General features: G+C 41.8%; 1 long non-coding RNA gene across 2 annotated transcripts; it reads left to right on the plus strand.

Annotated features, from left to right (window-relative positions):
* Positions 1-11,683: 11,683 nt before the first annotated feature.
* Positions 11,684-25,607, plus strand: LOC110709512. Of its 2 annotated transcripts, none has more exons than XR_002508966.1 (5): positions 11,684-12,072; positions 16,636-16,732; positions 19,314-19,373; positions 20,342-20,574; positions 25,320-25,607. It is a non-coding gene; the product is annotated as an uncharacterized LOC110709512 (long non-coding RNA). The 2 variants fall into 2 exon arrangements; XR_002508967.1 differs by lacking the exon at positions 11,684-12,072 and adding an exon at positions 14,895-15,474.
* Positions 25,608-72,089: the final 46,482 nt, after the last annotated feature.

Raw genomic sequence — 72,089 nt, forward strand, 5'->3', positions numbered from 1 at the left:
GGTTCTTTTGTGCCATCTTATTCATTGCCGGTTGTAGCGTAATTGAAAAACTAACTTCTCTCCGGCTGACTTTTCAGGTGATGTTGAGGGTTGACGGCATGAAGGTCCCCTTGCGGAAAAAGCAAGAGGAGGTAAGGGATGCCTAGAGACGGGCATCCGAACTTATTGATGTTACCCAATATAACTCCCTAACGTATGAAATCCAAACTAAAAGCCGGAAGATGAAACAGGAGGAGCTAATCAAGGAGCTCACGGCTGTTGCTGATACAACCAACAAGAAAGCAGTCGACTTTGAACTCCAAGTCAAAAACCTCCAGGCTGACGTCAAAGCCTTGGGGGATGCTGACAAGGAGAACACTGAGCCGCGGGCAGAGGTCAACCGATTGAAGAATGAGTTGGCCCAGACCCAAGCGGACCACAAAGAAAAGCTGGCGGCTGAACAAGACCGGCTGGTTACCTAGAATGAGCGCGAATGTGAAAAGCGCATGAAGATGGCCTGGTCTATGATCCATGTGGACACCGACTATGCTTTATTTGACCTGCGGTACAAATACGCCACTAAGGTGTTTGATGCCCAGGTTCTCGGAACCGAGAAGCCGACGCCCTTTGAAGAGTGGGCCGGCATTGCCGAGGAGGAAGAGGAGCAGACGGAAGATCAGATGCCGGGTGGGGCTGACGAAGCCCAAGCCCATCAAACCCAAGATGCTCCTCCTGCTGGCTAGGGCCAACCGTCACAGCAACAGCAACGGCAGCAGTAGTAGCTTATTTTGTTTCCTTCTTCCGGCCTGCGAGCCGTGTATTTTAATTGTATCTCCTTCCCCGGACATAGGTCCGGCTGACAATCTTCTTATTTTTAATATATTTGTCGTCCGAGTCGGTTTTTCCTTCGATATTATTTGCTTTAATTTTTGCAATTTTTTCTCGTACAAATCTTTCTTTTTGCAATTCGATTCGGTACGCGCGGTATGCCGGATGCATTGGCTTTGCCTGCCCTTGAACGGTTGTTTGCTTAGTATTATCCAACTCTAAGCAGGTAGTCGTCTATACAAGCATCCGGACGAATGGATAGGCGGTCCTTGACTGCATTTAAAATAGAAATATTCTAAGTTGGATTAGCAGATGGTGCCGGCTAGGGCCAACCTAGATTATTCTTTTAACTGACTGCGGATTAAGCTTTGGGTATCCGTCATTGCCGTTTATTGCAGGCGGCCATCGGCCGGACGTATGCATCATAACCAAGTTATGGATTAAATGCTAAGGTTTAGACCTTGCGTAATTCGAGTTTGTAACCGGCTGTAATGCTTTTGAGCAAAGACCGGCTATTTTCGACCAAGACTTGAATTACCGTCTGTGTTGCTTTGAAGCAACGGCCGGTTGTATCTTGGTTTCAATTGATCATTCAAATAGCCATGAGTTATCTTTAACCTACAGTCGGTTAAAGCCGTTTGAGTTATGATTTATAGAATAATGTGCCACCCAAATAGGAGATGCTCTCTTCGACGAGTTCACCCGAATGGGCGTCGCCGGTTGTCTGCTCATGTTGGAGCAGGCGATTTAAAATATATCCGGCCATTGGCCTTAGGAATAGCTAAGTTTGATACTTAGCCTACGTCTACTAAGTTTAGAGCAGGCGATTGCCCGGTTGTGCATTGCACAGATGGGACTTTGTACAAAAGACAATGGAAATAAAGCATTCTTTCATTAATAGACTCTATTTACGAGTTTACAAGTCCTTAGAAGTAGTACTTTTTCAAGTTATCTACATTACAGGTTTTGGCTAGCTGCCTGTCGTATGGAGATTCCAGGCGGTAGGTGCCGCCTCTAACTTCTTCAAAAACAGGTAGGGGCCCTCCCAATTAGGGGTTAGCTTTCATTGCTCATTTTCCCTACCGATCGCCACCATTTTTCGTAACACAAAGTTCCCCACTTTTAGGGGCCGTTTGTGTACTCTTTTGTTGTAGGCCCTCGTCATTCTTAGACAGTCATATCATGACGCAGGGCGCCACTGCCCCTGCGCTCCGGGAGTTAATCCAATGCTAGACGCATGGCCTCCCAATTTGCTTCTTCATCATAGAGCATGATTCGAAGTGTTGGCTCATAAAGTTCAATTGGCAGGACGGCTTCAGTGCCGTATGTCATGAGAAACGGGGTTTCACCGGTTGCCCCTTTTTCAGTTGTTCTAATGGCCCATAGGACATGAGGCAACTCATCCGCCCATAGACCGCCAGCCCTTTCAATTTTCATCTTAATGTCGTCTGAGATGAGCTTGTTGAAGGCTTCAACTTGGCCGTTTACTTGGGGACGACCGACTGATGCAAAACAATGTGAGATCCCTTGATCTCCTAACCAGCTCTTGAAGGTAGGCGTTTCAAACTGAGGGCCATTATCAAAGACCATAAACATAGGTACCCCAAACCAGGTGATGATGTTCCTCCTGATGAAAGAGATGACATCCTTTGTCTTAATGCCCTTGACCGCCTCTGCCTCAACCCATTTGGTGAAGTAATCTACAGCAACCAGGATGTATCTCCGTCCGCCTGTAGCAGGCGTATATGGATCCAGGACGTCCATACCCCATTTTGCAAATAAAATCGGGCTGTAGATAGCCGTCAAATCAGTGGCCGGTCGGTGTATGAGCCGGCCAAATTTTTGACACTTATCACACTTCTTCACCATTTTCATGGCGTCTGCCTCAAGAGTGGGCCAAAAGTTGCCCTGCCGCCTGGCCCTTTTTGTTAGAGTTCTGCCGCTTATATGTGATGCACAAAACCTGAGTGCAGATCCTCTAGAACCTCTTTCCCCCTTTCAGGGGTAACACACTTCAGCAACGGCTGGAGGTAACCCCTCCTGAAGAGTTCCCCCTTGTAGATCTCAAAACTTGAGCTCGCTTTTTCAACGCAACCGCTTCTGAAGGGACATCCGGCAAAGTGTCGTCTGCCAAATAATCCCGGATGACTCCATCCAGGTAGAGCTTCGGTCAAGAACTCCAATGGGATCATGTTCAATGCTTCTTTTTTCCATGAATTCCCAAAAGACTGACCTAGGCACATCACAAGTGGCAGATGATGCCAACTTAGACAGTGTATCCGCCTGATTATTTTCTGACCTGGGCACCTGACTTAGATGAAATTCGTTAAGTGTCCCGGCCTCATCTTTGACCGCCTGCACATACGTGATCATAGCCGGATGGGTGGCCTCGTAGTCACCATGGTATTGGCTAACGATCAACTGAGAATCTGAGCAGGCGTTAACTTTCTTTGCCCCTGCCGCCTTACACATGCGGATACCGGCTAGCAGGGCCTCACACTCCGCCTCATTGTTAGAGGCTTGGAATTTGAACCGTAGTGCATATTCATATTGGTCCCTTCCGGAGATTTGCAAATCACGCCTGCACCACAGCCGTGCATAGTAGAGCTCCTGTCTACGTAAACCTTCCAGATCTGATCAACATTATCCGGTTGAGCCGGCCTTGTCATTTCCACAATGAAGTCGGCGAACGCCTGCCCTTCACTGCCTTTCTTGGTTCGAAGCTGATTTCTAGACTTTGCATTTCAATAGCCCACTTGAGCATTCTACCGGATGACTCCAAGGTTGTCATTGGCCGCTTGAGGGGTTAGTTTGTGTAGACCACCACCAGATGTGCCAAGAAGTATGGTTTCAACTACTTGATTGCCATGAACAGGGAGAGGCCAAAATTTTCAACCAGGGGGTACCGCAGCTTAACATTTCGAAGAACATGACTAATGAAATAGCCCGGGAGCTGGATGCCGTCTCTCTCAACTAGGAGAACGGCACTGAGGGCATGATCTGAGACGGCCAAATACATATGGAGAACCTCTCCTGCTAAAGGGCTGACCAGCCGTGGCAATGAGTGAAGGTGCACTTTTAATTTCTGGAATGCCGCCTCAGCATTTTCCCCCCATTCAAATCTAGTCTTCTTCTTGATTGCCTGGAAGAAGTAGAGGCACTTGTCGCCTGACCGGCTGAGAAATCTCCCCAATGCCGCCAGACAACCGGTAAGTTTTTGGACTTCCTTGACAGTGCGGGGTGACTTCATGTCAATTAGCGCCTGTACCTTTTTTGGGTTGGCCTCTATCCCCCTTTGATCAATCAAAAATCCAAGAAACTTCCTAGACTCAACACCAAAGACACACTTTTTGGGATTAAGCATGACCTTTTGCCGCCTGAGGGCGGTGAAGGTTTCTCGGAGGTCAGCATGGTGATATGTCTAGACCTTAAATTTGACTATCATGTCATCAATGTACGCCTTTACATTCCTCCCAATTTGATTAATCATCCGTTGGAAGGTAGCAGGCGCATTCTTCAGCCAAAACAGCATCACCGTATAGTCGTCTTCTCTTGATCTTTTTTCCACAAGGGTATTTGATGGAAGCCTGAATAGGCGTCCATGAATCTCATCAAGGCATGATCGGCTGTAGAGTCGACCAGACTGTCGATCTTTGGAAGTGGATAACTATCCTTTGGACATGCCTTGTTCAGATCTGTGTAATCAACACACATCCGCCAGGTGCCATTCGGCTTTTTGACAAGGACAACATTGGCTACCCAATCCGGGTAGTAGCATTGCGGAATGTACCCGGCATCTAGTAGCTTCTTGACTTCGGCGGTTGCCGCCTGAGATCTTTCCTCGCCGTGGTTCCTTTTATTTTACTTAACCGGCTTCTTTTTTGGATCCACGACAAGTTTGTGGACAACAAGATCTGGGCTGACGCCTAGCATCTATTCCACTTCAAAGGCAAAAATGTCTTTGAATTCCTTAAGCAGTTGGTGCAAATCAGCACCCATCTTAGCAAAAGCAACCGTCCCTACTTTGACGGTTCGTTTCGAACGGCTGTCATCTAGAACAATGTCAATATTTTCCCCAGCCGGCTGGGGACGGAGATCATCTGACCGTTCCCCGATCAGTGATTGTTATTGCTTCTCTTTTTTAACGGCCACCAGGTGGTCCGCCTTTCTCTTTTTGCCAGCTACTTTGGGAGCAGGCGCAACTTCCTTGAAGTCATCAAGGTCTACGGGCTCCTCGCCTTGGCTGGCTGCAGCCACAGTAGGCTTGACGTCTGAGACATAACACTCCCTTGTCGTCTTCTAATCCCCGTTCAGGGAACCCACTGACCCATCATCCCTCTCAAATTTGATCAGCATGAGGGATGGGATGATGACTGCCTTGGACTCGTTGAGGGTTTAACGACCCAAAATCAGATTATAGGCGGTCAATTCCTCGACCACCAAGAACTTGACGACCATGTGCCGTCCTTCCCCCTTTTCCCCTAGCCGGATGGGTGGGTCAATCCTCCCCACCGGATTCACTACCCCTCCCCCAAAACCAACTAAGGGGTGAGAAGCCTTGTGCATGCTGCTAGGCTTGTACTTGAGCTTCGCCAAGCATTGATAGCTTATAAGGTCAGACGAGCTCCCGGTATCAATAAGGATCCGGCCTACTCGTTGGTTGGCAACCTTGCATTCGATGACGATAGGGTCATCGTGGGGCCGCCTGATCTTGCCCCGGTCCTTCTCGGAAATGAGGACCTCAAGGAAGGTGTCTTTCGACGCCTGACCATCATCCACTGAGTTGACCAGCTTCCTGATCTTGTCCTTGGTACCCCGGATGGTAGGACCCCCTCCCGCGAAGCCGCATGCTATGGTAAATATTTGCTCTTCATCAGTGTCAGAGCTCACAGCCGGCTTCTTGGACGGTTGGCCATTGTTTGTTTTGGGGTTACCCTTGGCCTTCATCATACAGGACTTCTAAGCCCCTCACCAGCCAGCCGGTCCAGTAGCCGCCTGAGGCTATAGCAGCCATTGGTGTCATGGCCGATATCCTCATGGAAATGACAGTTTTGCTCTTATCCCGACTTTTGATGAAACTCTTCATTGCTGTCGGTTTTTCAATGGTCAACCGGTCTTTGATCTCCATGAGGATGGAGGAGCAGTCCTTGTTTAATTTGTACTTAGGGACGTACGTCTTTAACTCTCTCTTTTTCTTCTGGGACGGTTGACCAGAATGGTCCGCTCCCCAGACTTCTTTTCTTTTCTTGCTCTCTTATCTTTTAGCCGGATGAGCAAACCGGCTCTCCTTTTTGTCGGACATTTTACGGTCCGATGAGTGCTTGATGGCACATAGCTCCGTCGCCTATATCTAGGCTTCGACTTCCATCAACGCCTCTTGGAGGGTAGCAACCCTCTTTCTGACCAAGTCTAACTTAAAGGTCGACCTGTCCTTCAGACCCTTGAAGAAGTTTGTGTAGGCAACTTCTTTGGACAGCCCTTGAATCTGAATTCTCATAAGATTGAACCGCCTGACATAGGACCTTAGCCCTTCCTTGTCTCCCTGCTGAATAGCCCCCAAGTCGAGACTTGTCTTTTTGGCATGGATGTTCATGGAGAATTTGGACGCGAATAGGTATGCTAGCGTCTTGAAGTTGTGGATGCATCCGGCAGGCAGATTACTAAACCATCGTTAGGCTATGCCCTTCAACGTTGCCGGCAAGCATCGGCACCAGGCAGCATCATCCAACCCTTGTAAGTACATGAGGTTGGTGTAAGCCATTAGGTGGTCTTCCGGGTTGATGGTATCGTCATAGTTACCAACCAACACGTTCTTAACCTTGGCCGGCTGAGCCGCCTCGGTTATCTCCCTGGAGAACACCGATGGTTGTTCCCCAAGGTTCAGCAGCCAGAGATGCCACTCCATGGGCTGGACCTGCTGCGCCGCCTGACCCCTAAAGAGGGTCGGCTGCATGTATGGTGATCCATACGGCATGTATGGCTATTGGGGCACGTACGGAGCCGGCTGGATAATCTGAGGGCCAGTACGTGCGGACATGTCGCGTGACTGACTCTCTCGGTTTGTTTCCGAATACCTCATTAAAGTATTCCGGAAACTGTCTGGGTAAGTCGAGGTTGAGGCCGACTCAGACAATTGTTGAATCCTCTTCTCCAGGATGAACATCCTGGCATGTGAGTAAGTCTTTTTTGACCCATCCGGTTGAACTTGTCGGATGGCCTTCCTTTGCCTTGATTTAGGGAAACGAAGTTCGGATAGGTCGATCAGGGGCCCGTCCACCCCCTTTGGTTTAGCGTGAGGAGTAGACACACAATCTTTGACATGCTTCTTCCCGGAGGGAGAAGGCTTCTTGGCCGACTGACCCTTGTTGGTGCTAGTAGACTTTTTTATTATGTCCTTGATCTCCCCTTTGAAACTCGTCATGAATTTCATGAGCTCGTCTCTTGTGACGGGGGCAGCACCATCCGCCGCCTGGGGTCGCCCAGCCGGCTTGACGGTTGGGCTGCTAGGACCAGCTTTGTCTTCGCCCCGTTCCCTTGTTTCCTTGGAACGGGTGTGTCTAGTTCTGAATGACCCGTTTGGGGCCACGTAGGTGTCGACCTCACAGTCGTCACCACTATCTTGGTCTGTGTGAACCTCGGTCTCAGCCATAGGTCGTTTGCCCTCAACAGGCGGTACAGATTCGGATGCCATCTCGGAAGTACTCTCCCCACAGACGGCGCCAAATGTTTTGGGGTTTTTGGAGTCCCTTGGGAGAGTTACAATTCTAAGAATGCGCGTCAACCGTCTGTACCTGCAAAACAACGGAAACTCCGGTTGGGTGGAGTCCCGCCTCTAACGATCAAATTAGAACATTTCCGGATGTATAAAAGTGCGGAATGTAAAGGTTTTTCTCTTTGATTCTGAGAGGATTCTGCAATTAATATTGCTTGGTTTTTGTGGATGTATTTATGAATGTGTAATAAATGAGGATTTTCCTCTATTTATAGTGGAAGGGGATCAGTTCCCCTTTTAGGGTTTAAGCGCCATGTGTCAGCAGAGGATTGGATCTTCTTGGGCCTCTCTGAGGCTGACACGTGTAAGCATGGTATTGGGCCACATGGACATGGTATTTTTACCCTAAATAATAATAACAACAACTTCCACAACAACAATAATTTCCAAGACAACAATCGCCAAGGTGGACGGAACTTTAATGGTGGAGCTAGGAACTCTAGGCAGGGAAATAACAGGGGAGCAAGGCATTTCTATTGCAAGAGGTGTAAGAACGACCATCCTGGAAAGGATTGTGATGGTAATTTGGTTACGTGTCGTGCGTGCAACAAGATAGGACATAGAGAGTATGAATGTTTCTCCAAGGACCCCAATAGAAATAGGTAGGGAAATAATCAAGGTGGGGCTCAACGGAACTTTCAGGGAAGTAACAAGTATTCTGGGAACAAGGGGGCACAATAGAATGCGGCGAAAACCAACAATAGTAATGGAAACAACCAACAGAAAGGTGGAGTTGCAGGAAAGTTGAATGTTATGAGTAGGCATGAGGCTGATTCCACGAAAGATGTCATCACTGGTACCTTTTCTATTAACTCTATTCCTATTAAAGTCTTGTTTGATTCTGGTGCAACTTTTTCTTTCATTTCAAAGGCTATTGTTTCAAAATTAGCAAACTGTTTGAAAACCGTAGATGAGGTAGACTTTCCTATAATTATTCCTACGGGTGGGGTAGTAAAGTGTAACAAGACCTTTAGAGATGTACCTTTAGAAGTCGAAGGAAAAGTGTTTTTTTCAGATTTCATTGAGTTTGGATTGAGTGACTTTGATGTCATTTTGGGAATGGATTGGTTGAGCAAGTACAGCGCAGTGGATTAGTTGTCAATCGTAGAAAGTAAAAATGAGTACAACTGATAATGAGTTGGTGACATATTGGATGCATGGTGAAACCAAGTGCCCAAGGATCATAATTGTGCTAAAATTGGAAAAGTATATTAAGAAGGAGCATCTAGTGTATTTTTATAATGTGAGGAATATGGAACATGAAGAGACAACTAAGGCTAAGGATATAGAAGTAGTAAATAAGTTTCTGGATGTGTTTCCAGAAGAGATTCCTAGAATGCCACCCAAAAGGGCAATTGATTTTACATTAGAGCTAGTTCTAGGAACAACACCAATTTCCAAGGCACCATATCGAATGGCACCTGTGGAAATTAGTGAGTTAAAGGAGCAATTGCAGAATTTATTAGAAAAGAGATATATAAGACCGAGTGCGTCACCTTGGGGAACACCAGTGTTATTTGTGAAGAAGAAAGATAGAAGTATGAGGTTATGTATTGACTATAGGGAATTAAATAAGGTCACCATAAAGAACAAGTACCCATTACCAAGGATTGATGACCTATTTGACCAGTTGAGAGGCCCAATTGTGTTTTCTAAAATTGATTTAAGGTCTGGTTATCATCAACTTAGGATTGCAGATGAAGATATTCCCAAGACTGCATTTAGAACAAGATATGGACATTATGAATTCACAGTCATGCCATTTGGATTGACGAGTGGTCCAACAATCTTTATGGACTTGATGAATAGGGTGTTTCATCCATTTATGGAAAAGTTAGTAGTAGTGTTCATAGATGTTATACTGGTGTACTTGAAGAGTAAAGAAGAACATGTAGAAGGGCAATTTCGCAAACACTAAGGGAAAACAAGCTTTACGCAAAGTTCTCTAAGTGTGAGTTTTGGTTGGAGAAAGTGGCATTTCTAGGTCATTTTGTGTCCAAAGATAGGTAGAAGTAGATCTAGCAAAGATCGAGGCAGTGAAAGGTTGGCCTATGCCAAAGATAGTGTCTGACGTTAGGAGTTTCTTAGGTTTAGCAGGGTATTATAAGCGTTTTGTGAAAGATTTTTCGAAGATTGCTAAACCTATGACCTCTCTAATGAAGAAGGACAAGAAGTTCGAATGGGATGACAAGTGTGAGGAAGCATTCCAACTCTTGAAACAAAATCTAATCATAGCGCTAGTGCTTACACTGCTAGATGATAGTAGTATTTATGATGTATATAGTGACGCATCCAAGAATGGTCTAGGATGTGTACTTATGCAAAATGGAAAAGTGATTGTGTATGCATCAAGACAATTGAAGACTCATGAAGTAAATTACCCTACTCATGACTAAGAACTAGCTGCAATCATTTTTTGCGCTAAAGATTTGGAGCCACTACTTGTATGGAGTGAAATGTAGGATTTACACAGACCATAAGAGTTTAAAATACATTTTCACTCAGAGGGATTTAAACTCACGCCAAAGGAGATGGTTAATATATAAGATGGATTATGACTTAGACATACAATATCATGAGGGGAAAGCAAATGTAGTCGCAGATGCTCTAAGTCGTAAAACCAGTCATGGACTGAATACTTTGATAGTGGCTGATGAGCTATGTAGGGAGATGAGGAAAATGAATCTAGAAGTAGTAAAATGGGGAGTGCCAGCAGGCATACTTGCGGATCTAAGTATTCAACCAACAATATTTGATGAGATAAGGGAAAATCAAGCAGGAGATTAAAGTTGGATAGGATTCATGAGAAAATAAAGCAAGGAAAAGCTACGGATTTCATGATTCATGAAGATGGGAGTTTAAGGTACAAAGGCCGTTGGTGTGTACCACAAAAATGTGAGGAGGTAAAGAGAAAGTTGATGGAAGAGGGTCACAATACACCATACTCTGTACACCAAGGAGGGGACAAGAAATAAAGGATTTGAAAAAGGTGTATTGGTGGCCCAGAATGAAGAATGAAGTTGCGGAATTTGTGGCAAAGTGTCTAACTTGTCAGAAAGTGAAGATAGAACACAAAAGACAGCAAGGAACTGTGCAATCATTGGAAATTCCGGGATGGAAATGGGATTGTATTTCAATGAACTTTGTGACTTGCCTCCCAAAGTCAAAGAGTGGAAATGACACCATTTGGGTAGTGGTGGATAGACTTACAAAATCTGCAGTGTTTATACCAATGAAGGAGACCTGGAAGATGGAAAAACTTGCAAAATCTTACATCAAAAATGTGGTGAGATAACATGGAGTTCCAAAAGATATTATGTCTGACAGAGATTCTAGGTTTCTTTCAAGGTTCTGGAAGAGTATGCAGGAAAACTTTGGTACAACACTTAAGATGAGTACAACATTTGACCCCGCCACAGATGGGCAAACTAAGAGAACTATTCAAACCTTGGAAGACATGTTTAGGGCTTGTGTTATAGATTTCCAAGGGGGATGTGAAGATAGCTTGGACTTAATTGAATTTTCCTATAATTATAGCTACCATGCAAGCATTGGCATGGCTCCATTTGAGGCATTATATGGAAGGAAGTGTCGCAGTCCAATATGTTGGAACAACATAAGTGAAACAATGATTTAAGGGCCTTAAATGACCGAGGATAAAGTTAAAAAGGTAAAGGAGATTCAAGCTAAAATTCAAGCGACGCAAGATCGCCTAAAGAGCTACGCGGATTTGAAGCGTAAGGAGGAGGAATTTGAGGTCGGTGAAAAAGTATTGTTAAAGGTGTCACCAATGAAAGGTGTAATGAGAATTGGAAAGAAAGGAAAGCTTAGCCCAAATTATATTGGTCCATATGAGGTACTGCAAAGGATAGGCACTACTACATTTTTGACCAAATGCAACGGCCTAATAAAGTCTAATGCAACAGTATTCTAATTGCCGTTGCAATAGAGTAGGCTATTGCCACGGATTTAACACTAATGTTCTTAGAGGTATAGCTATTGCCACGGCTGTAAAGAACTGTTGCAATAGCCCAGCTATTTTAACAAAAATGAGAGCTATTGCAACGACATGTGTTGTATCATGAAAATATAGAATGAAGCGTGCATTTCTTCCCTCTATTTTTTTCACCAAATATTTTGAACAACACGTGTAAGAATTTTCTTCCCTCTATTCTCAATTCTCACGTACAGAAGTACATACAGTACCTTTCAATACCCCTTTTTCTCCATTTTCCCCATTGTCAATTTCTCACCATTTTCCCCATCTTCTCAGATCTCATAACTTCAATTCTCCAAAAATACTTCAAATTTTGAGACGAAAATCACGAAAAAAAATACTCCAAAATTGTAAGAGGAAAATAAGCAAAGAAATCACGAAGGCGGCACTCCGACGGTGGTGGCTGAAGGCGGTGGTGGCTGATAGCGGCACAGGCGATCTCAATTTAAACTTGCATGTCCCTTCCTTGAGTTGATTGCTCGAAATTCTCTTCAAGGTATTCAACGAATTATCGTTTTAGGTTAATTAAATTTGAAGTTTTTGCTTTTGTGTTTGAAAATTTGTATTTGATGCCATGGAAGATGAAGTTTCTGCTCTAGTAACTCTTAGAATTAAACGGCTAATGGATTTTGTTTAGCAAAATTGATTTTTTTATTTTATACTTTTTTTGAAACCTAGAAGTACTGAATGTTGATTGTATTGGAGTAGTCTAATGGGGTTTTTTGGGGGAATTTCATATAAATGGATATTAAGAAGATATAATGATTTGGGGTGGCTGATTTGGTTAATGGGGTAAGACTTTATTGATCTAGAAGTACTGAATTTTTCGGGGTGCTGGTTGTTCGTGTAAGTTGTACCCTGTTGTAAGTACAATAGGATGCATTGTTCAGTAAATGCCCGACTTGCATGGTTGTTGTTGCTGTTGCACAACCCCAACAGGGTATTCAAGTACGCATGTCAAGGTCTCTTGTGGTTTTCTGATACATTGCATCAAAATTGAAGTCAAGAGCTCATATATATTACAGTCATGGCAGTACTCTTTTTTGTTGGGGGGGTGGATTGAGGGACTGAAAAAGCATATAATAACATCTCACTCAAGTTTTCAGACACCAATTCACTGTAGCAGTCTTAGACAATTTATTAGTCACTACTGATGTAAATCAAAAGAATTCAGAGAATGCACGAGTAATTATTACCATATATCACTCTTGTTTGGCCCTGACATGAAGTGCTTGGTTATCTATAATCTATATGCTATTAGATTGCTCAAAATAAATTAAGACAACTAATTTTCATACTGAAACTGAAGTTAACTAGCTACTTAGACTCTCAAGTAACGAGTTTTTGCCTTTTTCATACGAACCCCTTAAAGACTCATTTCTAGTTGCTCTTCTAGAGATTGCAGCTCCTCTATGTAGTACCATAACGTACCCACCTGTTCAACAGTTGCACGATCTGATTTCTCCGTGTTCTTTGTTTTACCAATAGCCATCCCCCGTACACTCTCACGAATTGCAGTAGTGACTGAGTTGGACATCCCAACATTTGTCCTGCCCTCCCATTCCTGTAAAAACAAAGAAACATAAATTAAAATACTCAAACGTCATTGAAGCAATGAACTTAGGATGACCACAAAGTCTACAATAATAAATCCCCCTACCATTCTCCATCACTGTTACAGGAGGATTTTAATTAAAACTGATTTTGGCAGGTTAGTTTGTTAAGCTTGTAAATTTTGCAATTTTGTCATTTTTCAGTTAGTTAGACGTGGGAATCTTTTCTGTTAGAGTTTGTGTAGCTGTAATGAAGTGTGCTTAGGCATATTAATACTGCTTGAGTTGTAATTGAAGGTTAAGAAATGAATTACATTGAGCCTATCCTTCTCTCTACCTCTTCTTTCTTCTCCCTCTCTCTCTATTCTGTTACTCCCCTTTTTCCTGCTCTTTCTATTTCTCAAATTCTGGAAACCTATTGAGTTTTGCAAATCAGAGCTCAGATAAGGATTCCTCCCTCATCAGAATGGAAATGAAGTCCCTAAATAAGGGTATATGAACTCTTTGTTTTAGCTACTCTTTTATATATTAATTGAACTACTACACCAAATCATAATTACCCAAATGCCTCTTAAGTTTTCTATTTAAGGTAGACAGTTTTTGTAAATATGGTACTGAGTATCATGTACGCAGTTGCATAATTCAAATTATGGGTTGCCTTCTTAATTCTTACCTGCTAATAAAATAAAATAAATTAATGAATCATAATATAGTACTGAGTATCATGTACGCAGTTGCATGCATCACCTAGCGCCAATAACATACAATATTAGATTTAGACACTTAGCCCCAATAAACCTCATGAGCAGAACATAAGATTAATAATTAGATTCATAATTACATGTGTAAATTTTAGTATGGGCTGTTATATGTCGTGGGCCATGATATTGACTTCAACTGATAAGTATACTCTCTTTGTTTTCTGTAAGCCCCTTTGTGTATGTGTGGGGGGGCTTTTGGACAATCTTAAAAACTAATAGTTCTTTTTGTGGGTTACAATGACTAGTCGGAGAATTGAGCTTCTATGATGCTGCTTTGCTTAATTGATTCCTTTTGTCTCTGATGATTGAGTTCTATTTTTTCAGTTTGAAATATCTACTTCTTCATGTACAGCTCTTTGCTTAGTCGTATGAGTGTATGACATCAAGCTGCCTCTATTCTTGTTATCAAAGTTTTAAGAGTATTGTTTAGAATTGTGGGATTTTGATGTCAAGTTTCTGCATGGTATGATGTTGTTCCTGTGACGTGATGATACTATAAAAACTATTTTTATGTAAACAATGCGTTAGCTTCATCAATGCTGCGTGAAAGCAAACTTCACCAAATAACGGTATTGAATCGATTATAAAGTTTCTTTTGATTTTTGGTGGCTCTTTTGGTCACTGTAAATATTTTGTCATGATTCTTGCTTTACTGTAGACACCTTACCTTATTTCACAATAGGATGTGAAGGCACTTTATATGCTGGCTGAATCTTATATTCTAGTTCTTGTTTAGGGTAAAAATACCCTAAGACACGTGGCCCAATAAAGGCCTGCCACGTGTCAAGCTTGCAACGGTCAGCAAAGGCCCAATCCCTTTGTGACACGTGTCATTGTACCCTAATTGAGGTATAGTTCTCCCCTACTATAAATAGTAAGGGCAGACCTCATTAATGGGGATCGAATCATTTTCCCACAAACCAACAAAACACAAATCCCCTTGCAAACGCTCTCAAATCGAGAAGCATTTATTGTCTTATTTCCACATTTAGAAAGAGACTAACACTAGTAGAAAAATAGAAAAAGCCACCCCACTTTTGCCACCGGTTCTTAAAAACCGGTGTGAAAAATAATGGGGTTGAATTTGGATAATCACTTTTGCCACCGGTACCTGAAAAACCGGTGCCTAATTCTAATTTTTTTTTGAAAAAAAAAGGAGGAAAACAGATTTTCCACCGGTTCAAACCAAACCGGTGGGGAAAGGTGCTTTTACCAGCGGTTCGAACCGGTGGCATTTAAAAAAAAAAAACAAACCCGCCTAATTATACTACCTTCTTTTTCCTTCGTTCAGCACTATTCCATTCATTCGCATTCTCCATATCCCCTGCTTTCCCATGCTGTTCTTCTCGCCTCCATTACTGCAACTTCATCAATTATTCTTCCTCTCTCGTTCTCGCCTACATACGACCCTCACCATTGTTCTCGTCCTTCCTGTCGTCCTCCATTGAAGCACATTCTGGGTTTCTCACCTCCATTGCCGCGCAACTCTTCTCTTTCTCTCCATAACTCTCCTCCATTAAAGCGCATTCTGTCGAGCATTCTTACCTCCATTGAAGCGCATTCTGACTTTCCAACTGCTTTGAGGTATTATTGATTAATTTCGCAATCTAGGGTTAGTCGTTGATTTAGGGTTTTATGTTCTTTGTGGTTTGCTTTAATTAATTTCTGTTCTTTATGTTCAACCTTTGTGTAATGCATCCATATAACAACAATGACAAAAACCAATCAACTGCTTGTTCCTTTGTTGGATGGAAGTTGCCAGCTTACATGTCTGAAAAATTAAATATAAGAATTAATTCAGAAAATCAGAACCAAAACGCAAAAGGTGCATATATTGGATCACTTGGAATGTTGGAGTTATTGTGATGTATGTAAGGCTGTAAGTGTGGTTAGGGTCATAAAACCTTGAATAAATATCACTAATTACAAATAAATGACTGACAAAATCTCTCTCCAAATATACTTCTCTTAATTAAGCCCAGGTCTTTACTGAGTGTTGCGCTCAACACCAGAATGCTTTAGTAGGTTGTTGTTACGTATGTACTTGAGGTCCAAATTACATTCTACTGAGTAAGGCAGGTCTCAATCACGCTTTATCTAGCTCGCTTTGTTTCTGCAGACCTTGTAGAGCGTAGTCAGATCAATAGAACCACTATTCTGAATTGAAATTAGACCTGCTGCTACTGAGAGTACTTCTAAGAAGTTTCTAAGCTTTGTTACTAAGTGTTTCCCTAGTATGGTGACTTAGTTATGTGGAATCACCTTACATCCAGGAACAAAGATTTCCTAGGTTGTTGACCACCAAGCAGCTTCAAGATTTAAAGAGCCAAAGATGTCCACTTGTTGGTATTGCCAATATCACATGTGACATAGGAGGATCCATTGAGTTTGTTAACCAAGCCACCACCATTTACTCACCTTTTTTTAGGTAATATGATCAAAGTTTCTTTTTACAATTTAGGAAATGCAAACATGTAACTTGGTTGCCTCATTTCTTAGTTCACCCTAGTTCTCTTCATCTGTACAGCTGACAAGATGATTAGTTTCTAGGAGATTATTGTATCAAACTGTAAAAAAACTCTGGCAAAATCAGTAGAAATTCAAATAAACCTGGAGGCCATATAGGATTGAAATCCTTGGTGTAGTGTAAATAGTAAGTAGGCTGTAGATTAGACTTGTAGATGTAGACTTCCCTATATCAGTTGACTGAAATTGGGCTCATGTTATAAAATTTATTGTCTGCAGGTTTGATCCACTGACAGAATCATACCATTATGACATGGAGGGTACTGGTGTAATATGCTCAGCGGTCGACATCCTCCCTACTGAGTTTGCCAAAGAGGTATGCTATATGTTGTAAAGATAGATTTTTTTTTTGGCATTTTATAGCTTGTTTAAGAGATGTTGATGTTGGGTTATTCTGGGTTGGAAAATGGTTATTCTGGGTTATTTTGGCATTTTATAGCTTGTTTAAGAGAATCTGCTTCAGAGTCAGCTTCTGAATCTTTTGTGTCTTCTGTCAATAGATTATCTGTTACCCTATTTTACATGGTTCCCCTTTTCCAAATTTGGGTTACATCATAATATGATATGAACATCTTTTTTTCTTCTTTGTTTTCATATTTTGAAGTGAATTGTCCCAGAATCTGCCAGAACATCATAATATATCAACTCACTCTTTTCAACAGTAATATAAACAGTAGCATTATTTTATAGGCAATTGAGAGTGACGTGTGATTAAGGAGAGAGACCGAAACAGGTGATTGATGACAAGAGTTAAAGAGTGAGTGAAAATGAGGACCTGGTTAGTTGGTTTGTTGCAGACTTGAGGTGGCTGTGTGGCATTTCTGCATCAATGAGGTGGTTATTTGAGACTGATCACAGTGGAGGGGCTTTGGTGATGGCCATGGAAGGTGGTGGGATGAGCTCAATGGGGGTGAGGCGTAAAAAACAAAAAAGGAAGTTTAAAAGTCACTAGGAACCAATTTAGGAATATACCCACCAAAGGATCGATTGTTATCAGTTAACTAAAAGGCAGGACAGATTTGAAATTACCAAAGGTAGAATTATTAATATCAAACTCCTTATATTTTAAAAGTCACTAGGAACCAATAAGGCCTATATCACTACATGTATGCCCATTTTCTATATTTTTTATTATCAAAATAGCTAATTCTTCCTCTTAACATGTCATTATTACCTAGTTATAGGCATCTTAGGCTTGAAATCACATTAAAAGAGCAAGTCAAGTGTTTTAAGACGCAATTTCATTCAAAATGGCCGAAATAAGCCCTATATCACTACATGTATGCCTATTTTCTATATTTTTGATCAAAATAGCTAATTCTTCCTCTTCACATGTCATTTTTACCTAGTTAGAGGCAGATAAGGCTTGAAATCACATTAAAAGAGCATTTGAATGGTTTTGGGACGCAATTGCATTCAAAATGGTCGAAATAAGGCCTATATCACTACATGTATGCCTATTTTCTATGTTTTTGATCAAAATAGCTCATTCTTCCTCTTAACATGTCATTATTACCTATTTAGAGGCATCTAAGGCTTGAAATCACATTAAAAGAGCAAGTCAAGTGTTTTAAGACGCATTTTCAACCTAAATAGCCCGAATAAAGCCTATATCACTACTTGTATGCCTATTTTCTATATTTTTGATCAAATTAGCTCATTCTTCCTCTTAACATGTCATTATTACCTAGTTAGAGGCATCTAAGGCTTGAAATCACATTAAAAGAGCATTTGAATGGTTTTGGGACGCAATTTCATTCAAAATGGCCGAAATAAGGCCTATATCACTACTTGTATGCCTATTTTCTATATTTTTGATCAAAATAGCTCTATCTTCCTCTTAAAATTTCATTTTTACTTATTTAGAGACAGCTAAGGCTTGAAATCACATTAAAAGAGCATTTGAATGGTTTTGGGACGCAATTTCAATCAAAATGGCCGAAATAAGGCCTATATCACTACATGTATGCCTATTTTCTATATTTTTGATCAAAATGGCTCATTCTTCCTCTTAACATGTCATTTTTACCTAGTTAGAGGCATCTAAGGCTTGAAATCACATTAAAAGAGCATTTGATGATTTTGGGACGCAATTTCATTCAAAATGGCCGAAATACGGCCTATATCACTACATGTATGCCTATTTTCTATATTTTTGATTAAAATGGCTCATTCTTCCTCTTAACATGTCATTATTACCTAGTTAGAGGCAGCTAAGGCTTGAAATCACATTAAAAGAGCAAGTCAAGTGTTTTAAGACGCATTTTCAACCTAAATGGCCCGAATAAAGCCTATATCACTACTTGTTTGCCTATTTTCTATATTTTTGATCAAATTAGCTCATTCTTCCTCTTAACATGTCATTATTACCTAGTTAGAGGCACCTAAGGCTTGAAATCACATTAAAAGAGCAAGTCAAGTGTTTTAAGACGCAATTTCATTCAAAATGGCCGAAATAAGCCCTATATCACTACATGTATGCCTATTTTCTATATTTTTTATAAAAATAGCTAATTCTTCCTCTTAACATGTCATTTTTACCTAGTTAGAGGCAGATAAGGCTTGAAATCACATTAAAAGAGCATTTGAATGGTTTTGGGACGCAATTTCATTCAAAATGGCCGAAATAAGGCCTATATCACTACATGTATGCCTATTTTCTATGTTTTTGATCAAAATAGCTCATTATTCCTCTTAACATGTCATTATTACCTAGTTAGAGGCATCTAAGGCTTGAAATAACATTAAAAGAGCAAGTCAAGTGTTTTAAGACACAATTTCATTCAAAATGGCCGAAATAAGGCCTATATCACTATATGTATGCGTTATTCTTTAGCAATGTATGTAGGTATTAATTACTTACTAACTTATGTTTTTTATTTTTAATTTTTTTATAGATTCATATGTGAATTGAAGCACAAGTTTAGCTTGAAGACTACAAATTTAGCTTAATTGTGGTATGAATTAAGAACTTAGTCTATGTTTCTTTTTCTTGATTCATGATGAAAGTTTTCTCATGCCATTACAACTTGTGTATTGTTTAATGACAAATAAATACCATAATATATAAATTCTTGCATCATCATATGCCTAGATACCCGTTCAAGGCTTTCTCATTAGGAGAAAGTCTTGAATAGTCCCCGGTTGGGACTGTTCTTGAACGTTTGCTCTCACTTAGGTGGTGAATGTATGTCTTCTTTTTTCGATTTTAAGGAACATCTTGGCTTAACATTTTCTCGATCACCATGTTCTCTGGGTACATATGTGGGTAAGTTATTACCTACATCGTGTACTTGGAGAACTGGGGGGAAATGCTGCCGGATTTTCCTTAAAATTGGAAAGTCGACATACATTCACTAGTGAGAGTAAACGTTCAAGGATGGGTTAGGTTGGAGCGATAAGGACCCTTTGGAAGCATATATGCATTATTGTATCTATATGAATGTTATATGCATGGTGTGTGTTTGAATTTGATTTACATATATAATAGATGTAGCAATTATACATTATTCGTAATATGTTGCCATGTTTAGAGGCAATTTACTTAATGGAGAAGGGTCGTGGCTGGATGTATGGTAGACGTGATACATTGGAATTCTTTGACGGGGTTCAAGAGTTTTGTGAGAGGGCTTCATCTTATCAACGCAGAATGGGTTTCGATTGCCTCTATTGTCCTTGTGTTGATTGTAATAATGTGAAGGTGGTTACTAGTGTTGATATCATTAGAGATCATGTAGTTTGTCGTGGGTTTAGGCTTAAATACCATGTGTGGATTTGGCACGGTGAAGAAGGAGAGTACACTGGGAATGTTATTGGGAATGATGTGTGTGATGATAGAAGCAATGATATTCGTGTGGACGAGGAATACAAGAATGATGAATTTATTGTTGATAATGGTGATGAGGATGGATTTGATGATGATCAGGTGGATGAGGTGGAGGATGAAGGGGAGAATGAAATGATGCGTGGTGTTGAAGGTGACGTGTTTGAGTCGCTATCGGAGGCTTCTAAAAAGCCTTTGTATCCTAGGTGCAAAAAATACTCCAAACTATCAGCTGTTGCGCACAACAAGATAACGGGGTTGATTGCGGACTATACGTGATGAGATTCATGTTGGACATAATGACTCATTGCACAGACTTACAACAGCTTGATGAGGTATGCCATTGACTTAGTTAATTTGCTTTTGTGGTGTGTTTTGATAAGAGAAAACCCTTGAAACTGCGTCTTAAAACCCTTTAATTCCTCTTTTAATGTGGTTTCAAGCCTTAGCTGCCTCTAACTAAGTAAAAATGACATATTAAGAGGAAGAATGAGCTATTTTGATCAAAAACATAGAAAATAGGCATACATGTAGTGATATTGGCCTTATTTCGGCCATTTTGAATGAAATTGCGTCCCAAAACCATTCAAATGCTCTATTAATGTTATTTCAAGCCTTAGATGCCTCTAACTAGGTAATAATGACATGTTAAGAGTAAGAATGAGCTATTTTGATCAAAAACATAGAAAATAGGCATACATATAGTGATATATACCTTATTTCAGCCATTTTGAATGAAATTGCGTGATAAAACACTTGACTTGCTCTTTTAATGTGATTTCAAGCCTTAGCTGCCTCAAACTAGGTAAACATGACATGTTAAGAGGAAGAATGAGCCATTTTGATCAAAAATATAGAAAATACGCATACATGTAGTGATATAGGCCTTATTTCGGCCATTTTGAATGAAATTGCGTCCCAAAACCATTCAAATGCTCTTTTAATGTGATTTCAAGCCTTAGATGCCTCTAACTAGATAAAAATGACATTTTAAGAGGAATAACGAGCTATTTTGATCAAAAACATAGAAAATAGGCATACATGTAGTGATATAGGCCTTATTTCGGCCAGTTTGAATGAAATTGCATCTTAAAACACTTGACTTGCTCTTTTAATGTGATTTCAAGCCTTAGATGCCTCTAACTAGGTAATAATGACATGTTAAGAGGAAGAATGACCAATTTTGATTAAAAATATAGAAAATAGGCATACAAGTAGTGATATAGGCTTTATTCAGGTCATTTTGGTTGAAAATGCGTCTTAAAACACTTGACTTGCTCTTTTAATGTGATTTCAAGCCTTAGCTGCCTCTAAATAGGTAATAATGACATGTTAATAGGAAGAATGAGCCATTATGATCGAAAATATAGAAAATAGGCATACATGTAGTGATATAGGCTTTATTTCGGCCACTTTGAATAAAATTGCGTCCCAAAACCATTCAATTGCTCTTTTAATGTGATTTCAAGCCTTAGCTGCCTCTAACTAAGTAAAAATGACATGATAAGAGGAAGAATGAGCTATTTTGATCAAAAATATAGAAAATAGGCATACAAGTAGTGATATAGGCCTTATTTCGGCCATTTTGAATGAAATTGCGTCCCAAAACCATTCAAATTCTCTTTTAATGTGATTTCAAGCCTTAGATGCCTCTAACTAGATAAAAATGACATATTAAGAGGAATAACGAGGAATTTTGATAAAAAAAAACATAGAAAATAGGCATACATGTAGTGATATAGGCCTTATTTCGGCCAGTTTGAATGAAATTGCGTCTTAAAACACTTGACTTGCTCTTTTAATATGATTTTAAGCCTTAGCTGCCTCTAACTAGGTAATAATGAAATGTTAAGAGGAAGAATCATCAATTTTGATTAAAAATATAGAAAATAGGCATACAAGTAGTGATATAGGCTTTATTCAGGTCATTTAGGTTGAAAATGCGTCTTAAAACAATTGACTTGCTTTTTAAATGTGATTTCAAGCCTTAGCTGCTTCGAACTAGGTAATAATGACATTTTAATAGGAAGAATGAGCCATTTTGATCAAAAATATAGAAAATAGGCATACATGTGGTGATATAGGCCTTATTTCGGCCACTTTGAATGAAATTGCGTCCCAAAACCATTCAATTGCTCTTTTAATGTGATTTCAAGCCTTAGCTGCCTCTAACTAAGTAAAAATGACATGTTTAGAGGAAGAATGAGCTATTTTGATCAAAAATATAAAAAATAGGCATACAAGTAGTGATATAGGCCTTATTTCGGTCATTTTGAATGAAATTGCGTCTCAAAACCATTCAAATGCTCTTTTAATGTGATTTCAAGCCTTAGATGCCTCTAACTAGGTAAAAATGACATATTAAGAGGAATAACGAGCTATTTTGAAAAAAAAACATAGAAAATAAGCATACATGTAGTGATATAGGCCTTATTTCGGCCAGTTTGAATGAAATTGCGTCTTAAAACACTTGACTTGCTCTTTTAATGTGATTTCAAGCCTTATCTGCCTCTAAGTAGGTACTAATGACATGTTAAGAGGAAGAATGAGCCATTTTGATCAAAAATATAGAAAATAGGCATACAAGTAGTGATGTAGGCTTTATTCGGGCCATTTAGGATGAAAATGCGGCTTAAAACATTTGACTTGCTCTTTTAATGTGAATTCAAACCTTAGATGCCTCTAACTAGGTAATAATGACATGTTAAGAGGAAGAATGAGCCATTTTGATCAAAAATATAGAAAATAGGCGTACATGTAGTGATATAGGCCTTATTTCGGCCATTGTGAATGAAATTGCGTCCCAAAACCATTCAAATGCTCTTTTAATGTGATTTAAAGCCTTAGATTCCTCTAACTAAGTAAAAATGATATGTTAAGAGGAAGAATGAGCTATGTTGATCAAAAATATAGAAAATAGGCATACAAGTAGTGATATAGGCCTTATTTCGGCCATTTTGAATGAAATTGCGTCCCAAAACCATTCAAATGCTCTTTTAATGTGATTTCAAGCCTTAGATGCCTCTAACTAGGTAAAAATGACATATTCTTTTGATAAAAAACATAGAAAATAGGCATACATGTAGTGATATAGGCCTTATTTCGGCCAGTTTGAATGAAATTGCGTCTTAAAACACTTGACTTGCTCTTTTAATGTGATTTCAAGCCTTAGTTGCCTCTAACTAGGTAATAATGACATGTTAAGAGGAAGAATGATCCATTTTGATTAAAAATATAGAAAATAGGCATACAAGTAGTGATATAGGCTTTATTCAGGTCATTTAGGTTGAAAATGCGTCTTAAAACACTTGACTTGCTCTTTTAATGTGATTTCAAGCCTTAGCTGCCTCTAACTAAGTAATAATGACATGTTAATAGGAAAAATGAGCCATTTTGATCAAAAATATAGAAAATAGGCATACATGTAGTGATATAGGCTTTATTTCGGCCACTTTGAATGAAATTGCGTCCCAAAACCATTCAATTGCTCTTTTAATGTGATTTCAAGCCTTAGCTGCCTCTAACTAAGTGAAAATGACATGTTAAGAGGAAGAATGAGCTATTATGATAAAAAAATATAGAAAATAGGCATACAAGTAGTGATATAGGCCTTATTTCGGCCATTTTGAATGAAATTGCGTCCCAAAATCATTCAAATGCTCTTTTAATGTGATTTCAAGCCTTAGATGCCTCTAACTAGTTAAAAATGACATATTAAGAGGAATAACGAGCTATTTTGATAAAAAAAACATAGAAAATAGGCATACATGTAGTGATATAAGCCTTATTTCGGCCAGTTTGAATGAAATTGCGTCTTAAAACACTTGACTTGCTCTTTTAATGTGATTTCAAGCCTTAGCTGCCTCTAACTAGGTAATAATGACATGTTAAGAGGAAGAATGAGCCCTTTTGATTAAAAATATAGAAAATAGGCATACAAGTAGTGATATAGGCTTTATTCAGGTCATTTAGGTTGAAAATGCGTCTTAAAACAATTGACATGCTCTTTTAATGTGACTTCAAGCCTTATCTGCCTCGAACTAGGTAATAATGACATGTTAATAGGAAGAATGAGTCATTTTGATCAAAAATATAGAAAATAGGCATACATGTAGTGATATAGGCCTTATTTCGGCCACTTTGAATGAAATTGCGTCCCAAAACCATTCAATTGCTCTTTTAATGTGATTTCAAGCCTTAGCTGCCTCTAACTACGTAAAAATGACATGTTAAGAGGAAGAATGAGCTATTTTGATCAAAAATATAGAAAATAGGCATACAAGTAGTGATATAGGCCTTATTTCGGCCATTTTGAATGTAATTGCGTCCCAAAACCATTCAAATGCTCTTTTAATGTGATTTCAAGCCTTAGATGCCTCTAACTAGGTAAAAATGACATATTAAGAGGAATAATGAGCTATTTTGATAAAAAAACATAGAAAATAGGCATACATGTAGTGATATAGGCCTTATTTCGGCCATTGTGAATGAAATTGCGTCCCAAAACCATTCAAATGCTCTTTTAATGTGATTTCAAGCCTTAGCTGCCTCTAAATAAGTAAAAATAACATGTTAAGAGGAAGAATGAGCTATTTTGATCAAAAATATAGAAAATAGGCATACAAGTAGTGATATAGGCCTTATTTCGGCCATTTTGAATGAAATTGTGTCCCAAAACCATTCAAATGCTCTTTTAATGTGATTTCAAAACTTAGGTGCCTCTAACTAGGTAGTAATGACATGTTAAGAGGAAGAATGAGCTAATTTGATCAAAAATATAGAAAATAGGCATACAAGTAGTGATATAGGCCTTATTCGGGCCCTTTTGGTTGAAAATGCGTCTTAAAATACTTGACTTGTTCTTTTAATGTGATTTCAAGCTTTAGCTGCCTCTAACTAGGTAATATTGACATGTTATGAGGAAGAATGATCTAATTTGATTATAAATGTAGAAAATAGGTGAAGTAGTAGTCATATAGGCCTATGTATTAAATTTTTGCCTAACTTAAATTGTAAATGTATTTTTACATACATAACCTAAGTAATTAATTCTAGCTAACATCATTTTTGTTTAACCAAGTTTTGCAAGGTGCAGAAAGGAGGTCCATTGATGAGCAAAGAGCTGAATGAAGTTCGAGATATTTTAGCGTCTTTCATTACATATAATTTAATTTGAACTTGTAAACTTGTACATTAATTATTAGTATAGTTTGTAAATATAACACCTTTTAATTAATGAGTTGTAAAAGCTATATGACATTTCATTGTATCGCATTTACGGTTATTAATTAATATTTATGTATTGTTGTCATTATTCCAATGTAATAATTATCATATTATTAGTATTTTTAATAATAATAATAATAATACGGGTAATTATTTGGGGTATTATTACTGTTATTATAATATATTTTAATGGCAGATTTAATACAGGATGTGCAGGTTTTTAATTATTTTTAATTATAAATTTTTTTTATAAAAAAAACAGGTTTTGCCACCGGTTTTTTCAATGAACCGGCGCCCAAAATTAATTTAAAAACTGGCGCGCTTACTTTTGCCACCGGTTCACTGTGAAAACCGGTGGGGAATGTTTAAGTTTAGCCAGCGGTTCAATTGAAAACCGGTGGCAAAAGTGCTTAGCTAAAACCCAAATCAGCAGCTTTTGCCACCGGTTCACTTCAAAACCGGTGGGGAAAGTACTTTTTGCCACCGGTTTTAAACCGGTGGCTTATCTTTGACGGTTTTCCACCCCCCAAATCAAGAACGGTTCAAAACCGGTGGGGAATGGGGGGTTTGAACCGGTGGGGATTGGGGTTTTTCGTCTAGTGTAACTTAATCTTCGGAGGCGGAACACCCCAGCCCCAGCCGGAGTGTTCCGTTATTTGTGCAGGTACAGGCGAAGGAAGGAGCATACTAGGAAATTGTAACTCTTCCGTAGGACACATAAAAAACCCCCAAACATCTGGCGTCGTCTGTGCGAAGAGTACTTTCTAGATGACTTCAGAACCGGTACAGCCGGGTAAAAGTAGTCAACCTGCAGGTGAGGCTGAGGTCCACTCGGACCAAGACACAGCCGACAATCATGAGATTAAAACCTACACAGCAGCCGATGGTTCCTTCAGAACCAAGCACACTCGTTCCAAAGACAAGAGGGAACGAGCAGAGCAGCAGGCAGGCCCAAATCATCCTACCAGGGGACCGCTTGGGTTGACTCCTGCTTCAGAGAGAGCCACCCCAGTCTCCAGAGATGAACTCATGAACATGATGATGAGCTTCAAAGGAGAGATCAAAGGCCTTCTGGATAATATAGCCGGCCCCCGTAAGGGTCAGGCGGAAGAAAGGTGTCTTGGGAAAAAGACGGCCAAAACAGTAAAGGGTAGAGCATCTACCCCGCATCCAAAGTCAAATATGCCGGCTAGGCCCTTTGATTTCTCAAAGATGCACACTCCCATAGATGGAGTCAGAAAGCCCGTCCGGCACATTCAGCCGGATGGAACCAAGAAAGTCTATTCTGATGCCCGGACGCTCATTCAGGATAAAAAGACTCAACAACGCTCCGAGTCAGCATCAACGTCAACCTTTCGAGACAGCTTCAATGCCACATCAGGGAGGCACTCGAGAACAAACAATGACAGTCGGACGAGCGAAGTTTCCGCTCGATCCGGCCCTCATATGATCCAACCGGCATTGCATGGAACACCATACACGCCTTTTGGATCTCCAGCCGGGTCTTTTCGGGGGGCAGCAGCAGCCGCCTCTCCAGCCTATGGACTGGCAGCTCCGGCTGCTCAACCTTGGGGAACAGCCAACGGCGTTTTCCAGGGAAATCACTGAGATGACCCAGCCGGCTAAGATCAAAAACGTGTTGGTAGGTGCCTATGACGGTACCACCAACCCGGAAGATCACCTCATGGCATACACCAACCTGATGTATTTGCAGGGTTTGGATGACGCCTCATGGTGCAGGTGCTTCCCGGCAACGTTGAAAGCGATTGCTCAACGTTGGTTTGGTAACCTCCCAGCCGGATGCATCAATAATTTCAGGACCTTGGCCTACTGGTTTACGTCCAACTTTTCTATGAACATCCCTGCCAAGAAAACGAGCCTTGATCTAGGGGCAATCCAGCAGGGAGATAAAGAGGGGCTCCGGTCATATGTCAGGCGGTTTAACCTGATGAGGATCCAAATCCATGGATTGTCTGATGACGTTGCCTATACTGATTTCTTTAAAGGCTTAAAAGACGGATCAACTTTTAAGTTTGACTTGGTTAGGAAGAAGGTCTCTACTCTTCACGAGGCGCTCATGAAGGCGGAGGCCTACATTCAGGCAATGGAATTGTGTGCTGTGAAACTTCCAACGATTTACAAAAGATCCGATAAAAAAGAGAATCGGCCTACCCAGTCGGCCAAAAAGGAAGACAAGAGAAAGGGGGTATGGGCAGCAGACTCATCCGGACAACCTTTCCAGAAAAGAAAGAGGTCGGATCCGTATGTGCCAAAGTACGAGTTCAACAAGGATTGTGCCTCCATTCTCAACGAAGTAAAGGACCGGTTGAATCTTGAAAAACCGGCTCCTATGAAGAGTCCCTTAAGCGCCCGGGATAAGAGTAAATATTGCCTTTTTCATGAGGAAATTGGCCATGACACTGAGGGTTGCTTTAGCCTCAAGCGGCTCTTTGACCGGCTGGCTGATGAGGGGGCTCTCAAATCATACCTTTCCAAGTCAAAGGGTGCTCCCAAACAAGTTAAAGGACCACCCCCAAAGAAGCCGGCTACTCAATCGGATACGGATGAGGAACCCATCCTGACCATAGCCGGTGGATTTGCGGGAGGTGGGCCTACCATCCGGGACACAAAAGATAACATTCGGAAACTGGTCAACTCAGTGGATGAGGGCCAGTCGTCTGAATATTCATTTCCGGAAGTTAACATCTCCGAGAAAGATAGAGGGGAGGTCAGGCGGCCTCATGATGACCCAATAGTCATCGAGTGCAAAATCGCCAATCAAAGAGTTAGCCGGATCTTGATTGATACCGGGAGCTCATCCGACCTCATAAGCTACCGGTGCTTGGAAAAACTCAAGTATAAGCCCAGTAGCATGCATCCGGCCTCATACCCTCTTGTAGGTTTTGGGGGAGGAGTAGTACATCCGGTGGGCATGATTGATCTACCCATCCTGTTCGGAGAAAAGGGAAGGGGCCGGCACATGGTTGTCAAGTTTCTTGTTGTAGGAGAGCTGGCTGCCTATAACTTGATTATTGGCCGCCCAACCCTTAACATCTCAAAGGCTGTCATCATCCCATCTCTAATGTTGATTAAGTTTGAAAGGGATGATGGCACAGTCGGTTCCTTGAGTGGGGACCAAAAGATGGCGAGAGAGTGTTACCTCTCGGACATCAAACCAACGCTTGACACAGACGGTCAAGAAAAAGAAATAGTTGAACTTGACGACTGTGATCAAAGCTTACCGGCTACTAAGCCAGCCGGTAAAAAGAGGAAGGCGGACCAACTGGCGCCTGTAAAGGAGAAACAATATCAATCACTGTCCGGGGAGAGGCCAGACGTCCTTCGCCCCCAGCCGGCTGGAGAAATAATTGACATTGTCCTTGAAGACAGCCGGCCAGACAGAACCGTCAAGATTGGAACGGTTGCGTTTGAAAGTTTAGGATCAGATTTGCTCCTTTTGCTAAAGGAGTTCAAAGATGTGTTTGCCTTTGAAGTAGAAGAGATGCCGGGTGTAAGTCCGGATCTTGCTGTTCATAAACTCGTTGTGGATCCTAAGAAGAAGCCGGTTAGGCAAAAGAAAAGGAACCATGGCGAGGAAAGGTCCCAGGCGGCAGCAACCGAGGTAAAAAAAATCTTAGATGATGGGTTCATCCGGCAATGTTACTACCCTGATTGGGTAGCCAATGTCGTCCTTGTGAAAAAGCAGAATGGAACCTGGCGGATGTGTGTAGATTACACGGACTTGAACAGAGCTTGTCCAAAAGATAGCTACCTGATAGGCATGTCGCGTACCTAGCAAAAATAACCTAACAAGACCACTACTATGTAGATAGGCAAGTAAGGATCGAATCCCAAGAGACTATGGTTTAACTAATTAAACAGACTCAAGTTAATACTAAGCAAGTATCAAACAATGGTGGAATAAACTAAAAACTAATGTATGGAAAACTTAGAATAAATCAAACGAATATAATAAATTAATAAACTAAAACATCCAAGATCAAGCATCACCACGAATACAATTAATGCAATAGTCGTTCTACCCCTAACATATAATTCAATTGATAAACAAGGAAAAGCAATCCCTAAATGGTACCAATGGTCTCTCCCGAGTTATCAATGGCTTCCCTAATCACAATCAAGCCTACTTCCGTGGAATCATGTAAATTGAAGACCTTGAGCACATTACTTTAACTTCCTAATAATCCATTCAACTACTCTCGTGATGAACTTCAAATCCTTAATTGATTTATTCAAACCCGTTAAAACCCAACTCTCGTTGCAATTAAAATAATGATTAATAACAATACTAATTATCCCTAATCTAGTATTGTCATGAGCACAATCAATTAAGCATATCAATTGCAATTATCATTAGAGAATTTAAAGAATTAAATCATGCATTAACCATATTCGGGTTCCGCTAGGTCTTGGAATAGAGAAACTACTCACACATATTCATGAATTCAAGAATGATATTCAATAAAGAAAACATAATTAACAATAAAAAAATAAGAGAACTGAGAGAAGAAATCAATACTTGGAATTAATTATGAAATCTTGAATCTTGAAAGCAAAGCCCTATGAAAATAATAATAGAAGAACGTAATACCAAAAACTCTAAATTAATGTATGTAAAGTGATCAATAAAAAAAACTATCTAAAACCTATTTTTAAGCTAGGAAAATAGTAATAGACTCCTCTTAGGATTTGGTTTCTTAAAACCCCAAAATTAGGCCCAATTTCGTCACTAGATCAGGGGGCCGCAGCTAGGCTGCGGTGTAGGATCGCGAGCCGCAGGCAGGCTGCGGAGTAGTCTGTTTCGTGTTGCATCCTTAAGCGTTTGTGAAGTACACCGCAAGTGAGCTGCGGTATGGATCTGTAAACCGCGAGCAAGCTGCGGAGTGAACTGTCCTCTATTGCTTATTGCTCTTTTGTGAAGTAAGTCGCAAGTGAGCTGCGGTAAAATCTCTAAATTACCTCGTCAATCCTGAAATACATCAAAAACAACGAAGCTACCCAAGAAAGCATGAAATCATCAAGACTAAACCAAATCAAACACGAATAAACCAAAAGCTCCTAAACTAAACTCAAAAAGAGGACCAAAAAGACTCCAAAAATATGCACAAAACACGACTTATCAAACTCCCCCAAGCTAAACCAATGCTTGTCCTCAAGCATTTGACCATGATTCACAAAGGAGGAACAAGACAACTTCTCAAATCATCATAATGTGCCATCATTTAAAATCGAGAGGAAAGCAAAAATTAGAATCAATGTACATAAAACCACCATAGACCTCTCATATTTGGAATCGAAAAACATCTTACCACACATCTCCCCATACCAACTCACACAAACATGAATAGCTCTCACCTTAGTTGTGAAAAACAAAAACAATAAACGCTCATGTGTTTATGGGGTGAAATATGATATCAGTCAACCTAAGCATAGAATGCATGTCAACTTCACATGAATTGTCCTCTTTAGGCTTGCAATGTGACTTTCTCCACTTCTAATGATTGATGCAATTACGAAAATCATGAAATCCATAAAGGGTAAGCTTGGTAAACAAGGGTTGGACGACGTTATTTGGGAATGTGGTGCTCAAAATATAACAAATCCTAATCCCACTACACATTCAAATGTCGGGTTCAAACCAACCTTATTTCCTCCAACTTCATACAAAATAAGCATAGCCCCTTATTTCTTTCTTTTTCCTTCTCTTTTTTTCTTTTCTTTTTCTCTCCCTTTTTTTTCATTCATTTTTTTTTCTTTTGCAAAAAGAAAGGGATTCCTAGCAAATTAGGAATTAGGAAGACTTTGAACTCTTTAATTCGAGGTACGGGTGTATGCAAGTTCAACACCCTTTTTTTTTTTTTCTTTCTTTCTTTTCTTTTCTCTTCTTCCTTCCTTCCTTCTAATAAATCAATTCCCTTCTTTCTCTTTTTCTTTTTTCTTTTTCAATTTTTTTTTTCATTTTTTTTTTTCTTTTTTTTTCATATATCACTCATAGGGCTTTAAAAAGTGTAATGCTCCTTCAAAGTAAACCTAGGAAAATAGCTCTATGGCTTTAAACGTAGGGTATCAAGAAGGGGTTAAAACACAGCTCAAATTGGCTCAAACTACGGGTGAATGAAAAATAAAATAAAAAAATAATAAAATTATGTAGGCCTAGAATGTGGAGGTTCTATTATCTACAAGGAAATCTCAATCATTTTTTCGCAACATGCATCATTCAAGTCTCAAACAGTCAAAGAGCAAGACTGAGAATTCAATTATGTGAAGGACAACTAATCACACATGAAGAAACACGACTGAGATAGAGTGCAATCAGTCAAATATGGCTCAAAAATCTCACCGGGTACACAAACTATTCACATAAGTAGAGCGGGGAGACCATCCTGGCCACAAACCAACTCAATTCCAAGCAAATCAGTGAATGGGTTTTCGAAATTTTTTTTCACAAAGCACACATGTATGATCATTATCATAGAAGCATAAGCGTGTAATGGCTATCAAAGACACTAATAAAAAAAAAAAAAAACTAACCACGTACTAAAAAGAGAACTAATATATACATGGTGAAAAAATGAATCCTCCCCCTCACTTAAGACTAGCAATGTCCACAGTGCAACATCAAGGCATAAGAAGATAAGTAAAGGAGAGGGAACTCACAAACCCTCACTAACGAGGGGGAACGGAAGGGTGCGAAAACCCTTGTGACTGCAACCAAGTTATAAGAGTAGCAAAATTTTTCGATAAGGAAGCCAAGTCATTCTTCATCGCCTTACTGTCATTTTTTAATTCATCAATGGAAGCTTGTAATGTAGCAAGTGTAGGTGAACGTGAAGATGATATAACATCTACTGCCGAAGGAGAGGGTAGTACGGGTGGTACTAGAGACAGTGAAACTTGCCTTCTTGGTGAGGAATGAGTGAAGGACCAATTATTCTTATCTTTTAAAGACATTTCCTCGGGACTGGGAAGTGCATCCTCGCCTCCATGAGTGCACCAAAGGGTGGTACCATCCTTCTTTTTCACCCAAGTGCACGGAATTTCCACAGTATCTGTTCCATCTACAAAACCATCTTTTTTGATATCTTCATTGTATCCCAAATAGGTTGCAATACGAGTGATAAACCCTCCTTGCACAATTTTTCCTCCAGTAGTGTTATTGTTGGCTACATGTTGCAATTGTTGAATAAGGAAGGCGCCAACGTTGATAGGTTCAGCATGAAGCATGTGATGGAGCATATATAACTCATCCTTGCGAACCCTACTCCCTTCTTGTCGACCAAAAATAGTGTTGGAGAACAACTTGAGTGTATAGCGCAGTGCGGGATGGCGAACGGATGTGATTGAACTCCCCTTTGAATTATATCTGCCTTCACCCGATAAGATCCGCCAAAAACCATCTACATCCCATCTTGTTGGGGTCATTCTTGATCCATCGACATGTAATCCAAGCGCCAAATTAAGCTCATCCAAGGTCCAAGTATGATTATTGTTAAATAGCCGAAAAGTGATCTTGGTCTCGCCGCTTGACGGGTTGGAGAAGAAGTTGACCTTCAAGGAGCTTAGGAATTCCAATGTTGCTCTCTGTGATGTTGGAAGCTTAGTCATGAGAAGATTTCCCAATCCGACATTATCGAGAAGCCAGCGGGCATCGTCCTCAATGTGTAGGGCTGTCAAAACATCAAGGTCACCATAGCGGGTAGCAACGATTCCTCTTCTAAACAATTGTTCATATTTCTCCTTGTATATTGCATCTCCATTAAAATCAATGTCAAAATAATTGATGTTGAATTCTTTATTCTTGACCCTACTGGTTGAGGAGGCTTCCTTCTTGCCCTTGGAGATACATAAATTTTGCTTGGATGACGAACTCTTCTTGGTGTGAGGCGGCCTTGTTTTAAGGGTGGAGTTATTAGTCACGTTCTTTTGTCGAACACTTGATGTGCGTGCCATCAGAGAGTGATCAAAGTAGTACTAAATAGCTTCCAAGAACCACAAATACAACTTGTACCACAATCTACCCCCACAATCACTCTATTTTCCGATAGTCTAGCAAAAAATCACAATACTCCACTTGAGCATCAAAATCGATTCAACGACAGGGTTCTCCAATGTAACAGTATCCACACAAAATCGTCCAAGATTCGAACCCAAAAACTCTTCAAGTAGCAAATAGATCTCGACCGTAATCGATCCCAACCAATACAATCACCCAAGAGACTAGAAGATTGGCATGTATATTCCAAAATAATGCCGAAGCAACTGTAGGTTTCAAAATATATGGTAGAATTTGTAGAACAGAGGAAGATGGTGGGTATTGTGGGTTTCTTTTGGTGTTGAACGTTGGTGACGGTTTGACGGAGTTGCAAGATTTTACAGGTGGTAGGGGAGAGATGAGCCTGACTGCGGCAGAGTGTTGCACTGTAAGTTCTTCATCTCCCTTCTCTTTAATTGTTTTTCCTTTTTTTTTTGTTTTTTTTGAGAGAAATTATAGGGGATGTAAATAACAGTGCACTCCGCAGCCTAGTTGTGGTATCTTGGTGTTACCCGCGGCTCGGTTGCGGAGTAAACTGTTGTCGTTTCTTTTAATGTATGAGAGTAGATGAACCGCGACCTGACTGCGGCATAGGTGGGTATACCGCGACCAAGCTGCGGAGTAAACTGGTCTGCTCAAAGTTTCAATGCATAACGAGAATGTTGCCGCAACTAGCTTGTGCACTAGGCTGTTAAACTCGCTGTGATGCGAGGACTCCAATCTCTGTGGTACAGCTGCTTTCTCTTGCATTTACATAATTTCATAAGAAGACAAGATAGGGTAGCACTTGAGTAAATTAAAGGGGCTAGATAATTAGACTACCTAACCTACTAAAAACAAAATAAGGTGAAAACCAAGACTGAAACAATATTCCAAAGAAGAAAACAAAAAAAAAACTACTACTACATAAAGACTAACTCACTAAGGAAAAAAAACGAAACTTGGTTCTATATAAAAAGAAGATCCTAAAATAAACTACTCCATAATGGACTGAAAAATAGGTGCAAATCGTTTTCCCTCCTTTATGTATTTTTTTAATTTTTTTTTTAATTAAAAGAAAGAAAAACTTAAGTAAAAGTAGAAAAATTTGGTTGCCTCCCAAAATCGCTTGTTTATAAGGTCTTAAGCTCGACCTCCTTTTTGCTCAGTTGTCTTGTGATGGTGTCGAGAGTGTGATATCCACTCTTTCATCAATTGGATCACCTACTCGATAGTGCTTCACTCTTTGGCCATTCACCTTAAAAGTACCCCCTTTTTTATTCCGTAGTTCAATAGTACCATAGGGATAGACTGTACATACCTTGAATGGACCCGACCACCTAGAATGAAGCTTACCGGAAAATAGTTTTAATCTTGAGTTGAATAAAAGGACTTGATCTCCTTCCTTAAATTCTCTTCTCACAAGACCCTTGTCATGCCACCTTTTGGTCTTTTCTTTGTACAACTTCAAACTTTCATAGGCTTCAAGACGGAGCTCGTCTAGCTCATTTAATTGTAACAATCTCTTTTCACCCGCTACTTGAGCATCAAAATTTAAACTTTTAATAGCCCAAAAAGCTCGGTGTTCTAGCTCGACACGTAAGTGGCACGCCTTTCCATATACAAGTCTATATGGGGTTGTACCAATTGGCATTTTAAAAGCTGTTCGGTATGCCCATAATGCATCATCAATCTTAGCGGACCAATCTTTCCTTGTTCTTGCAACCGTTTTCTCTAGAATAGACTTGATTTCTCGGTTAGATACTTCAACTTGGCCACTGGTTTGAGGGTGATATCCAATGCCCAACTGGTGTTGTACTCCATACTTTTTCAGCATTGCCTCAAATCGATGCTCCATAAAGTGCGTCCCCCTGTCACTAATCAACACACGTGGGATACCAAATCGAGAAAAATAGTTTTCTTAAAAAATTTGCTTACCACACGAGCATCGTTGGTTGGAGTAGCAATAGCTTCCACCCACTTTGACACATAGTCAACGGCTACTAAGATGTATCGGTTACCATAGGAAGAAGGAAACAGACCCATGAAGTCTATCCCCCACACATCAAACAACTCGACCTCGAGTATGTTGTAGAGTGGCATCTCATTCTTCCTAGAAATATTGCCCGTCCGTTGACATCGATCACATGCCTTGACATAGGAATATACGTCTTTGAACATTGTTGGCCAATAAAAACCGCACTGCAAGATCTTTGCGGTTGTCTTTGAGGGACCTGCATATCCACCACATGGTAAGTCATGGCAATGAGAAATAACACTTCTTACCTCACTCTCTGGGATGCATCGTTTGATCACTGCGTCTGCGCACAATTTGTACAAGAAGGGATCCTCCCAAAAGTGTCTCCTTGCCTCTGAGAGGAATTTCTTCCTTTGTTGAGAGGAGTAGCCATGAGGCCTTGTACCTGTAGAAAGGAAATTAGCCAAATCAGCATACCAAGGTGATTCAGTCTGCAACAAAGCTAATAGATGTTCAGCAGGGAAAGAATCATCAAAAGGGATTTCATCCCCATCCTCGGGGTCGAGGAGAAGACGGGAGAGATGATCTGCAACAACATTCTCCGTCCCTTTTGTATCCTTGATCTCTATGTCATAATCCTGCAGTTGAAGAATCCATCGAATCAACCTAGGCTTTGCATGGGTCTTGGTCATCAAATATCTCAGTGCTGCATGATCTGTATGAATAATAACTTTAGAACCAACCAAATAGGAATGAAACTTGTCAATTGCATAAATTACAGCTAGCATCTCTTTCTCAGTTGTGGCATAATTCATTTGAGCAGAACTAAGAGTTTTGCTAGCATAGTAAATGGCATGGAGCTTTTTCTCTTTTCTTTGCCCCAAAACGGCTCCTACTGCATAGTCACTAGCATTACACATGATTTCAAACGGCAAGCTCCAATCTGGAGGTTGCATGACAGGAGAAGAGATCAAAGCTTCTTTCAACCTGTTGAAAGCCTCAAGACAAGCATCAGAGAAAACAAAAGGAACATCCTTAGCTAAATGCTCAGTTAGAGGTCGAGCAATTTTCGAAAAATCCTTAATAAAACGATGGTAAAAACCCGCGTGACCAAGGAAACTTCGAACTCCTTTTACAGAGTTCGGAGGGGGTAAACGCTCTATGACCTCTATCTTAGCCTTATCTACCTCAATACTCTTATTAGATACAACATGACCTAAGACAATTCCCTGTTGCACCATAAAATGGCATTTTTCCCAGTTCAAAATCAAATTAACTTCCTTACATCTTTGGAGCACCTTTTTAAGATTTTGAAGACATATATCAAAAGATGTTCCATAGACAGAAAAATCATCCATAAATACCTCCATAGAATTTTCTATAAGACCGAAAAAAATTGCCATCATACAACGTTGAAAAGTGGCGGGAGCATTACATAATCCGAATGGCATCCTGCGATATGCAAAGGTGCCATATGGACATGTGAAAGTAGTCTTTTCCTAGTCACAGGGACGGATGGGAATTTGAAAGAAACCAGAATATCCATCCAAGTAACAGAAAAAGGAATGCTTTGCCAACCTTTCAAGCATTTGATCAATAAAGGGTAGGGGGAAATGATCCTTGAGGGTGGCCTTATTCAATTTCCTATAATCTATACACATTCTCCACCCTGTAACAGTCCTAGTGGCGACTGGCTCACCCTTGTCATTCTTGAAAACGGTCATACCTCCCTTCTTTGGTACTACTTGTACAGGGCTAACCCACTTACTATCAGAGAAAGGGTAGATTATTCCTGCAGGAAGCAATTTCAGAACCTCTTTTTTCACTACCTCCATCATATTTGGATTAAGTCTTCTTTGAGGTTCTACAGAAGAGGCATGATCGTTTTCAAGAATGATTTTATGCATACAGAAAGAAGGATTGATACCCTTGATGTCATCAATGGTGTACCCAATAACACTTTTATATGTTTTCAGAACATTGAGCAGTTGCTCCAGTTCTGTGTCCTTGAGTTCAACATTAACAATGACAGGGTATGAATCATTTGGACCAAGATATGCATACTTTAAGTTAGAAGGGAGAGGTTTCAACTCTACCTCGGGAGGCTTAGTACTCTCCCCAATACTCATTACACTCAGTGTTTCTCTGATTGGATTTACGCTCGGGTTAGCCCTTGCTTCTTCAAGCAGCCTGACATACTCTCTTGATTCCCAATCTCCATCACCATCTTCCTTCCCTATTAGTACCTGTTCAAGGGCATCGTCTTTTTTATTCAGGGGAAGTTGCTCACCTTGCAACTCATCAAGTACATCAACCTCACAAACAGTGTCTCCCATGGAGGGAGTACCCATAACATTCAGAAGTGAGTATTCCAATTTTTCATCTCCTACTTCAAAAGTAATCTTACCTTTCTTCATGTCAATGATTGCACCTGCAGTAGCTAAGAAAGGTCTACCAAGTATGATTGGAACATTCACATCTTCTTCCATTTCCATTACAACAAAATCACAGGGTATGAAAAACTTACCTACGCGAAGAGGTACATCCTCAAGTACACCCAAAGGAAACTTCACTGACCTGTCTGCAAGTTGCAGGGATATGCGTGTGGGTTTGAGTTCACCCATTTCCAGCTTCTTACATATGGACAGTGGCATGAGGCTCACACTTGCACCAAGATCGCACAATGCCCTGTTAATCTCAATGTCCCCAAGCTTCACTGGAATCGAATAGCTACCTGGATCTCCTAATTTCTTAGGGAGAGTGTTCTGCAAAATAGCACTGCACTCTGCATTCAAAGCAACTGTAGTATTCTCCTCTAACTTTTTCTTATTATAAAGCATATCTTTTAAAAATTTTGCATAAGAAGGCATCTCAGATATGGCATCTAAAAATGGAATATTTATATGAAGCTTTTTAAGGATATCAAGAAATTTACCATACTTCTTCTCTAACTTGGCTTGGGCTAACCTCTGCGGAAAAGGAACATTTGGCACATATGGAGCAAGAGGTGGTGGAGTTGCTTTCTTTGGCTCTTCCTCGATCTTAGAACTATCAATCACCTTCTCACGCCCGCTTACTTCTTCAACAACCTCCTTTGATGGCTCCTTGATAGGAGGATCTTCCAATTGCTTCCCACTCCTCAAAGTTACTGCATTCATATACCCCTTTTGTGGTTGCTCTGTCTGACCCGGAAAAGTGCCCGGTGTGTTTAAAGATTGGCCAACTTGATGAGCTAGTTGACTTATCTGATTTTCCATGAGCTTACTCTGGGCTTGTAACTGTTGTATGGAACCATTTTGTTGTTGGATGGAATCGTTGGTTGTGGTGATAAAATTTTCCAACATTAGTTCAAGGTTAGACTTTTGAGGAGGTGGTTGAATATGTTGTTGGACTGGAGGTGGCCTTGGTTGGAAACTAGGTGGTGCATTGTAGTTTTTGTTTCGAGGTGGTGGTGGAGGTGGATTTTGTTGGGCTTGGGTATTCTTGTAGGAAAAATTTGGGTGATTCTTCCAACCTTCATTATATGTGTTAGAGTGGGGGTCATATGGCCTTTTGGGGTTGGAAGTGTAGAATGCATTGGCTTCCTCAATCGACATGTCATTTGAATTTTGTGGGCAATTGGGTGCAATGTGACCTTGCACATTACACATTTGACAAGTCTCAGGTGAGCTAGTGGATGTTCCAGCTTGGAGTCTATCAAACTTGCTTGTTAATGCCTGCACAGAGCTAGTCAAAAGAGTTAGAGCATCAACATCTAATTTACCACCCTTTTTCACACTATTTCGGCCTCCTGGGTGATAGTTATCATTAGCCGCCATCTTCTCAACTAGTTCCTTCGCCTCAGTTGGGTTCTTAGTCAGTAGAGAACCCCCAGATGCAGCATCAATGTAGATTCGGAACTCATGAGTTAGACCATTGTAGAAAGTTTGGATCAACATCCATTCAGGAATACCATGGTGAGGGCATTGTCTCTGCAAACGCTTGAATCTCCTCCATGCGTCATATAGGGACTCATCATCTGACTGCCTGAAAGTGGATAACTCGTTTCTTAACCTTGCAGTCTTTTCCTGTCCCAAAAACTTGACTAGGAAAGCTTTCACCAATTTGTCCCATGTGTCAAATGAACCAGAACCTTCATCTCTCAGCCATTCCTTCGCCCTATCCCGTAATGAAAAAGGAAAAAGGCGAAGTCTAAGAGCATCGTCTGTAACACCATTTAATTTCATAGTGTCACATTTCTCCAAGAAAACTATCGATGTGACTCACTGGGCAGTCATGAGTTGTGCCTGCAAACGAATCATTGGAGATGAATTGAATGAATTGTGGTTTCAATTCGAAGTTCTGAGCAGTGACAGGTGGTCTGACAATGCTTGAGAGGAGTCCGGTTGTTGTATCAGGAATACCGTACTCCAAAAGAGATTTCGTGCCGTCTTCCATGTTTCTATTGTTTCGATTTCTCTTTCTTCTTCTACCTCCTCGTCTCCTTGCAATTGCTTCGATTTCAGAATCAAAAGGTGCTAAATCGTCTGACCCTGAACCTCGTGTTTGCATGCAACAAGGAACTAAAAGCAGAGTATCAAAAACACAAGAGACAATAGCCAAAGCAACGAATAAAGCTTAGAAAAAACGAATCACAAATAATCCAAACGAATATAGACCACTACTATGTAGATAGGCAAGTAAGGATCGAATCCCAAGAGACTATGGTTTAACTAATTAAACAGACTCAAGTTAATACTACGCAAGTATCAAACAATGGTGGAATAAACTAAAAACTAATGTATGGAAAACTTAGAATAAATCAAACGAATATAATAAATCAATAAACTAAAACATCCAAGATCAAGCATCACCACGAATACAATTAATGCAATAGTCGTTCTACCCCTAACATATAATTCAATTGATTAACGAGGAAAAGCAATCCCTAAATGGTACCAATGGTCTTTCCCGAGTTATCAATGGCTTCCCTAATCACAATCAAGCCTACTTCCGTGGAATCATGTAAATTAAAGACCTTGATCACATTACTCTAACTTCCTAATAATCCATTCAACTACTCCCGTGATGAACTTCAAATCCTTAATTGATTTATTCAAACCCGTTAAAACCCAACTCCCGTTGCAATTAAAACAATGGATTAATAACAATACTAATTATCCCTAATCTAGTATTGGCATGAGCACAATCAATTAAGCATATCAATTGCAATTATCATTAGAGGACTTAATGAATTAAATCGTGCATTAACCATATTCGGGTTCCGCTAGGTCTTGGAATTGAGAAACTACTCACACATAGTCATGAATTCAAGAATGATATTCAATAAAGGAAACATAATTAAGAATAATAAAATAAGATAACTGAGAGAAGAAATCAATACTTGGAATTAATTATGAAATCTTGAATCTTGAAAGCATAACCATAGGAAAATAATAATAGAAGAACGTAATACCAAAAACTCTAAATTAATGTATGTAAAGTTATCAATAACAAAAACTATCTAAAACCTATTTTTAAGCTAGGAAAATAGTAATAGACTCCTCTTAGGATTTGGTTTCTTAAAACCCCAAAAATAGGCCCAATTTCGTCACTAGATCAGGGGGCCGCAGCTGGGTTGTGGTGTAGGATCGCGAGCCGCAGGCAGGCTGCGGAGTAGTCTGTTTCGTGTTGCATCCTTAAGCGTTTGTGAAGTACACCGCAAGTGAGCTGCGGTATGGATCTGTAAACCGCGAGCAAGCTGCGGAGTGAACTGTCCTCTATTGCTTGTTGTTCTTTTGTGAAGTAAGTCGCAAGTGAGCTGAGGTAAAATCTCTAAATTACCTCGTCAATCCTGAAATACATCAAAAACAACGAAGCTACCCAAGAAAGCATGAAATCATCAAGACTAAACCAAATCGAACACGAATAAACCAAAAGCTCCTAAACTAGACTAAAAAAGAGGACCAAAAAGACTCCAAAAATATGCACAAAACACGACTTATCACTACCCGCTTCCAAAGATAGATCATTTGGTAGACCCTACAGCCGGCCATGCCCTGATGAGTTTCATGGATGCCTACTCCGGCTTCCATCAGATACCCTTGTGGAAGAAAGACCAAGAGAAGACGACTTTTGTCACAGATCAAGGATTATACTGCTACACGGTGATGCCTTTTGGGTTGAAGAATGCGCCTGCTACTTTCCAACGACTGATGAACTTGGTCTTTTATGATCAGATTGGAAGGAACGTGGAGGCGTACATCAATGACATGATAGTCAAGTCAAAGCTACAGGCGGAACATCTAGCTGACCTCCGAGAAACCTTCACCACCCTCAGGCGGCATAAAGTCATGTTAAATCCGAAAAAATGCGTCTTTGGTGTTGAGTCTGGGATGTTTCTTGGATTTTTAATTGATTAGAGAGGCATAGAGGCCAATCCGGACAAAGTGCAGGCGGTGATGGACATGCAGTCGCATCGTACCATCAGGGAGGCTCAAAAGCTTACCGGTTGCCTGGCGGCATTGGGGAGATTCCTCAGCCGGTCAGGTGACAAGTGCATGTATTTCTTTCAAGCAATCAAAAAGAGGTCGAGGTTTGAATGGGGTGAAGAGGTTGAGGCGGCATTTCAAAGGCTGAAGCAACACTTACATTCTTTTCCAAGATTAGTGAGTCCCCTACCCCAGGAGGCGCTCTACATGTACTTGGTCGTCTCAGATCATTCCTTGAGTGCCGTCCTCCTTGCTGAGAGAGACGACAACCAGCTCCCGGTCTACTTTATAAGCCATGTCCTCCGGAGTGCTGAACTTCGATATCCCATGATTGAAAAATTCGGTCTGGCATTGTTCAAGGCAGTCAAGCGGTTGAAACCGTATTTCATAGCTCATCCGGTTACCGTTTACACTGACCAGCCGCTCAAAAGGCCTATGACCACTTTAGAGTCATCCGAAAGAATGATTAAATGGGCTGTGGAAATTCAAAATCTAGAAATCACTTTCGAACCCAGGCGGGCGGTGAAGGGTCAGGCGTTTGCCGACTTCATTGTTGAAATGACAAGGCCGATACAGGCGGATAAAACTGATCAAGTTTGGAAAGTTTATGTAGACGGGAGCTCTACGCTGAATGGTTGTGGGGCAGGCGTAATTTGTCATTCTCCAGAGGGGGACAAATACAAGTATGCTCTACGATTCAAGTTTCAAGCTTCGAATAATGAAGCTGAATACGAGGCCCTGCTAGCCGGTATCCGCATGTGTAAGGCGGCCGGGGCAAGGAAAGTTGACGCCTGCTCGTTAGCCAGTACAACGGTGACTATGAGGCCACCCATACGGTGATGATTAAGTATCTTCAAGCGGTCAAAGAGGAGGCTGGGGCATTTGATGAATTCAATCTAAGTCAAGTACCCAGATCCGAGAATAATCAGGCGGATGCACTATCAAAATTCGCATCATCTGCCACATGTGATACGCCTAGGTCAGTCTTCTGGGAAGTCAAGGAAAAGAAAAGCATTGAACATGACCCCATTGGAGTTCTAGATCGAAGCTCCACTTGGATGGACCCCATCCGGGATTACCTGGTAGACGGCACTCTACCGGGTGTCTCATTAGAGGCGGTTGCTCTTAAAAGACGAGCATTAAGCTTCGTAATGCACAAGGGTGAACTCTTCCGGAAAGGTTACTTGCAGCCGCTATTCAAGTGTGTTACCCCAGAAAGGGGAAGGGAAATACTGGAAGATCTGCACGCCGGCTTTTCTGGATCGCACATTGGCGGAAAGACCCTAGCCAAAAAAGCCAGGCGGCAAGGATACTTTTGGCCTACCCTTGAGGCGGATGCATTAGATCTGGTAAAAAGATGTGACAAGTGCCAGAGGTTTGGCCGGCTGATCAGGCAGTCGGCAACTGATTTAACAGCTATTCACAACCCAATTCCCTTTGCCAAATGGGGCATGGATATTTTGGGGCCATACACTCCTGCCCCAGGCGGCAAAAGATACATTTTGGTGGCTGTTGATTACTTCACCAAGTGGGTTGAGGCCGAGGCGGTAAAGGGCATCAAAACTAAGGATGTCATCTCCTTTATCTGGAGAAATGTCATCACCCGGTTCGGTGTACCAATGTCAATGGTCTTTGACAATGGCCCCCAGTTCGAAACGCCTGTCTTAAAGACTTGGTTGCAAGATCAAGGGATTTCCCATTACTTTGCATCTGTTGGTCGTCCTCAAGCAAACGGTCAAGTTGAAGCTTTTAACAAGCTCATCTCAGGCGGCATAAAGAAAAAGATTGAAAAGGCAGGCGGTCTTTGGGCAGAAGAGTTGACTCATGTTCTTTGGTCTATCAGAACTACTGAGAAGGGGTCAACCGAGAAAACTCCATTTCTTATGGCATATGGCACCGAGGCGGTACTTCCCATTGAATTACATGAGCCAACACTTCGAATCATGTTATATGATGCAGAGGCAAATTGGGAAGCCATGCGCCTGGCATTGGATACTCTTCCTGAAAGAAGGGGCAATGCCGCCTTGCGTCATGAAATCTACCATCTGCGAATGACGAGGGCCTACAACAAAAGGGTGCGTAAACGCCCCCTAAAAGTTGGATATTTTGTGTTACGAAAGCTTGAAGCAACCGGTAGGGCAAACGAACAAGGGAAATTGACCCCAAATTGGGAAGGACCCTACCGGATTTTTGAAGAAGTTAGAAACGGCACATACCGCCTGGAAACCCCAGACGGAATGCGGCTGCCCCGTACCTGGAATGTAGATAACTTGAAAAAGTACTACTTCTAAGGATTTTGTAATTTTTTGTGTATAGTATTGAAATGTGAAAGCATATAATTTCCATTCACACAATTGTATTTGCACCTTTCTAGTGCAAGATCACTGACGGAAGAACACTTGTTAAAACCACTGCTCCAAAAAGAGCAGTCATCCGGCAACACCCATCCGATGAAATCGTTGAAGAGAACAGCTCCCTTCCGGGTGGTACATTGTTCTAGCGATCCAATAACTCAAACGACATTCTCTTAAAAGAAATTTACAGCCGTTAGAAATGATCCATTGCATCTAGGTTTCACCCGGTAAGGACCCAAAAGCAGTCCATCCGGCGAAATGAAATTCCTAGAGGGTTACTGCAACCGGGTATTATCTAAAAGCCACACAAACGGTTTTACAACCCACCCGCCATTTTATTGCGCCAGCCGGGGCAAGGTTAGATCAATCACTGATCACCCATCCGGCTGCCGTAAAACGACTGCCTGTTTACGAGTCGGGTTAAGGTTAGATCAATCACTGATCACCCATCCGGCTGCCATGAAACGGCTGCCTGTCTACTGTTGGAGCAAACAGTTGGCCATTTCAGGGGCATTTTATTGTACCAGCCGGGGCAAGGTTAGATCAATCACTGATCACCCATCCGGCTGCCATTAAACGGCTGCCTGTTTACCAGCCGGGGCAGGAGTAGATCATTCAATGATCACCCATCCGGCTGCCAAATGAAACGGTTGCCTGTCTACTATTGGAGTAAACAGTTAGCCATTTCAGGGGCATAACATGGTATCATTACTTCATCCGGCATATATAGAACGGTTGATCATGTAAACCGGATGAGTAAATAAACATGAGTAAAAATTCGCATTCAAACGCAAATAATAGAAATAGCAAAACCGACTGCGTCGGTTAAATAGATTAATATTTATAAATGAAAATGTTAACCGGACCCCCGTCCGGGAAAGATACATCCAAAATACTCGGCTCGCAGGCCGGAAAAGAAGATAGAAAAATTGTTTATGGTTGTTGTTGAAGTTGTTGTTGTTGTTGAGCTTGTTGCTGTTGAGGCTCCGGCTACTGGACTGCATCGACTGGAACTTCGACCGACTGCTCCACCACTTGCTGATCCTCTGCCTGAGCATCTTGATTAGCCCCATCCGGCTGGATCACGTTGTTGCGCTCAACCCACTCGTCAAAAGCGGGAGGGGGGTCAGTTCCGAGCACCTGGGCCTCATAAATTTCAGAGGCATACTGGTATCGAAGAGTCCAGTATTCGTACTCAAAATCTGGGTGGATCAGGCTCCAAGCGAGCTTCATTCGTTCTTTGCAATTGGCCTCATTTTCAGCAATCAGGCGGAGTTGTTCTTGTTCCAGCTCTTTCTGATGAGCCGCCTGATTGTTAGCAAGTTCAGTCACCAGCCGGCTGTTGTCCTTCCGGAGATCGACATTTTCCTTATCAGCATTCTCCAGGGCTTTAAGGTCAGTTTGAAGATTTTTGACCTGGAGCTCAAGCTCATCAACTCTCTTCAATGCCGCCTCCCTAGCCGCAGCCGCCTTCTTCAGCAGTTCCTCCTGTTGCAACTTCCTTTGTTCAGTTTCCAAGTCATATGAAATGGCATTGAATTGGAAAACGTCAATAAGCTCAGATGTGCGCTTCTGAGCGTCTCTTACCTCCTCCTGCTTCTTGCGAAGAGGGACACTAAGCCCATCAACTCTCAGCAGCATCTACAGCATTAGCCGAAAAAAGTGTTAGGACAGATTAAAGATAAAATACATGCATCCGGTAAAAAAGGGTATTGCTTAAACATAGGCCATCCGGTTTATGTACCTCAGCAAGAAGAGAAGTGATCCGGTCAAGATTGACCGTGTGCACAGCCGGCACAGCTTCTCGTTCTGACCGAGTGATGGTCCTGACCATCCTCTTTGCTTTGCATATTACTGGTAGTTTGGAATGCTGGAGGTGGTATCTTCAAGCATAGAATCATCTGTAAGGTATTGGGCATATGCCTCGCCAATATCCAGGCGGTGTCCAGAAGAATCCCCGGATTGGCTTGCTTGGGTTTTTACTCTCATATGCCCAAGCGGGCAGGGGGGATCGAAGGCAGATTTTTTACCTCTCTCGGACTGTGGGGTCAAAGCCCCCCTAGCCGCTAATGAACCGGAGCCCGTCTGAATACGAGCATCCGGTCTTGCCGACTCCACCACCAGTTCAAAGTGGGGAGTGAATTGCAGGCTCTTCCCTGCAGTTGTTGGCCTGTCCTTATCAGGCGTCTTTTGTTTTTTGACCTGCAGCCGGGGCAGGAGCCACCACCCTAGGCACTTTGGCGGCTGGCGTGGGAATGTTCCCAGCCAGACGTTTTTGCATACTCGATACAGAGCGAGGTATAACTTGGCTCCCAGCCTGAAAACAGTCACAATAGGATGCATCTGGTAAAAACCTTTGTAACAAGGTAAAAGGTGCATCCGGCAAAAACAAATGTGTACAGAAAGATGGTTCAGAAAAGACTACCCCAGCATTTTTGGCGGCCATCGCCGCCTTCTTCTCCTCTAGCTACTTCTTTCTCAAGAGGATGGCAGAGGTAGCCGGAGTCTTCTCTGGCGGCACCATTCTTTTTGCTTCTTCTGCAAAACAAGAAAAGTAAACATGGTTAGAAATCAAACAAAGCATACCCATCCGGGAAAGACTTGATAAATTAGTAAACCTAACCTTGCTGAACATAGTGCTCAAGTTACAAAGGGACAAAAAACCCTCATCCTTAAACCAGTCCGGATGGGGCACCCAAAATTTGGGGCGGTTGTCTTCAGAAAGATACCTTTCTACATTATTTGGTCCCATGCCTCTCCCGGTACTGTAGGGAGAGCGCATTTCCTACCCATTAAGGCCGGGTGCTTATTGTATCTACGCAGCCGGCGGTTGAGTTGGGGGGAGGGGGAAGAGAGTACATAAAATTTACTCTTCCAATTACTCCACTTGGACGGCTTGTCCAAGGTCATCATGTACTCAGGAAACGTGGTGAGAGTGTACCACGCATTCCACCCACCCGGCGCTCTGCTTAAATAATGCATGTGCGCAAACGCCTGCCAGCTTGGCTTGACACCCTGCAGTTCGCAGGCGGCAATATATCCAAGAATGTTGACCCATGAATTAGGGGTCAACTTCCATACACCTAAGTCATACCCCTTCAGTATGGCTTTTATGCAGTGATGGAGGGGGAACTGGAGGCTGGCTGTAAACGCCGCCTCATAGCAGCCGAAGAAGTTGTCGGCATGTTCAACGTCGTCGGTCAAAACGACGCTTGCCTCTACAGGCGGGACGACCACTTCCCATCCCTCTCCAACCGGCTTTTTCTGCAAAAAAGCAGGGAGTGTGGCGTTCAAAGTGACCACATCCCTGGCGGACATGGTCATATCAGTCAGGTCACCCTAGCCGGCCATTTGTAGGCCTCTTCTTCAACGGGAGCCGCCTCTTCAGAAGACTCTTCATCAGGGCCAGGGCCGGACTCCCCATTATCAGCTGACCCTTCCCCGGATTTTTCACCGGATCCCTCTCCGGATTTTTCACCAGATCCTTCTCCGGACCCCTCTCCGGATTCCTCGGCGTTGGAACCAGAGCTATCCAAGATACTGTCACCCGGGGTACTAGGTGTACTCGGAGAATTTTGCGGAACTTCCTCATTAGGACCCACCTCAGCCGGTTCCTCGGCTTGTTCTTGATTTATAGGGTCAGCCGGGTCAGTGACTGCATCATCGGACGGATAGTCAGGGTCGATTGCCGTCACTCTGATCCGAGCCATTCTGTCCTGCACATGAACAGAGACGGTCGGATTCGATGTAGGTGAAGGTTGTTCCAAGCACCCCCAGACGGCAATCCCAGTCCTAGACTCAGCCGTTCCTGGTGACCGGCTGACCATAGTCGTAGGCTGTGCCGTGTGTGCATTGGTGGAGTCCATATCCTAATGCTATGCAACCGGAAATAAAAGAAAGTGACAAGTATAGGATGCAGGCGGTACCTTTGAAATTTGAGATTTGATTAAGATGATGGCTTGAAACCTCCACAAGTGGAAGTCTCCGAATGTGTTTCAAGCTGAAATAAAGAAAAATAGATTAGATATATTTAATGGACTCATTCAAAAGCTCCCCAAGCGGTGGATTCTGGATGGGGTTTATTTGAATGTTGTTTGAGAAAAAGCTAAAGGCTGCTCAAACGACCCCCATACGGTTAAATACCGGATGGGGATATTTGTATGTTTGAGAAAAAGCTAAAGGTTGCTCAAACGACCCCCATACGGTTAAATACCGGATGGGGGATATTTGGATGTTTAAAAAAAAAGCTAAAGGCTGCTCAAACGACCCCCATACGGTTAGATGCCGGATGGGGGCTATTTGAATGATGTTTGAGAAAAAGCCAAGGCTGCTCAAACAACCCCCATACGGTTAGATGCCGGATGGGGGTTATTTGAATGTTGTTTGAGAAAAAGCCAAGGCTGCTCAAACAACCCCCATACGGTTAGATACCGGATGGGGGCTATTTGTATGTTTGAGAAAAAGCTAAAGGCTTCTCAAACGACACCCATACGGTTAAATTCCGGATGGGGGATATTTGGATGTTTGAGAAAAAGCTAAAGGCTGCTCAAACGACCCCCATACGGTTAAAAAATGGATGGGGGATATTTGGATGTTTGAGAAAAAGCTAAAGGCTGCTCAAACGACCCCCATACGGTTAAAAACCGGATTGGGGATATTTGGATGTTTGAGAAAAAGCTAAAGGCTGCTCAAACGACCCCCATACGGTTAGATGCCGGATGGGGGCTATTTGAATGATGTTTGAGAAAAAGCCAAGTCTGCTCAAACAACCCCCATACGGTTAGATGTCGGATGGGGGTTATTTGAATGTGGTTTGAGAAAAAGAAAAGGCTGCTCAAACAACTCCCATATAATGCCGGATGGGGGTTATTTGAATGTTGTTTGAGAAAAAGCCAAGGCTCCTCAAACAACCCCCATACGGTTAGATGCCGGATGGGTGTTATTTGACTGTTGATTGAGAAAGAAAATGCTGCTCAAATAACCCCCATGTGGTAAAATGCCGGATGGGGGTGCATTGAACGCATCTTAAAAATTTCTTTGAAAAATACAAAGAGACAAGGTTGATGACCCAACCGGCTTCAAAACCGGTTGGGGTTTTTGAAATCGTTTCTTGATAAAAACTCAGAAGTACCCCAGGCGGTGTTAAAGGATAAGTCTATTGGAGGAAGGTTCAAACACCCCCCAGACGGTGTTAAGCCGGATGGGGGTGTTTAGAATGCATAATGCTTAAAAGTTGAAAAACCCCTCAGACGGGGCTATGCCGGTTGAGGGAGAAGATTCAACAAATGGGATATGGGTTAAAGGCCCCCTAGGCGGCATGAAACCCGGATGGGTTGAAATGTTCAAAATCGTCAAAAGCGAAAGTAAAAAGAAAAAGGGCAGCCGGTACCTTAGAGACTGAAGAAAGGGCACCCAACCGGTCGCCGGATGAGCTTAATTTGAAAGTGCCGGATGCAGGAAAACTAAGGAAATAATGCAGCCGGTAGCAGAGCGCTCTCAGAAATTTTTTGAAAAATATGCAAAGTGTGGAGGAGAGAGAGGGTGTCTTGTATTTATAGAAGGAGCAGAAGGCGAAACGATGCCTTCTGCCCTAAAAACTTGAAATTTGAAAAAAAGGAGGGAAGAAGACGAACCGTCTCCTCCCATGCGTCTGACACTTGTCACAAGTGACACGTGGACATTCCACGTCACGCCTGTGAGGGGCAGATGTTTAGGGTAAAAATACCCTAAGACACGTGGCCTAATAAAGGCCTGCCACGTGTCAAGCTTGTAACGGTCAACAAAGGCCCAATCCCTTTGCGACACGTGTCATTGTACCCTAATTGAGGTACAGTTCTCCCCTACTATAAATAGTAAGGGCAGACCTCATTAATGGGGATCGAATCATTTTCCCACAAACCAACAAAACACAAATCCCCTTGCAAATGCTCTCAAATCGAGAAGCATTTATTGTCTTATTTCCATATTTAGAAAGAGACTTACTTAATCTTCGGACGCGGAGCATCCCAGCCCCAGCCGGAGTATTTCGTTATTTGTGCAGGTACAGGCGAAGGAAGGAGCATACTAGGAAATTGTAACTCTCCCGTAGGACACATAAAAAACCCCCAAACAGTTCTAGTTGACATTTTGGCTGTTACGTTATGAAAAAGATTGCTTGTGTATCTGAAGTTTTAGAAAGTATGAAATCTCAATTAGTACAACAACTTGCACCAAGCGTAACAACTGCAATTTTGACTCAACTTCGGGATGCTAACCCTGGGATCAATCTTGTTATTCCTGATTTTGCAATTCCATCGGCTCCAAAGGATGCATCTAGTGCGCCACATCTTCTGGTTGACCAAAATGGGCAATCTTCTAAATCTGGTGCCACAATTAATCAGGTAACATAAAATATTTTCTATTACTTCTCTCTAGTTTTTTTTTTTTTGTTCGCTGGTGACCTGGAAACCTACTGTTGAAATATTGATGTTGTTGATGTCTTTTTATAGCCTGCTGCATTTCTAAATTATCAATCAATAAGGACAAGATTCTTGAGTTAAATTCTTGAGTTACTACTCGTACTTTCTGTTTTCATCATACTACTTGAAATAGCTGCGCTCATCATCTCTGTTTACTATTGTTGTTTTCCCTGTCATTAGCTTCAACAGAACAACCCCAAAGCTGTAAACATCGCCTTTTTCATGCGCCTTTTTTTTTTTTTTTAGGGATCAGAACTGCAGTTTTAAGTTTAGGACTAATAGGAATGTAACTACACACTACATCATTTCTCAGAGTAAGTAACATAATTCATAATTACATAAAGTTAATTAGTCTCATTCTAATCCCAAAAGTATCTTCCAAACAGAAACTCCCTACAAATACCTGTCCAACCAAGTAAGAAGCACCAAAACCCCCTTTCTACCACCCAAAATCAGCTACCATTGCTCGAAATTCTTTGTTTAGAAAAATGTTAGCGGGTTTCATATCTCTATGAACTATAGGCGGGCTGCAACCATGATGCAAGTAATCCAGTCCTAATATATAGAGTTACACAACAAATTAGTGATCTGATAACAAAATGTTGCCTAATTACGAACCTCAGTGCTAAATTGCTTAGGGGCCTCGGTCTTTGAGAACACCTTGACTGTTAATGACATCCCATAGGAAGTAGTGGCACGGGATTTTTCGGTTTAGAAGGATTTTTTTATGAGTGGGACTTGGAAAGGAGCATACAAACTTGATAGCTAGTTCTTCAGGTTATTTACTATATCCAATTCCTAACCCTCAACTTTTTCCTATTTCCATCTTTTTGTGAAAGGTTACGCATGTTTGAAGAAATTAAACTTAATACTTGAAAAAGCTCCACCTTTTTTATAGCATGCCAGGGTATGTGTATACTGTATACGCATGTTTGAAGAAACTTAATACTTGTGAGAATTTTTTGGCTTGAAGGCTACGTGTTATCTCCTTATGTGTGTCCTTGTGTTGTGCTAATGGAGAGGCACTAGACTCGTTTTCATGGACGGTGTTCCTCAGAGTCTCAGACATAGGCTATTTGGGGGGGAGGGTTAGCTGGGTTGTCCTTGTTACTGTTTTTGGTCATAATCAGGCGCAGTATAAAAAAAAATTTAAGCAATGTACGGGGGAATTAATTTTCTGCACCGTTTTGATTTTTTTTTTTTTTGATGGGAGCAGAATGATAAGGAAATTCTTGGTATAAATTTTGGCATCTATATAGACTTACAGTTTTTAGCTTCTCGTAGGTGCACACTTCTAACAATTTTCCTAATGTGCCCCTTCCAGAAATAATGGTGGCAACTTAATTAGTTCACCTACAGTGCATGAATCTGGTGCTTTTGATTCCAGAATACCTTTGACTACTACTTAGTTCTATTTCTTGTTAATTATTTAGCTAGTACTTTGTTATATTCCGAGGGTGCTATTTTGTTTTTCAGACTTGGCATGCTTATCTTTTGGTAATTAATGTGGCTACTGCCACTATAAATTAATAATATTTTCCTTTCTGTGTAAAAAAAAATTTCTTTGGTGCCATCTTTTAAACAACCATAATCTGAGCTGTGTTGATTGTGGCCTTGGTCTATTATAATTTATAATTTAGTTTAATAATATTTCTTTTATTTTTTTTTTCAATTTTATGTGTAGGTGCATGGGGAGTCAAATGGAGCGGAAGTATAGTGACTAGCCATCTAACAAATGGTGCATATATGTTGGCGACTCTTATTCAAGTTCCGGCTTTGTGAAGATTTGGATATTTCGGCTTATATATATGTTGACAATTTGTATTTTGGACGATCAAATTAATTATCTAACTTTTATTTATTATTAGTACGGTATGTCATACCAAAAATAGGCAAGTAATATTTTGTAATGTACGTATTTTGCATTATAATTATTATATATAAATGATACTTTAATTTGTTTATGTTAGTATATTTAGATTTGTACCGATTAATTAATATTATATAACCATTCACCCAACAAAAAAAAAAAAAAAAAAAAAAAAAAACCCAATGATCAATCCGTTGCAGTAGATACGTACTCCTACCATTGTATTAATTAGTTTCATCCATTGCAATAAGTTCAATTTCATCATAATTATTAGTTAGTACTCTATTGCCACGGATAAGTTATGCCGTTGCAATAGGTTCAATTTCATCATAATTATTAGTCAGTACTCTATTGCCACGGATAAGTTATGCCGTTGCAACAGGTATTGGTCTATTGCCACGGATCAGTGGTGCCGTGGCATTAGGTGTCATAAGCCGTTGCATTAGACCTACTGCGACGCCAGCAGATGCCACGGTACATGGCCGTTGCATTAGGCCTAATGCCATGGATTTTGACGCCTAATGCAACGGATTTAGGGGTTGCAATAGATCAAAAATGTAGTAGTGAGGCAAAGTAGCGTATAGGTTGGCCTTACCTATGGAGCTAAGTAAAGTGCATGATGTATTTCATGTATCTCAGTTAAGAAGGTATATCCCTGATAACTCACATGTGCTACAACCTAAAACTATTGAGTTTAGATCAAAGCTTAACTTATGAGGAAAGACATGTCAAGATCCTTGACAGTAAAGTGCGTAGTACACGCAATAAGGAAGTTAAGATTGTTAAAGTGTTATGGTCTAACCAAGAGTATGAAGAAGCAACTTGGGAAGCTGAGGATGAGATGAAGAAGAAGTATCTCGAGTTGTTTGAGGTATAATGAGTTATGGGGACGTAACTCGTGCTCTATAAGGGGGGTAGAATGCGGTAGAATTTCGCGCTTTTTCCTTATATTTTCAGTTATTTTTATGCTTTTTGCACATTTTTAACGGTTATTTCGAGTAATTTTGATCTCAAAGAGATGTTAAAGGCAAAAGTATGACAAAAGAGTACATCAATATTATACAAAGTGAGGAAAAAGTTAGATTTTCGTTGCCCAAGTTTCGCGACAAAACTTCTTTTAAAGGGGGTAGATTGTAATACCCCGTATTTTTATGCATATTTTAATTTAAATAAATATTTTTTAAAGTATTTAAATAATTCGAAATGAATTATTTATGGTTTTATTAATTTAATAAGAATTATTTTAATTAAAAGTTTATTTTTAATTATTTAGTAATCTTGAAAATATTTTATTTTATGATTTGGAAATATTGGGGCATATTATTTTATAAAAATATATTTTTTAAAGTCAATGGTATTTAAGGAAAGTCAAAATATTAGTTTGACTAGGAAAGGGATCATTAAGGGTAGTAAAGGAATTTTAAGGAGGGTTGTTGAGAAAGGGTATAAATACCCTTCATATGCTTAAGGTGGAGTGCACCGAAAGGTAAACTCTCTCTCTGTCTCCTCTTATTTTCTTTTCCCCTTAATTTTTCCCCTTCCCTTTATTTTTAATGTTTTTCAATCACCACTCACACACACCATCATACACCGGCCGGCCACTGCAACACGCCACCACTGGCCAGCGGCCACTAGGCGGGCGCGCGGCAGCCGCCCAGCCATGGTGGTGCGTGCACCATATTAAAAAAAAATATTTTTCTTTTTTATTTTAATTCAATCTACCCTAAATTTAATTATTGTTTTTGGGTTTTGTGATGATTTTAGGATGTTTGATGATAAGTATTTTGTATATAAATTTTCAGATTTGGTTTTAAATTAAAAAGCCCCAAATTGAAAACCCTAGGTTCCTAAATTAATGTTTATTGATGGAGCTTAATTGTGGTTGATTAAAACTATTGAAATAAGTGTTTTTAAGCTAAATTATAGCAAGTTTATAAGTTTTAATAATGCTGGAATTTTTATATATAACCTACAATTATGTTTCTTGAAAGGATTTTTAATTATCCATTAATTGGGAATAAAAGTAAGACTTTTAAATAAATTTTCAGCTTGTTTAAGAGGGTTTCTAAGTGATTTAAAGAGTGTATATATTGCTGGAAATTTGTGTGGAAGAGGTATTAATACTTCTTTGTAATTTTGGTTTGTAAGAGACTTTCAAGTGAATGATTTTATTTAGTCGTGTTGATTTTGAGATCATATTCAAGGTACGTTCGCGTACTTAATAATTATTTGAATATGTAGAAGCATGCTAGGCTTTGTTTAAATTAATTCCAAGTAGTATCATGATAGGTGATGATTGGAATTTTTTGATTGGATTGATGTTGGTGAATGATCTGTGATGTACGAATTACTTATGGTGAATTGGTGATTGGAATTAATAATATTGGTATGTTGATTATGAACCACACTTTTATTGTTGGCATGTTAGAGAGCATGTGTAATTAAACTAAATGTTTAATTTGGTTTGGAATATTAAAAGGGAATTTTATTATGGTTCATATAATTTTTATTGATGCTATAAGTGATTAGGGGATTTTGCTCCCACCAATCGGAATGCGCCACGTGGACCAATCAGGTCCTGCCAAGTGTCCCCTGGTTGGAACTGTCAGGGCTTGCCACGTGGAACGCGCTTATTCGTCCACCTTGGACCTGTTATGTCACGACATGTGGCATACTCCATGCCTAATGGAGAAACCGGCCACCCAGGCCCAATTTCCGAGGGAAGCCCAATCGGCCCTAGGTTTACCTAAACCTAGGATGGGCACGTTTCCCAAGGTTATAAATACCTCCCTTAATCCTCATTAAGGGGGATTACAAGAAGATTACGAAAAACATTACGGAACAAACACATTAATTACACACAGTAATAACCGGCTGATCTCGCTAGCAAAGCAGATTACCTACATTAAACACTCTCACCTAGAGAGACCTTATTACTTTAATTTCCGCATTAATTACTCCTTAATCAGGTACTAACTTGACCGTTGGAGGCGGAGCTCACAGGAGTCTCCGTTATTTTGCAGGTACAGGCGTCCGGTTCCAGTCTCGGAATTGTAACTCTCCCGCAGGACATCAGAAAACCCCGAAACATTTGGCGCCGTCTGTGGGGAGAGTACTTCAGAGATGGCATCCAAGTCTGTACCGACTCCTGAAGTGAGGCGTCCCCTAGACGACCCTCAAGTTCAGTCGGACCATGATACCGAAAGTGAATTTGAAGTTGAAGCTCATACAGCTTCAGACGGGACCCTAAGGGCCCGACGTACCCGTCATACCGAAAGGAGGGAACGGGAGCATCTTCAAACAGGAAGCGAGCCAGCAGGCGCACCGCCTGTTCGGCAACAGCCGACTGATGGGTCTGCTCCCATCAAAAGGAACGAACTCATGACCTTCATGAGGGACTTCAAGGGAGAGATTCAAGAGTTGATCAACAAGAAGTCGACTGCTCCAGTCAAGGAGCAGTCGGCCAAGAACCCCTCCACTTCACTGAAGAGGAAGCCAGTTCAAGGGCGAGAGGCGACTCCTCATCCTAAATCTAGGAAGCGGGAGCCACCTGCCCTTGATTTCACAAAATTCCGTTATCCTACAGGAAATAGGAAACCTGTTCGTCATATTCAGGCGGACGGGTCGAAGCAAACATTCACAGATGCTCGGCTACTGCTAGAGCAGAAGAGGAGTGACCGATTGTCAGAGTCGGCCTCTACTTCAAACTTTCAAGACAGTTTGCGAAATGCCTCGATGAGGCATACTCAGTCGTACCATGAGAGTCAGTCAGGCGGCACCTCCCGTCAGTCCGGCTTTCATAGTGCCCAGGCGGTACCAAACTTACCATTTGTGCCGCAACAACAGTATTTTATGCAGCCACCTCCATTTGGTGGACCTGCAGCAAAAAACGTCCAACCTATGGACTGGCAGCTACGGTTGCTTAGACTTGGTGAACAGCCGTCGACCTTCTCCAAGGAAATTACTGAAGCCGCTCAGCCGGCCAAAGTGAAAAATGTACTAGTAGGCGCTTATGACGGCACTACTAACCCAGAAGACCATCTGATGGCATTCACCAACCTGATGTACCTTCAAGGGTTGGATGATCCCACTTGGTGCAAGTGTTTCCCAGCGACTCTCAAAGGAATCGCACAGCAATGGTTCGGCAACCTGCCGACTGGTTGTGTAAATAGCTTCAGGACGCTTGCTTACTTATTTGCCTCCAACTTCGCCATGAACATCCCTGCGAAGAAAACGACCCTTGATTTGGGAACAATTCAGCAGGGCGAGAAGGAGGGGCTTCGTTCTTATATCAGGCGGTTTAACCTGATGAGAATACAGATTCAAGGGTTACCGGATGAGGTAGCTTATACTGACTTTTTCAGAGGTCTCAAATACGGGTCTACCTTCAAATTTGATTTGGTTCGAAAAAGGGTGGCGACTCTTCAAGAGGCCTTGATTGAAGCAGAAGCCTATATACAGGCGACTGATCTCTGTACGATAAAACAGTCGGACGGGAAAAGGTTCGACAAAAGAGAAGGACGACAGAAACAGTCGTCAAACAAAGATGAGAAAAGAAAAGAGGTCTGGGCGGCTGATTCCTCTAAACAGCCGGCCCAGAAAAAGAAAAAAGAATTCAAACCATACTCCCCAAAGTATGCGTTTAACAAGGATAACCAGTTTATCCTAAAAGAAATCAAGGGACAGATCTCAATTTAGAAGCCGGTCCCCATGAAGGGTTCTGCAAACAACCGGAACCAAGATAAAATCTGTGCTTATCATGATGACGTTGGTCATCACACCAATGACTGCATCAGTCTCATGCGGTATCTGGACCGCCTGGCTGAGCAAGGTGATCTTGACACTTATGTCAAGAAATCTACGGGGAACACTTCCTCAAAAAAGCAGTCGGCCAAAAAGAATCAACAGGCCGACAGCTCCGATACAGATGATGCAGTCGTCTACACCATTGCAGGCGGCTTCTCAGGAGGCGACCCCACTATTAGGGGCAACAAAGATAATATAAGGCGGTTAGATGTAAATTCCGTTCACCAAGAACGGCCGTCCAAATATACATTTCCTGAGATTGTCATCACTGAAGAAGATCTAGGAGGGGTAAGGGGGCCGCATGACGACCCTCTCGTTATTGAATGTAAAGTGGCCAACCAGAGAGTTGGCCGAATCCTCATAGATACCGGGAGCTCCTCAGATCTCATCAGCAGCAAATGTCTGTCGAAACTGAAATATCAGACTGACTGCATACATCCGGCCTCCCACCCTTTAGTAGGGTTTGGAGGAGGAGTCGTCCACCCACTGGGACGAGTAGATTTACCTATTCGCCTGGGAAAAAAAGGGGAAGGACGATCCTGTGCCTAACAGGCGGCTACCCTCCTTTTACTTAGCACCTACGTTCACCAAGAACTTACCAAGGCCACAGGCCGAATGATCAGACCAGGCGCCAAGCCAACGGATCAAATCTACAAAACTAATACGACCTGTCCCAACATCATAGCAGGCGTCCGACGGCATCCATCCGGATGAAATTCGTCGCAGAGAGCAGCTCCCTTTTGGGTGGAACATTGTTCTATAAACTAATTACACGGCACCTATACGACTGTCCCCAAGGGCAACCACGTAGCCGTTTTTGAGACAAGGATAACTCTATCACTAACCAAACCAGTGGTAGCAGTTGACATCTGAGTCAGATGACCGCCTGTATTACTTGGGATAAATACAGGGGGTACCTATTGAGTTAATAGCCAACAAACATTGGCGAATCAAGGGGTCTAGCCGGCCTTCGCCGCCTGGTACCTCTACTTCTCAAACAAAAGTGACGGCGACTGAGTAACTCCAATGTTAACTCATAAGTCACTCCCTCAAATTTGGTATGGAACCTGAAAGGTTTGAGTCGTCCGCCTGTTTTTCACAAACAGGGGCACTCAAACCCCTATTCCTACTAGGTAACCTATTGAGTTAATAGCCAACAAACATTGGCAAATCAAGGGGATCAGTCGGCCTCCGCCGCCTAGTACCTCTACTACTCAATCTAGATTGTGACAAAGACCAAGTAACTCCTATGTTAACTTAATAGTCACTCAAACTTAGTATGGAGCCTAAAAGGTATGAGTCGTCCGCCTGTTTTTAACAAACAGGGGCCCTCAATCACTACTCTTGCTAGGTTAAAAAATTATGAGTTAAAAGCCAACAACATTGGCAATAAAGGGAAACAACCGGTACCCGCCGCTTGTTATCTCTACTACTCAATTCCTTGGCGACTAGGTAATACTCTATTTACTTGGTCAGACCACTTTCCTACTTGGTTAAATTTACAAATTACAGGACCGCCTGCCTAAAAAGGATCCAGACAAAATAGTTCGAATACTGACTGGATAAATGACCGACTGATCGTCTATCCTGGAAACAAACAACCAGTCGTCCAGGGGCATAGGCGGCGTACTAACTCTCCGTACCTGTCTGCAACGTTCGGCCATGTAAAACAGTCGGTCTAGTGAACAATTGGATATTAGATATGGAATACTTAGACAAATTTGAAGCAAAACAAAAATTCATTAAAAATAAGCCGGTCATTAAAGACCAGCAAAATATTCAAAGCCCCGGCCCCCTGGCCGGGTAAATACAAAGCAAACGGCACGCAGGCCGTGGAAAGAATACATAAAGCTTAAGAAGGGGGCAGTTCAGGATTAGCAGCTGCCGCCTGGTCAGCACTCTTCTTGCTGGACTCGGCTTCATCTGCATCCTTTTTTGATGCCTTACCCCCAAGCGGCACAAGCGCCACTACCGGCTCCTCCTCCTCCTCCAACTCTTCCCCATCCGCCTCTTCTTCAGCAGCCGCCAGGATCTGTTGATTATATGCATCCGAGCACTGGCGGTACGTTCTTTCCCAAGAGGCAAAGTCGGCACTGGGGAAGAGGCGGCCCCAGGTCATGCGCTGGATTTGAGCGGAGTCTTCCATCATCTCCCGGACCAGCTCTTTCTTCTCTTGCTCGGCCTTTTCCGAGAGCTCTTGGGTAAGACTCTTCTCCTGGGTCACCAGGCGTTCCTTTACGTTGGCCAAGGATTTCTCCATGGCTTCGTAAGAGTACATTTTCAGGCGAAGAGGTTTCAGCTCGGCCTTGAGATTTGTGATGGTCGCCTCCAGCTCGTCATTCTTCTTCTGGGCCGCCTCTAACTGAGCCCGAACAGCAGCGGTAGCCTGCGCCTGATAATAAAGAATATCAATGGTCAGTACTTCATTTTGGGCAATTTAAAACATTGCCTTATCACAGTCAGAGGCGGCCATAGCTTTTGCAGCCTTTACCTCTTTGTTTTTCCGATCAAGCGGCTTGCGAAGGCCGTTAACTCGGAGCAGGGCCTAAGTACAAAAAAAAAAACAGGCGTCAGTTTCCAAACAAAAAAGAAAACAGGCGTCCAGAAATTTAAATACTCAAAAATATGCTAAGTATACCTCAGCAAGGACCCCTGCAATCCCGTCAAGGTCAAGGGTGCCGACACCCCTGACCGCCTCCCTTTCAGCTGGAGGAACTGCCCTGATCATAGACTTGGCCATCTCTACCAAGTCAGGCTCCTGGGGGCCGGCTGCATCAAGCATAAACAAACGGATTAGACTTAGTAACAAAGGGAGCAAGTCTAAAATTTACAAGGACAACTTCATACCTCTAGGCGGCCCAGTTGGAGCTTTAGAAGAAGTGGCCGGCTGTTTCTCAGCCGCCACCTGTTTCCTGGCAGAACCAGGAGAGCTCCCAACAGTCGTCTTCCGGGCCTTGGGGTCCGGCTGTTGGGAAGATGAAGCTCTTGGAGCACCCGTCTAAAAAAGAAGAAAAAAAGTCAGTATAGGCATAAACACTCCAAAAAGAGGGTGAAAGGTTCGGAGCTCACCAAGGGTGCCCCCTTCTTGGGGGAGTCGGTTGAAGCTTGTTGCATAATAGAGGCCCGCAACATGGCCGCCGCAGTCTTGGAGGCGGTGATTTTGCTCATGGCGTCAGCTGCAAAAACAAACAGCAAAGTTAATAAAAGATAAACAACAAATGTATGAAACAACAGAGTATTCGACAGGCCGACTACCTCTTGAGCACCGACTGCTGAGGCCGCAGGCGGCCAAAAAATACTCGTCATAGAGCCACTTGAAGCTCGGGACGCAGTGTAGGGGTACTTGCTCTCGTACCCCTGAAGTAGAGTCGACCCTCGACTCTACTTTAAAGAGTCCTTTATCAAGGATCTCTTTCTTAGCCTTGGGGGGAACAGGCGGCATGCTACGGCCGCCTGCAAGAAGGGGCGGATTCCTGTTCCACCTATTGAAGCGCTTGTTTTGCTCAATGTCAGAACTCTCAATGATGAGGAAGGTGCTCCGCCAGTCCTTCCACTTGTTTGCTTTACCTCTCGTCATGAGGTAGCCCCTGTGGCTTGTCAATTGATACCAGCCGGTACCGCCTGTCTTAGGGGTCTGGCTGAGATAGTTCATATGGGCGAAAGCCTCGAAGCTCGGCTCCACCCCGTGCAGTTCGCACCCGGCCACATAGCCGAGTACGTTGACCCAAGAGTTTGGGGCTAACTGCCATAACCCCAACTCATACCCATCCAAAATCCGCTGAACAGCCGGATGTAATGGGAAACGAAGCCCTGCCTTAATGGCCGCCTCGTAGCAGCCAAAGCAGGAGCATTCATAACTTGAACCAGCCGGCCAGACGACTGTGTCTTCTGGATCCGGCACAAACACTAGAAAGTCGGGGCCCATGGTGTGGTTTGCAATAAAGCTCTCCACCTTCTCTTGCATGGCTGTGATTCGGCCCCGAGGAACCGTGCAGTAGTAGGGGTTGTTTAGCTCTTGGTAAGAGGCGGATGGTTCCGCCCAATTGTCCCCCTTCTCAACTGCGTGAGAAAGTCTCGCCTCTTGCAGGCGGCTGTTTTTCTCTTCTGTACCCAAAGAAGCCTGGCCAGAAGAGCTTGACTCGGAATCGTCCTCCGACGAGTCTGAAGAGGACGACTCCTCCCCTCTCCCGGAGGGGCCCGCCTCCTCTCTTTGAAAAGGAGCAGATTTGTTAACTGTTAAATTGGAAGGGGTCACTATGACTCCCCCCACAGAATTGCCGGAATCCAGGCGGCCTTGTCTCACTTCCACATCTGGCGCCTGGTCAGATGTTTCACTAATCGGCACCCTGTGGGAGGAGCCGTCTGAATTTGAGATCCTAGCTGTCTTTTTCGTTCTGGCCATCCTGCTCTTCATAGACACAGATATAGTCGGACTTTGTATAAAGGGCAAAGATGGGTCCGGAAATGGGCAGGCGACACTCCTAGTCCTAGATTCAGCCGTCCCCGGTGACCGGCTGATCACTAACCTAGGTCGTGTCGTGTGCTTCCGTGGTCCCATTTCAGAAAATAAAAAGAAAATTAAGAGTAAGAGAACTGAGTTACCTGAACGAGTGATGGTTGATGAAGTTCTAAAAATCCTATGCAGTCGGCTTGTCAGAACAGGCGGTAGGCAGAAAAAGTCCAAAATGTCAGAGCAAGTTCAGGGGTCCGAATGTTCTCAAATAGTTCTCAAAGTGTGAAAATGACTCAAGGCAACTCTCCTTTATATAGGCGAAGTGAGAAGGCGAAGGGTCACTGCCAGAATTCAAAATTTGGGCGGGAAAATCTCTCGTCCTTTCGCCGACTGACACCTGTAGCAGGTCGTCGCCCGTTACTGTGCGACACCTGTCACAGGTAACACGTGACCAGTCACGTGCAACCTGTGAGGGGCAAATGATTAGGGGATTTTGCTCCCACCAATCGGAATGCGCCACGTGGACCAATCAGGTCCTGCCAAGTGTCCCCTGGTTGGAACTGTCAGGGCTTGCCACGTGGCACGCGCTTATTCGTCCACCTTGGACCTGTTATGTCACGACATGTGGCATACTCCATGCCTAATGGAGAAACCGGCCACCCAGGCCCAATTTCAGAGGGAAGCCCAATCGGCCCTAGGTTTACCTAAACCTAGGATGGGCACGTTTCCCAAGGTTATAAATACCTCCCTTAACCTCATTAAGGGGGATTACAAGAAGATTACGAAAAACATTACGGAACAAACACATTAATTACACACAGTAATAACCGGCTGATCTCGCTAGCAAAGCAGATTACCTACATTAAACACTCTCACCTAGAGAGACCTTATTACTTTAATTTCCGCATTAATTACTCCTTAATCAGGTACTAACTTGACCGTTGGAGGCGGAGCTCACAGGAGTCTCCGTTATTTTGCAGGTACAGGCGTCCGGTTCCAGTCTCGGAATTGTAACGCTCCCGCAGGACATCAGAAAACCCCGAAACAATAAGCATGAGGAAGGAGCTATTTAAGAGTCTTAGTACATAGGAATAAATTATATATTACGGTGATTAAGTGCACTTAAGGTGTTTCTAACACCGAGGGATAGGATTTGCGGCGCATTATGCGTTTAAGGTGTCTTTGACACCGAGATAGATTAAAAAGGGTTCAACTATTAAATTATCTGGTCGTTAATTATTCAAGAATTAAATTGGTGTTTGATTGCTTGAATGAATTATAATTTTTTATTGTGTTATGGTTTGAGAGTCGTCGCCAAGTATAATAATATGTAACAACGTAAAGTGAAAGGGATTACACACCAAAACTCTTGGAACGTATATACCTTGAGTATGAACATATGGGGGGAGTTATGGGGTTTTATATTTAACCATGACTTCTACTGGGAGTACAGGACACTGTATTTTCCTTTTTATTTATTTTATGCGCAGAACGTCCAGTCACTTCATGTGACATTTGCCTACTCGGTTAGCTCCCGGTGTAGTTTACCTCAATTTATTTGAGGCAGGGATTTGGTTGGAAACCCGTTCGATGTGTAATCAAAATTAAATGAACATTGGTGTTTTTCTAGTTAGGTGTTTAATGTTTTGTATGCTTGCTTACAGGTGCAATAGGGTAAGTTGTGTGATGATAGGATGAAAGCATGATAATGTGTTTTATTAAGCTTTTGTACTCAGCATTGCTGATTGTGTGCTTGTATGTTTGTTTGGCCTTGTCTTTACCTTGGCCATACGACGACCCATTTTAAATGGCGAGTAGTGGGGACGAGTAGAGAAAAGCTTTTCAGGTGATGAAGTATATTCTTGATGGGCATGAGTGAAGAGCGAATCATGCTTAGTTCCCATAGGAATGTGATGAGTTTTATTCGCTTTAAATATTATTTATTTTATTCTGCTCATGAGACTAACGCAAAGGTTTTTTTTTTAATATTGTTTGGTTTTAAGGGCCTACAATGGTTCTAAGTTGTAGGTTGGCTTTGTTTGACTTTATTTATTTGGTTTTACTTTCGTTTGGTTTGACTTTTGAGTTGACTTGTTTTAAATGGTTTTTAAAGATTGTCTTCCGCTGTGTGTGTCTTTGATATTTGCCTTAGGCGTTTTCACGGTGGCGGTAATGTCTTAGATTTTCCTACTTCGTATTTTAAAAAAGGGCAAAATAGGTATATTAAAGGAAAGGAATTTCTAGGGTGTTACAATAACCTTAAAAAATATAATATTTATAAACCTATTTTGCCAAAAGCATACTCCCCTATTTGGGAATATCGTTTGATCCTTTAATCAACTTCTATGCATATTTTTAATAAAAGCCTTGAATAAATAGTTATGCTATAGTGAGAAACACAATTAAGATTAACCAACGTTTTGAAGCTAATGCATAGGGAACTAACATAACTCTAGTTTGAAAGGAAAAGAAAAACTACTAATTGATCATGAGAGTTATCCTTACAAAAAGATAGAGTTTGGGAAACTAGTTTACACGTGAAATAATAACGAGAGGAATGATATACATATATAATATAAGATATATAAATATATATTATATATTATAATATATCTAGGAAATAAATTTATCGTGTGAGAGTTACAATTATCAGTTGTTATCACAAGGTATAGTCTTATAGATTGTAATATTATTATTAGGCAATCTAAGTTTATAACTTTTTAAACAATTATTATCAAACAAATACCGAAGAGGTGTATGTACCAGATACCATAATGAATATACTAGAGCATACAATTCCCCAAATGTAGATATATTCAACTAATCTTATATAAGTACTGTTATCATTACTTTAAATATTTAAGTAGCATTTACTACATAAAATTGTAAGCAAACTCGTAACACCTAGTAATGCTCCAATAAGTGACATAAGGTGTTCAAATCATAAAAGAGCTAGGGATACGATCATTTGTGTAGCAACCAAAAACACTTTAACAATATTCTTTAAAAATAAAACATTCATATACTTTCTTAGAAGCGAATTTTCTATACTAATAACCACGGGGTCTAACATTAGCGCGTATTTTACAAGTGTAGGAATCATCGTGTCATGTATAACAATTTTCGAGACTAATTTATTTGTTGATAGGTTCAAAATTATTTGGGAGCCAACTATAGTTTCAAACATCAAGTATCCCAAGATTGTCATTGAAATCGATAGGAAGGTAGAGAAGATAAAAGAAAACAATAATTCCTTGAAAAAATAAATTATGTTTCGTTTCCACAGAAGTGTATATGGTAGGATATACAGTACATTAATCATAGCAAAGCATATATAAGATAATAGCAATTAGCTAATATATCTTCCCAATTTAGAAATGATTCAGTCCGCGCTTAGTGGGATCCAACACCATAGGCTATACATTAGTTCTACCCATAAAATTTATTCAAGTACTATAAAACTAGCTAAATAAACCCATATAACATATGGAGATATGAGTAAGAACACTCAAATCATCCAACAACACCGTAGGGAGAAGATGTATTGCGAGGATTATAATTAAACTTGATTATTCAATAATTGATGTTCTAAGTCCATGAATTGCTATGTTAGGAAATAAAGATTGTACATTGTCATCTAGTGGGATTAAAAACCCATGGTGGCCATGTACAGTTCAACATATAACTTTATAAATTAAGATTATATTCTTTTCATATTCATCCAATAATAATAAGTAAAATATTTTATATTCCATGAAATTAATTTCAGTTTGGTAAACAAAAGTTAAATTTAGTAAAAAAAAATAAAAAAATTCAATTTAGTTAAAATAAGTTTAATCAGCAACAATCAATATGTAGGATTAGTAAAAATAATATGGTTAACCAAATATCATTTCAACTCACTAAAAGTAAGTTAAGATAATAGAGCCTAAGTACTTATAAATTTAGTTAAGATAATAGGGCCAAAGTAAGTTATGTGTAGTATTTAATTTAAAATAGGTACATTAATATATATTTTTGTAATAAAAAGTAAATTATATTTGTGTGTTAATATATATATATATAATGTAATGTTAATTAAATATACATTAGTGAATAAACTGTATATTAATGAATAAATAAGATAAAATTAATGTTATTTTAAAACATTCTTATTCTTAAAGAGTATATTATTATGTGTAATTTCAGGGATAATATCTGATTAGGGTAAAAATACCCATGACAAATGGACCAATCCGGACCTCGCACATGTCCATCACGTGGACCAATCAGCGTCTGCCACTTGTGACTCTACGAGGTCCAACATGGACAAAATAGGTCACGCCACGTGGCCCATAACCAGCCAACCTGGAAAACGGCCGTTAGGCCCGAATCCCGAGGCAAGCCCAATCAGTCCTAGGTTTTCCATTAACCTAGTATTGGGCGCGTACTTCGAGGCTATATAAACAGGTAATTAGCCTCCATTAACGACAGAATTAATCAGCTCACCGAGAGAAGCCTAAACACACGTGCATACTAATTGCTAGACCAGACTTAGCATTAATTGCACACCTTGATCATTCCTCCCCTTAGAGGAACCATATCACCTTTACTTTCCGCACCTTTTTACTCCTAAAACACGTTCTAACTTGATCGTCGGAGGCGGAGCTCCCACCAACTGGAGTTTCCGTTGTTTTGCAGGTACAGGCGCACGGATCCAGTCCCAAAATTGTAACTCTCCCACAGGACATCAAAAAACCCCGAAACATTTTAGCGTCGTCTGTGGGGAGAGTGCTTTCGAGATGGCATCACAGTCTGTACCACATCCAAGTGAGAAGCGTCCCATGGACGACCCCCAGGTCTACTCGGACCAAGATACTGACAATGAACATGAGGTCGAGACACACATTGCCCCTGACAATTCCCTCATATTTCGACGAGCCCGTCCCACCGAAAGGAGGGAGCGGGAGGACCAGGCTAGTCCAAGTCAACCAGCCGGCCCACCGCCTGGTCATCAGCAGGCGGCCGAGGGATCTGCCCCTATTACTAGGAACGAACTCATGACCCTCATGAGAAGTTTCAAGGGGGAGATCCAGGAACTGATTAGCACATATTTCGATGAACCCGTCCCACCGAAAGGAGGGAGCGGGAGGACCAGGCTAGTCCAAGTCAACCAGCCGGCCCACTGCCTGGTCATCAGCAGGCGGCCGAGGGATCTGCCCCTATTACTAGGAACGAACTCATGACCCTCATGAGAAGTTTCAAGGGGGAGATCCAGGAACTGATTAGCAAGAGGGCGCCTGTTCCACTAAAGGAATAGTCGGCCAGAAGACCCTCCCAATCTGGGAGAACAAAGCCTGTCAAGGATCGAGAGGCGACCCCCTACCCTAGACATAGGGAGAGGCAGGCGCCGTTGATCGATTTGACTAAGTATCGCTTCCCCTCACCAGGGAAGTGGAAGCCCATCCGGCATATTCAGCCGGATGGATCAAAGAAGACATACTCTGATGCTCGAATGATAATCGAGCAAAAGAAAAATCAACAACTGTCGGAGTCGGCCTCAACATCCAACTTCCAAGACAGTCCCCGGAATTCCACAATGAGGTGTTCCAAGTCACGTTATGAGGACTGGACGGGAGGCACCCCCTCTCGCTGTGGTTCCCAGAAGCATCATGCGGCCTTGTATGCGCCTCCCCAGCCATACGTCCCGCAATCCCTATATTTCATGCAGCCTACTCCTTTTAGAGGACAAGCGGCAAGGAATGTCCAGCCTTTGGACTAGCAACTTCGGTTGCTCAAACTTGGAGAACAGCCATTTGCCTTCTCCAAGGAAATTACAGAGGCCGCCTAGCCAGCCAAAGTTGAAAATATATTGGTAGGGGCCTATGACGGCACTACCAACCCTGAAGACCATTTGATGGCATACACCAATCTCATGTACCTCCAAGGGTTGGATGATGCCACGTGGTGTAAGTGTTTCCCGACCACATTAAAAGACCTCGCCCAACAATGGTTTGGCAACTTGCCAGCGGGGTGTATCAACAACTTTAACACGCTTGCATACTTGTTCGCGTCAAACTTCTCCATGAACATTCCTGCCAAGAAAACAAGTCTCGACTTGGGAGCTATCCGGCAAGGAGAGAAGGAGGGGTTACGCTCCTACATTAGGCGGTTCCATCTGATGAGAATTCAGATTCAAGGACTGTCTAATGAGGTAGCCTACACAGACTTTTTCAAAGGTTTGAAGGACGGGTCGAACTTCAAATTTGACCTTGTCAGGAAAAGGGTAGCTACCCTCCAAGAAGCACTGATGGAGGCGGACGCCTATATACAGGCGACCGAGCTCTGCAACATCAGTAAACAGTCGGACCCCAAGAGGTCTGACAACGGAGAGAGTCGGCTAACACAGCTGGCTAATAAAGAAGAAAAGAAAAGAAAACAAGTCTGGGTGGCTGAATCCTCTGAACAGCCGTCCCAGAAGAAAAAAAGAGATGCAAAGACGTACTCCCCAAAGTACGAATTCAATAAAGACTGTTATTCCATCCTCATGGTGATTAAGGACCAAGTCTCCATTGACAAGCCGGCTCCTATGAAGGGTTCCGCCAAAAATAGGAACAAAAACAAATATTGTCACTACCATGAGGATATTGGCCACGACACCAACGAATTCTATAGCCTCAAACGGCTGTTGGACCGTCTGGCGGATAAAGGAGTCCTCAAGTCTTATATCATGAGGTTATACGTGTCCCACGCTTAGACAGGCGGCATACTCAATGGGTACAGTCGGTAAGATACCAGCCTCCCAACATTCGACCCAGCAGCCAAGTACTGCAAACGGCCGAATGCCAAGAGTCGTATGGATAGGCTTTTAAGCTATTGTTATCAAGTCATTATTAATCATTTTTATCATTATGATTAAAAAAAAAAAAAAAAAAAAAAAACATGCGTCCTTGCATGAGCCAGCCATGCATGGCTTATTATTCTTCTAAGCTCTTGACAGCTAATGTTAGCATGCACATTACTTAAGTATATAATACACAATATACTTATTATATATGAATACAACAGTGTCATCCATGCATAAAACCGGTCTTGTGTAAGTATGAGCACTAACACACAAGCTTGAGCAGGCGGCACCTACATGTTGTCTCTCAAAAAGCAGCCGGCACCATCCCTATCCCACTCAGCAGTCCGGCATCCAAGTGTCATAGCTCAAGTTAGCATGCAAAGCAGCCGCAAGAAAGGCCAGCCATGTCTAAACAAGCGGCATCCGCAACAAATGCATCAATCCACAAACGTGAGTACAACGTGAGTGAACACTCCTAAAGCTGATTGCGGTACGATGCTAACAAACAAGCCTCCGTGAGCATGAAAGCAGCCGGCCAGGGATGATGTAAACAGCCGGCACTCAATAAATGATCAGCAAAAAAAATACAAAAAAAGCCCAAGTCCGACTGGCCGAAGCATTTGAGAGCAGGCAGCACTTGAGACAAATGCAGCTCAGCCGTTAAAACAGCCGGCCTAGCCTAGTCCCAGCCACGAAGCAGCACAATGCATCCGGCCTGCAAAGGCTCTAAACAGCCGGTCAATATCTTGGTTTGGCTGTGAGATAAACAAAGCCAAACCTTTGACAGCCGACACTTATTAAGGACCAGCAAGGTCTACGAATACAGTCGGCCACCTAGCAGAATCAGTCGGACCATATTGTGTGAAGCTTTGCGCTTTTACCATATGTTGCTGCCCCGTCCCAGCTAAACGCATGTGTTACGCTTACCAACCCGCTTAAACAGGCAGACTTTAGTGGTCAGATGCTCCACATGTTAAGCGTTGTTAAAGCCGAGTAATATATGGCTTTGCAAATTGTATATATGTCGACAAAATGGAGGATGAATTTGCAAACCATGGTGGGTCGGATCATAGCTACTCGGCATGGTTATTGTTGAACTACTTATAAGGGCAATATGAACTCACCTCCCTCCTAGCATGTAAGCGGTATCCTTGGATGATTGAAATCGCAATGCATGACCATAAAACATAATGGTCGGTCGACTAAAGCTAGATGTCCGAGTTGCCCTCACAAGAAGCTCCATATTCCAAATTATATACGGCCAAGGTAAGCTGGCCGAGTAAAAATGCAAAGCAAGCGCCTTCCTTGACGAGATAATGAGTAAAGCTTACTCCCTAAAACACGAAAACTTGACTTAACAGCCAAGCAGGAATGACCGAGTACAATTATACAACCGGCCCTCATAAAGATTTTTAACCTACCTTGAATAAAAACAGGCGGACCTCTAGCATAGTTCCAACCCCTAATTGCGTGCAACTAGTATAAAAAAGTATGCTTGTTTAATTTCGAGAGTGGGGCTAGATGGCTGGCCGCATGCATATCCCTTGCCACAAAGTTCTTATCATTATTATGATTGTATGAGCGGCACCCTATGGAAGACCGTTTTTGCTTGATAGTAACTGGCCCTCTATACAAACAAAGTCCCGTGCCTATGAAAGCAGCCGTCACTCATTAATGAAACAAGGCCCTTGAGTAAACAACACTTAGCTGTGCATTTGAGCATAAAACAAGCGGCTACTTGTATAAACACATGAACAAACGACCCCCACCGCCGAACTTTGAATGTAATGAGTGACAAGGCCAACTCCTGAGCCAGCAATTTCACCAAGGGTCTAAAGACCGGCGGCAAATGTGTGGGCCGAGCTCTGAGATGTCCGGATGCGTAGCACATGTGCTACTCAACTTGAAAACCAAATAAAGAGGAAGCACCATAGGAAAGCATTGCCTGGTTAGCTTGGCCTGGTTAGCTTGAGCATCAATTAAGATCTACAATCATCATCATTGTTAGGGTTCAAGCAGCACCCTGATTTGGTCGGCCGAGTGATAATAGCTTGAGTACTGACCACATGTATATAAAGCACACCAAGTAGCGCCTGGGTACCTCAACAATTTTGTGTTTTTTATCCAAGTGTATGTCGCTCGGACACTCGCCACATGTATACGGGGCAAAGTAACCTCCTAAAATAGCATGAGTAAAGACAGAGTGGATCTGGATGAAAATAGGCAGCAAGGTCACAAACCGCATAAAAACAAGTTTAGCATGACCACTTGTCCCTAGTCGAAGAAGTTAGAGTCATCAATCAAAGAAGGAGGCGTCCCAACGTCATCCACCCTCCATGGAAGGGAACTAACCTACCCACCTGCTCTAACACTTGCAATTATTTCAATACTTGGTACTGATTCAGAGGGGCATGCCGCCTGTACCTTTACAGTCGGCTACTCTCCGTTGTGTACTTTACTCTATCATTAGAGGGGCACGTCGCCTGTACAATTTGGACATACATTTGGCTACTCTCCATAGAAGATGGCCGACTGATCCTATCTAAAACAGACGGCCACTCTCCTATACTTTGTTAAAACATAACCAGAAGGATTGGTTGTTCCTGTGCCTAAACAGACGGCTACCTTCCCCTTACTCAAAGTCTAAGGTAACTTAGCACCTACGTTCACCAAGAACTAAGCAAGGCCACAGGCCGGATGATCAGCCCAGGCGCCAGGTCGACTAATCCTATCTAAAAATTAAACTAATACGACCTATCCCAACATCATAGCAGGCGTCCGGCGACATCCCTCCGGATGAGATTCGTCGTAGAGAGAAGCTCCCTTTTGGGTGGAATAATGCTCTATAAACCAAACAAATGGCCCCTAAATGACTGTCCCCAAGGACAACCACGTAGCCGTTTATACTTGAGACAAGGATAACTACTACTAACCGAACCAGTGGTAGCCAGTTCACATCTGAGTCGGAAGACCGCCTGTCACTACTTGGGATAAATGTAGGCGGTACCTTTTGAGTTAATAGCCAAGCAAAAACTTGGCGAATCAAGGGGGCTAGCCGACCTACGCCGCCTTGTACCTCTACTACTCAAACTGGAGTGACGGAGATTGAGTAACCCCCAGGGTTAACTCATAGTCACTCTCTCAAACCTAGTATGGAACCTAAAAGGTATGAGAAGTCCGCCTGTTTTTTGACAAACAGAGGTACTCAACCACTCTTCCTATTAGGTTGACCATTGGTACCCTTTGAGTTAATAGCCAAGTAAAACTTGGCGAATCAAGGGGGTCAGCCGGCCTAAGCCGCCTAATTCCTCTACTACTCAAACTAAAGTGGCGGTGATTGACTAACCTCAAGGTTAACCAGTTACCCTCCCTAGTAC

The sequence above is a fragment of the Chenopodium quinoa genome, unplaced genomic scaffold (genome assembly GCF_001683475.1).
Source record: "Chenopodium quinoa cultivar QQ74 unplaced genomic scaffold, ASM168347v1, whole genome shotgun sequence".
NCBI classification, from domain to species: domain Eukaryota; kingdom Viridiplantae; phylum Streptophyta; class Magnoliopsida; order Caryophyllales; family Amaranthaceae; genus Chenopodium; species Chenopodium quinoa.